This window comes from Microcaecilia unicolor, chromosome 2 (assembly GCF_901765095.1).
Source record: "Microcaecilia unicolor chromosome 2, aMicUni1.1, whole genome shotgun sequence".
Taxonomy (NCBI): domain Eukaryota; kingdom Metazoa; phylum Chordata; class Amphibia; order Gymnophiona; family Siphonopidae; genus Microcaecilia; species Microcaecilia unicolor.
In genome coordinates this window covers 347,584,883-347,635,773 of record NC_044032.1, presented here as the reverse complement: position 1 = coordinate 347,635,773, position 50,891 = coordinate 347,584,883, and the positions used below count along the sequence as shown (strand labels likewise).

General features: G+C 47.4%; 1 protein-coding gene across 1 annotated transcript; it reads left to right on the top strand.

The window, feature by feature from the left end:
• Positions 1-45,990: 45,990 nt before the first annotated feature.
• Positions 45,991-49,909, top strand: LOC115463709 (zinc finger protein 239-like). The gene is given in 5 exon segments (XM_030194429.1): positions 45,991-46,211; positions 47,421-47,528; positions 47,843-49,125; positions 49,128-49,207; positions 49,210-49,909. Coding segments are annotated over 3 exon segments (1,107 nt in total). The 5' UTR covers positions 45,991-46,211; positions 47,421-47,528; positions 47,843-48,122; the 3' UTR covers positions 49,234-49,909.
• The last annotated feature ends 982 nt before the right edge of the window (positions 49,910-50,891 follow it).

Here is a 50,891-nt window from a genome sequence, read left to right as displayed (position 1 = left end):
TTTTGTTCATATGAAGGTCCATGTGCCTTCCAATTATACAGGTCAGAGCTAGAGAAAGGGACGTGGGTATAGACTGTTGACTGTATGGGCGGGCCTTCTGGGGTCGGAGTGTAGGTTGTTGACTGACGGATCGGGAACAGGTCGGCGGCATCTGCTCGTCGGCTTGGAGGAAGAGCACTTATCGGACTCGACTGGGGAAATCGAGTTATTGGTTTAGTGACTCTCTGACTTTTCCTGTGAGTTCCATGGGCAGCGAGTTGTTCGGTTCCGGAGGGTTCTTCAGCGTCCGACCCTAGGCCAGAGGCCTCGGCGGTACTCGGGCCCTCGGTCAAGTCTGCAAGGTAGGGGTATATCGGACTGTAAGGGGGTGGTGCTGGGTCCTCATCATAGGCCTCTGCCGTACTTAGTATAGGGGCTTTCTCCTTTTCAGGGCTCTGAAGGCTCTGGGTCTTATTTCGGATGTCCTTTGGGGGTCTTGGGAAGGTACTACTGGGAGTGTTTTCAGCGTTGGGAGTGTTTTCTACGGCCTTCGCGACGGCAAGCGTCGCCGCGGGTTAAAGGTTTTGGGCTTGGGTTGGGCCTTCAACTTGGTCTTGTGACCCTTCTTCTGGGCTAGCACCATAAGTGCGGCCTTTTCCACCTTATGCTGGGCCCATGGCGGCGGGTCCCGGACTACATTAGCCCACCCTTCCACATACGGAATATCCTCGGGACAGCCAGGATTTCCCTCGACTATGACAACATTCTTAACTGCAGCTACTTTCTCATATTCGAATGAGCCTTCCGGTGGCCAGTCGACAAATCTCCCTAGGCCGGGCCACATAAATTAATATCGCTGTATCATCTCAGCCTTACTGCATTGTTCCTGGTCGAACACTTCACTAAAGTGTTCAGTCATTAAGTCTAATGGAGTAGACCCACCCCCGCCCATCCTAACCTGAGTGCCAAAGGATAGGAGACAGACAGAGGGGGAAAGGGATGGTGGAGGAGTAAGGGGTCTCGTTCCACCGGACACAAAAGGGTCAACAGTCGGCCTGACCGGAGTGCGGTCGCCCGATCCGAAACTGCAGGCCCACTCACTCAACTTTCACACGCCACAAGAAACCCTCCCGTTCGGTTTCTTCCCGGAGCCTAGTGGGTTTCGGGACCTAGTCCGTACTCGGCACTGGCTAAGGGGGAGATCAAGCCCCTCTTCGACCCTTTACCAGGTCGGTCTACTACCCAGAGTATACTCGCCTGTCCGCTGTCTTCGGACGTGGCCTGCCGGCGCGCTCTCCTCCGGAGGTCAGAAAAGGTGTCTTGCCGGAACCTCACAGCCCCACTGCCGGCCAGCCGGTGTCGGTCAGCCCTCCGCCGGGGGTGGACACTGAACTCAGCGGTGGCCACTCACCACCCGTTCGGGGGGGGGGGGGGGCTGATCACCTGGCCCGACCTCGCAGTGAGGGAGGGGAAAGAATACAATCCGTTTCCCTTATCTCCTGGCTGGCTCGCCAGAAAATGTAACAGGATTATCAGCTAGTAAATCAGGAGACAAGAGGCAACTGGTTCCAAAGGCAAGACAGCTTTTATTGCTAGCAATGTACAGCACTGAGTTCAGTTTCAGGATACTGTGTGTCAGAAATCAGCTGACACTCACATTTATACCTCCCCTATGGGCCTGTGCATTAGGCCCCTTATACATCACAGTTGGCATGCGCATTTGTAGTTTTGTAGTTCTTACAGTACATTCACACATCAGTATTGAAATGATACTGGCAAAGAAAACGAAACTTATCGCCCTGTTTTAGCACACACACACATAATCACACAATGCTTCTTTCACAGAGTTGATAAGGCTCAATGGAGCTTAAGGCTCAGAGATGAAGGGTGGGGGTGGCGACACTCCCAGACTATCTTTTATTCATGTAGCGTCTACGTGCAGGCTGGTTTTGTGTGCAAGCCTTGGCTACTAAATGTTACAAGCAGTTATCTACTGCTCCTGCATCCTGTCTCAAACAGTTATTCCAGTAACTTTGGTATCTTGCAAGCAGGAGCTGACAGTTTGTAGTTAAGGCACAGTACAAGAGAATGTAAAAGTTCTGTAAAAGTTCAGGTCTGGAATGTGGTATAAAGAAGCCAAAGTCCTTAATTAAATATGCACAGGTCTTGAGGTAGTCCCGTCAGTCCTGATCCGGCACTGATGCAGGCCGGATCCGGCCGCCACTCCTACAGTAATGGGCCACTAAAACAGACATCATGTTATGAGAATCAGGTGCTCAACATTCAGAGTTTTTATCTATTTATATATGACATTCATATCCCACATTTAACATGTACATCTGTTGTGTTATTTTGGTGGGTAGAAACAGTTGGGTGGGCTTATAGGGAGCGAGGGGAAAAGTTCTTGGGGTATGTTCTCTGTAAATGTTTTTATTGTGCCATGTTGGATGGTTTACTGTTTTTTCTTGTTTGTGTTTTGATTTTAATAATGATTAAAACATAAAAAATAAGTTTTGGATGTTACTGAATTCTATTATTCTGTCTCACTGTATTTCCAGTTTTGGCACAGTATAAACCATCACAAGAACAAAATATAAGAAAACCAATGGACTGCATTAGGGGCTTATAGCTCATTTAGTTATGTTTCGACAAATGAGAGATCTGTTTGACAGAAAACATTGTTATTATTTTGACTTATTTATTTATGTATTTTATTTATTTGTATTATAAACCACTTGTCTCTGAAACATGCTCAAACAACAGAATAATCCTCTTTGAGCAGGGACTGTCTTTCTTCTATGTTTGTGCAGCGCTGCGTACGCCTTGTAGTGCTATAGAAATGCTAAATAGTAGTAGTGGTAGTAGTAGTAGTAAAACAGATGAAGATGTGATTCCATTTTCCCCAATGAAAGGAGAGTTTAATTCTACTTCCATTTAATTTCAATATATTCCATCATCTTTATAACACCAGGCTTCCCAAGGTAGATTACAACAACATTTCAGATGAACCCATCAGGAAACAGGATATTGTCACTGAAATTTGGCTTTCTGTATTGTATACAGTGTATTTATTTAGTTTCTAGTGTAGAAAAATGAGAACAAAATTCAGAGTTTAAAATTGCTGTTTCTAATTTTTTAAGCTGTTTTAGTGATATTCAATTGTAATTTCTTCATGATATTTATATCTACATATGGGAAGCTTTCAAATAAATTAGAAAGCTGTCCAATAAGTAAAAAAAAAAAGTCGTTTGTCCTCCACCTTTTAAGTCACTGCCTATCCAATTGAAACAGCTTTACACTTGTTACAGATGGACCAACAATAAAAAACGACAATGTGGATGCAGCAGCTCATAGGTTTGCTTGCCGTGTTTTGAGTGAATGGGGATGACGGCTACGCTGGGAAGGGGAAACTTAGATTGTCCTAACTGGCTTCCTTGCTTACAGTGGACTAGTCTGCTGTTTATTAAACCTCCTTGATCCACCTTAAGGAGGTGGGCTACTTCAGGATGACCTCAGCAAAGGGGGAGGAATGAACAGGGTTGCCAGATGGGCGGTTTTCCCGGCCAATTGGGCGGTTTTCCGCAACCCACTGCGGGAAATTTTTGCCCGCGGCGGGTTGCGGTTTTTTGGGCTGCTTTTTGGGCTTCAGGGCGGTTTTTTGGGCAGCTTTTTCGGCCGCGGGGGGCGGGGTTAGTGACGTGTTTGGGCGGGGTTAGTGACGTTTCGGGCGGGGTTAGTGACGTCGGAGGCGGGGCCGATGACATGGGAGGCGGGGCCGATGACGGGGGAGGCGGGGCCGGAGACGGCGGGGGCGGGGTTGATGACGGCGGGGGCGGGGGTGTCAGGGGCGGGGTTTGAGTTTGGGCGGGTTTTGGGCGGTTTTTATGCTGGATTGGGTGGGAAAAAAATTTTCCACCTGGCAACACTGGGAATGAAGAGCTTTGAGCTAGCTAAGCTCATTCAGGTGATTTGCTTTCTCTTTCCATACAGCTGCAGTACAGGAGCTGCAAAGAACAGAAAAGATTCAGAAGAGCAGATTTTTCTTTGTCTCTTGGGACTGGAAATCCTTGCAAGCCCCAGATATTCAGAGGGGAGAAGAAGGACTTTATCTGAGACTTTCAGTTATCAGCCCAACAACCTCCTCTAGTTTTACTCATCTTTCCAGAAAAAGGGAAATCTCCTGCTTTAATCTATCCCAGCACCCACTCCAGAATTCAGAGGAAAAACAGGAGGGAAATGTGTGTCCTGCTGTCTGATCAGGTATGAAATGCTTCTCTCACTTCTTGTACAGAGTTCCAGCACTAAAAGGAAAATATTTCCCTGGGCTGCGCTTCCAGCCTTTCCATCTTTTTCATTGTTGGTCTGTTTTGGAGTGAAGCAGTAACTTGTTGCAGTAACTTGTGTTGGAAGAAAACTTAATCTGCTGAAGGGGGACCCCAGTTTCCAATCTGAAGAATTTATAGGCCCCCTGAGGGACCTGGCTACAGGGATTTATGATACTAGGAGGAGGGAGGCAGGAGCGGTCGCACAGGGCCTCACGCCTCCAGGGGCCCCGCAGCGCCTCCTGTTGATCCCTGCCATTGATCCTCAGCTGCTTTCCTTCCAGCCGCCCTGCGTTTAAAAAGTCGCAGTAGCCGCAGCAAAAAAGCAGGCATGCCTCCAACCTTTAAGCCTTTCCTTCTCTCTCAGCATGCACTGTGCCGTCTTTCTATGATGCAATTTCATGTTTCCGCGAAGGCGGCACAGTGCACGCTGAGAGAGAAGGGGAAGGCTTTAAAGGCTAGAGGTGAGCCTACTTTTTCGCTGCTGCTGCGACTTTTTAAACGCAGGGCGGCTGGAAGGAAAGCTGCTGAAGATAACTGAGGGCACAGATGTGGTTGGGCTGAAAAGGGGGGTGTTAAGTTGGGGACTAGGGCGGACGAGTCACTGGATATGGAGGGGAGGGCAGACTAGAATCACTGGACATGGATGGGATGGGAGGGCAGGGGACAGGAGAATCACTGGATGTGGATGAGAGGGGAGGACAGGGGGCAAAGGAGAATCGCTGGGCATGGATGGGTGGGGAGGGCAGGGGAGAGAGGAGAGTTGCTGGACATGGATGGATGGAGGGGAGGGCAGGAGAAATGCTGGACATGGATGGAGGTGAGGGAAGACAGGAATGAGATGCACATGGATGGGGGAGAGAGGAGAAATGCTGACATGGATGGAAGGTGAGGGCGGGGGCAAAGGAGAATCACTGGGCATAGATGGGAGGGGAGGGCAGAGGAGAACTGCTGGACATGGATGGGTAGGGAGGGCAGGGGAGAGAGGAGAGTTGCTATGGAGGGGAGGGCAGGAGAAATGCTGGACATGGATGGATGGAGGGGAGAGGAGAAATTCTGGACAAGGATAGAGGAGAGGGGAGAGTTGAAATGCTGGATATAGATGGAGGGGAGGGAAGAGAGCAGTAGCTTAGCCAGAGTTTAATTTTTAGATGGGCCTGGAGATGGACTGGGTGGGCACAAGCCTCACATTTCCTCTCCACCCGCTACCACCACCCCCCCACCCGCCCACCGCTGCATTTCCTCTCCATCCACCCGCTGCCGCCGCATTTCCTCTCCACCAGCTACCCCCTCCCCCACCCCGCGACAGCCCCCTGCACATGGTCAGTTCTGGTCATTTTTACTGACCTGAAGCGCCGTTTTCCCTCCAGCACTGGCGATTCCCATAGCCAGCCTTCTGCCAGCGCACGTCGTCGGAGCCTCTTCTCAGGCACATCCCGCCTACTCTGCAACTTCCTGTTTTCCGCAAAGGTGGGACGCAGGAAGTTGCAGAGTAGGTGGGACGTGCCTGAGAAGAGGCCCCAACGACGCACACTGGCAGAAGGCTGGCTATGGGAATCGCCGGTGCTGCTGGAGGGAGAACGGTGCTTCAGGGCAGTAAAAGTGAGTAGACCACGCGGACGGGGAGAGCAGGCAGAAGAGGCTGGGCGGGCCTGGAGCAAAAGTGGCTGGCCCTGGGCCCGTCCAGGCCCACCCATGGCTACGCCCCTGGAAGAGAGGATGTGAGATGAACATGGATGGAGGGGAGGAGAGAGAGGAGAAATGCTGGACATGGATGGAGGAGAGGGAAGAGAGAGGAAGGAGATGCATGCTGACGGAGATGAGGGAAAGCGAAAAGAGGAGAAACTGCACATGGCTGGAGAAAATAGGCAAAAGCTGGATCTACTCTATACCTCCTCCAGTCACGTCCGCGGAGGACCCAGGTTTTACCTATGATGTAGGGCAAGAAATGAAGAAGAAAGGAGGAAAGTAAAGAAATAAATGGAAAGGAAGCCCTGGAAGTGGAGTTAAGGGAGCAGATAGAGGGCAGCAGAATCAGAGACTGGGACCAACATGATCAGAAAAACAAAGTCACAAGACAACAAAGGTAGAAAAAAATCATTTTTTTTTCATTTTAGTGTTTGAAATATGTCCAGTTTGAGAATTTACATCTGCTGTCTTATTTTGCAATATATAGCAATGTTCTGTTTTTCTGGTATTGTGCTGCATGCAGAGTCTGTATGCTAATTTGGTTTGCGTCATTTTGGGTATAATGAAAAAAAAAACAAGTTATTTTTCTTCTCCTGTACTGGTGTAATGTTTTCAATGATTACTGTTTATATGCACCATGGCTGGTAAAAGGGTGTGGCTAAATGTGCCAACTTTGTCCAGTTCAGCACACTATTAGCAGCCAAGTTTATACAAAGTTAATTATGTTCAGTGGAAAATAAATCTGTTGGCTCAGGCTGCTTGCTATCTGAATATTCAATCACTGTTTCATTATTGCTACTACTATAAATCATTTCTATAGCGCTACCAGTCGTACGCAGCGCTTCATAATTGAACATGAAGAAAAGACAGTCCCTGCTCAAAAGAGCTTACAATCTAAATCAGGATGGACAGATAGGACCAATAAGGGATAAGGGTAGGACAAACAGAAGGACACATAGGGAAAGGGACTATTGAAGAGCGGAAGACAAAGTTACGAGCAAGTGACAAGTTAGGAGTCAAGAGCAGCAGCAAACAGGTAGGCCTTTAGCCCGGATTTGAAGGCGACCAGGGATGGAGCTAGATGTATCGGCTCAGGAAGTCCATTCCAGGCATAAGGTGCGGCGAGATAAAAGGAACGGAGTCTGGATTTTGCGATGGAGGAAAAGGGTGCAATTAGGAGAGATTTGCCTAGTGACCGGAGTTCCTGGGAAGGAGTGTAGGGAGAGATGAGGGTGGAGAGGTAGTGAGGGGCCGCAGAGTGTATGCACTTATAGGTCAATATTGGTTTGCGTCATTTTGCGTCACTTATAGGTCAATATTGCTACCAAGTATTACATATTAAGGGGATTCGTTTTAATTCATTTATCTAGTCCTTACGTGCACATGGTTTTGCTTTTTAAACCCAAAGGTTTCCTAGTATAGCATTTTTCATGTTTGAATTAGTTTTTGTATACAAGTTTTGCTTGATTTGTCTTTATTTGAAATAAAGAAAATGTTTAAAGCATATCTTGTCAACAAGGGGTGGTGCGGGGGGGACTGGAAGGGGGCCCCAGTGAACTGGTCTGCACAGGGCCCCGCAGTTGCTAAGACCGGCCCTGGAGGGAGGAGAACTACCTTGTCCCTTTAACAGATAGTAGGTTCAGGATCAGGGCCCACCATTGTGCATATATGAAGCCAGGAGTACCTGATGGTTCTGGATGCATTTAAGACGTGTAAAACCACTGTGGAATTTCCAGACCTGCTGAAAGGCAGGTCCGGCTCAAAGGACTGTGGTGCCCTGAGCCAGCTTTTGCTTTAGCACCTCCTCCCTATCAGCATTCAGCACAGACCTTTTCCCCTCGCCCCCTCCACACACACACCTAGTCAGCCAGCCCACATGCATAACCAGGACTGATACAAGGGGTCTGTGGCAGGTTTGATCCCCACTCACTCTTCAAAATGGCACCGCTGGGGGGGGGTTGTCAACGTGCCATATAAAATAAATAAATAAAGTCACTTACATGGCAGCTTGAACTCAATAGTAGTAATACTCTACTAGGGGTCAGTGGCACCATTTCAAAAAAGGCTCCAGAACAGGGGTTGGAAATCTTAATACACAGAGGGCCACATGAATGTCAGTGCTGTTCCTAGCAGGCCGGAAATGCAGAGAGCTCCATATACCTTCTGTAATAAATAAGGATTTAACTAAAAGCAATGGAAACAAACTGCTGGAGTGGGTAGTCTGAAAATATGTACAAAATGCAGTATTTAAAATCGCCACAACTCTGGTTAATTACACCTTCTGTTGTCTGTGTATACTTCACTTGATCTCGTGGGCCGCAGGGTGATCACCCCTGCTCTATAGCTACTGGGAAAACTAAACAAGTTGGATTACTAAACATCTCTATATAGAATCTCTGTGCTAACAGAATAACTGGTCTCAGCTGCACACTTAAAATATAGATATACCCTCAGAGAGTGCAGATCAATTGACCACAAATTAAAAACAGAATGGAAAAGATGAGTCTCAGTGTACCACTACGCACACCCCATCCTAACATTTTTGAAATATATACCCCCACCAACAGGCACCAGCCACATACCCCACACTAACCACTGTGGCCAAGACAACCCCTGCGCTTCCAAGGAATTCTGAGTTCTGAATAACAATGTCCCATAATCCCATTCAACAGAACAAGGAGTCTACAAGGTGTTTGCATTTAATACACACATCATTATCCCAGAGACCTAACTGTGCCCCCCATACCGAGTCAGATAATTTCTGTGCAAGATTTTGTACTGAGTTTCCTGCAGAGCTGCAGATTTTATGTAAGCACTCAAAACATCAAACAGTGCCAAGAACTGGGGCTCGGTCTTGATTAAGGTCCCTTTATATGTGCACAAAAAGTTAAACTGAGCTCCCAAGGAACCTCTGCATGCAGTGTGACACCACAGAAATAGGAAATACACTTAACTTTATAGTGTGAAAAATATAAATGGACCCTTTTTTCAAAGCTTCAGTAGGCCTAGCGTGGGCCTACTGTGTGCTAAAAGAGCACTGCTGCAGGACATGCTGAGGCATCCCGTGTGCTAATTCTGTGCTGAATAATATTATTTATTTTTCAGCTCATGAGGCATGCCCATGGGTGGAGAGTGGGCATGCCCTGTGCTAACTGAGCACATTACCACACAGTGCCAGATAAGCAGTGGTAAGGGATCCCGTGGTAGTGCCGTAGTAATTTTATTTATTTATTTTTTACATTTGTATCCCACATTTTCCCACCTATTTGCAGGCTCAATGTGGCTTACATAATACCGTAGGCGTACGCCAGCCAGTAAAGAACAAATACAAAGTGGTATTATGGTAGAATAGATACTTGTGTTATGGACATATTTGGGAATTGTAGCAAGGAGGAGTTGTGTTGAGTCCAGTTCTAGCTTTAGTTAGTTGTGTAGCAGGGTTCGGGCTTTTAGGTTATATCAGTAAGGTGTGCTTTTTTGAATAGGTAGGTTTTTAGTGATTTCCTGAAGTTTAGATGGTCATATGTTGTTTTCACGGCTTTTGGTAGTGCATTCCACAATTGTGTGCTTATGTAGGAAAAGGTGCTTGCATAAGTTGATTTGTATTTGAGTCCTTTGCAGCTTGGATAGTGAAGATTTAGGTATGTTCTTGTTGATCTGATTGTATTTCTGGAAGGCAGGTCTATGAGCTCTGTCATATATTCTGGGGCTTTGCCGTAGATAATTTTGTGGACCATGGTGCAGATTTTCAAGGCGATACGTTCTTTAATTGGGAGCCAATGCAGTTTTTCTCTGAGGGGTTTGGCACTTTCAAAACGCATTTTTCCAATTAGCCTAGCTGCCGTGTTTTGGGTGTCTGTAGTTTCTTTATAAGTTGTTCTTTGCATCCTGCTTAGATGCCATTGCAGTAGTCTACGTGGCTTAGTACCATTGATTGTATCAGGTTGTGAAATGTTTCTCGTGGGAAGAATGGTTTCAGACGTTTGAGTTTCCACATTGAATGGAACATTTTCTTTGTTGTTATTTTCACTTGGGTCTCTAGGGTGAGGTTTCGGTTGATTGTCACGCCGAGGATTTTCAGGCTATCTGACATAGGGAGGTTGTGGTCTGGAGTGATTATATTTGTGGGTTTGTTCACGTATTGGGATGAGAGGATTAGACAGTGTGTTTTTTCGGTATTGAGTTTTAATTGAAATGCGCTTGCCCACGAGTTCTTGATGTTCAAACTTAGATTGATTTCGTTGGTTATTTCTGTCGGATCGTGTGTTTAAGGAATGTATATTGTGACATCGTCGGCATAGATGAAAGGGTTGAGGTCTTGGTTGGCTAAGGATTTAGCTAGTGGCGTCATCATTAAGTTGAAGAGGATCGGTGATAATGGTGAACCTTGAGGTATTCCGTAGTTAGGTTTCCAAGGTGAAGATATGTTTGTATTTGATTTCACTTGATATGTTCTGGTGGTTAGGAAACCTTTGATCCACTTAATAATGTTTCCGCTGATCCCGATGTAGTCGAGCAGCCCTAGCAGTATATTGTGGTCCACCATGTCGAATGCACTGGACATGTCAAAGTGGAGGAGGAGTATCCTTTTTCCTGTTGCGATTTCCTGCTTGAATTTGGCTAGGAGAGTGATTAATACTGTTCCGGTGCTGTGGAGGGGGCAAAATCCTGATTGCGACTCATGTAGTATTGAGAATTTGTTTATATAATCAGAGAGTTGTTTGGTTACCATTTTTTCCATCAATTTCACTACCAGTGGGATGGATGCTACTGGGCGGTAGTTTGAGATTTTGCTTGTTTTCTTCTTGGTGTCTTTTGGTATTGGGGTGAGTAGGATATTGCCATTTTACTAATGCAGTAAAAGTGTCCATGCTCTAAAAGAAGTGTGGGCCTCTTTGTAGCATGCCTTAGTAAAATGACCCCAAAGTGAGCAGATGTAAGTTCCAAAAATGAACATATTCAAATCACTAAACTGAAAATATTTTTTCTACATTTGTTGTATGGTTTCTGCTTTCCTTTGCCTTCTCTTAACTCTCTTTCCAGGGTCTCCAGTCCTACCGCCTAATTTGAAAACAAGTCTAGGTGGTTTACAGAAATTTAAAATATAAATAATAAAAGATGGAAAAAGAACTCCAATAATAAGATAGAAAAGACACAAAATGTACAGTCCTTGCTGTCTCAAACATTAAGCTAGACTGTCAGTTAAACCAGAGTAGAGAACATCACTGTGAAGACTACAACTCTTGAACCAAAATCTTTTTGTACTTTTGCCGCGATGGACTGGCAAAAGTACAAATGAGAATGGAGTGGATATAGCACCGTTCATGGAAGAGAGTGTATATGAGCAACTTGAAAAGCTAAAAGTGGACAAAGCCATGGGACCAGACGGGATCCACCCCAGGATATTGAGGGAGCTCAGAGAGGTTCTGGCGGGTCCTCTTAAAGATTTGTTTAATAAATCCCTGCAGATGGGAGAGGTTCCGAGGGATTGGAGAACGGCGGATGTGGTCCCTCTTCACAAAAGTGGTGATAGGGAAAGATGAGTAGTGGAGTGCCTCAAGGATCGGTTCTAGGGCCGATTCTGTTCAATATATTTGTGAGTGACATTCCCGAAGGGTTATGTAGGATCGTTATCACAGCTAATAAATTATCCGTGACTCAGGTTCCCCAAACAGAACTATCTGCTAGCAAATCACTCTGTACTCGTCTAGGGGAGGGAACCTTGGAACCTATACAGTTACTTCCAAAAGAAAGGAATGCGGCTGGAAAAGTATATTCGCTTTATTATATAGATATCATAGATAAGAAAATATAGAATATATGCAAAATATGAATATGAACTCTGGCAAAGCTTGGGCTGAATACAAAATTACTGGCTGATAAAAATTACACTCATACGTCACTACTAAGCACTAATTCTTACTGGTTACCAGATAAAATTACACCACTGATCGGTTACACTATGTTACGAGGTAGTACAGTTATTAGCAGCTTATCTCCTGATCACGGTATGACTATACCCAGTCCTTTGCTCAGGTAATTACCACTCACTAACCCAGACTAATAGGTAATAAATCACCGTGTCTCTCACCCGGCTGACCTTCGTGGCAGTCTCTCGGGAGTTGCACGGGATACTTGTTATGACCTGGTGAATGTGAGCCCTTGTGCCCCGACTGAGCACGGCGAAGATGAAGTGGCACCGCACTCGATCAGGCAGCCAGACAACCCCTAGTTTCACCTGGGGAGCGACCACCGTTCCCTGGGAGTTGAGCCCCCAGGTGCAGGCGGCCACCAGGACTTCTGGAACCGGCGGGGTTGCACAACCTCTGACCAGGCTGGCAGGCAGGCAGACACAGTCCAGGAGCAAAGAGTCAGTGAAGCAGCAAAACAGAGAGCAATCCGAAAGTCTGGGCAGGCAGCAACACAACGCGTGGTCAGTAAACAATCCAAGGTCAGGAACACAGGAAAACACTGGAACAGATGAAGACCACAACCTCTAAGCGAATAGAAGCCGAAGCATGGAAGGACTGGAAACAGGGCTTTAAATAGAGCAGGAATTAGGCTCAACCATGAGCAGCTGTTCCAAGATGGCTGCCCCCATCAGCAGAGGTGCCTACATCCAAATATGGGCTTCCTTCCTGACCTCGTTACTCCAAGATGGCTGCCCCCTCCTGAGCTAGCCAAGATGGCTGCTGTCCATGATCCAACCCGGATGACAGCTGCTAGGTTAGGAAACAGAAACCAACCCATCCTGGAGAAGTGTAGCAGAGCGTAACAATACTTCCCAGACTCAAGCTGAGATTGCAGCGAGTCTTAGTCAGAGCTAGAACCGGAACTCTGCAGCAGATAGGGAGGGCACAGGTCACTCCTTACAGGTAGCTGAACCACACGGTACTTTCCTCCAGATACACAGTTCATCAGTTGGTGGACCTTATCAGGTCTCACTGGTATTTCCACCTCCACCTTCTTCCAAGGCTTCCGAATAACTCCTTTCTTGTTCCCGCTCTTCCCAGTACCTCTTGGTCCGGTGGCTGCAGGAACCAATCTGGATCTTCCTCGGCTCACTACATGGCAAGAACAGACTGTTGTTCTTGACCTTCAAGTTGTTACATTTTGGTATGCATTTTCTGTTTCTCACCCGCCTTGCTGGAGCCTTCAGCTTCTCCGGGAGATAAAGGGGGGCTGGTTTGCCCACAGCATGTCCTTGGATGTTACATGACTTGCTAGTGATTTTCCAGAAAGCTGAATTAGCTAAATCACTTCTGTGCAGGTCAGAGTTTACAGCCTCCATTTTGATGTCATAGGATTATACAGGCCAAGACCAGCAGGGTGAGACACACAGGGAAATACTCCTACAGTTAGAAGGTAAAGTTTGCCTATTTGCGGATGATACTAAGATCTGTAACAGAGTGGACACCCGGGAGGGAGTGGAAAACATGAAAAAGGATCTGCGGAAGCTAAAAGAATGGTCTAAGGTTTGTCAATTAAAATTCAATGCGAAGAAATGCAAAGTGATGCACTTAGGGAGTAGAAATCCACGGGAGATATGTGTTAGGCGGTGAGAGTCTGATAGGTATGGACGGGGAGAGGGATCTTGGGGTGATAGTATCTGAGGACCTGAAGGCGACGAAACAGTGTGACAAGGCGGTAGCCGTAGCTAGAAGGTTGCTAGGCTGTATAGAGAGAGGTGTGACCAGCAGAAGAAAGGGGGTGTTGATGCCCCTGTATAAGTCGTTGGTGAGGCCCCACCTGGAGTATTTTGTTCAGTTTTGGAGGCCGTATCTTGCTAAGGATGTAAAAAGAATTGAAGCAGTACAAAGAAAAGCTACGAGAATGGTATGGGATTTGCGTTACAAGACGTATGAGGAGAGACTTGCTGACCTGAACATGTATACCCTGGAGGAAAGGAGAAACAGGGGTGATTATGATACAGACGTTCAAATATTTGAAAGGTATTAATCCGCAAACAAACCTTTTCCGGAGATGGGAAGGCGGTAGAACTAGAGGACATGAAATGAGATTGAAGGGGGGCAGACTCAAGAAAAACGTCAGGAAGTATTTTTTCACGGAGAGAGTGGTGGATGCTTGGAATGCCCTCCCACGGGAGGTGGTGGAGATGAAAACGGTAACGGAATTCAAACATGCGTGGGATAAACATAAAGGAATCCTGCTCAGAAGGAATGGATCCTCAGGAGCTTAGCCGAGATGAGTGGCAGAGTTGGTGGTTGGGAGGCGGGGCTAGTGCTCGGCAGACTTCTACGGTCTGTGCCCTGAAAAAGACAGATACAAATCAAGGTAAGGTATACACAAAAAGTAGCACATATGAGTTTATCTTGTTGGGCAGACTGGCAGGTCTTTTTCTGCCGTCATCTACTGTGTTACTATGTTACTATGTTCTTTAATGTAAATCAAACAAAAGAAGATAACTTACCGTTCTGAAGCGCTGCACAAGAGTCTCTGCCCTATAGATTGGAAGTCTGTCGCTACTAGCTCTCTCTCTTTCTCTCTCACTGCAGAGATAAGCTAGGAGCTTTCAGCACTTGCTGAAGACTGGATGCTGTAAATACATTTAAATTGGTGAAAATCTGATAATGTTACAAAGCTTTTGAAAGGCTTAAGCAGCAAGGTACAGTGTTAGATACAGTTTATAACAAGAATGCTGCAGACAGATTCCTTTCATTCAACGGAGAGAGAATGGGCTAACCACCCAGAAAACTGAAGGAATTAAGCTAGCCAATAGGGTGAAGCCCATTAGACACAGGGAACAGGGACATGTGCTCTGGAAGACCCTATCACAGAGAACTACAAATGACACAGATTTGTAGTCTTATCCATTTTAAAGACACAGGACAAATTTAAACAACAAGCACCCTGCCTCTATGAATATGGGGCAGAACACTCCCTGCCTGGTATACCACTATTTAATTTCAACTTCTATCTTGCAGTCTCGCAGCGGCTGAAACGAGACACAGACAACACAAAGAAACAAACAACATAAAAGAGTGTCTTGCTCCGCCAAAAGGATGAGCAGCTTTGCTGGTGTGAGCCCTTGGATCCGGCCGGAGATGGCGGAGTGAACCCCTCCTTCTCCAGAGGACAGCCGACCCACCCCCACTCTTCGCCTGGGAAGGCCGCCGTTCCCTGAAAGTTGAGCCTCCAGGTGCGGGCAGCCTACAGGGCTTCTGGAACAGGGGGCGGACAGGCCCTGCAGACAGCGCAGCTCTGGATTCCCGGGAGACACCTGGTCCGAGGTCCCGGGGAACTGGCATGCCGGCGTGGTGGACAGCGGCGGCAGAGGTAGAGGCAGGCAGCGGTCTGGATGAGTCAGAAGCAGGCAATGGTCAACGCAGGCAGCGGTCAAGATGAGTCAGTAGCAGGCAATGGTCAAGGCAGGCTGCGGTCAAGAAGAGTCAGTAGCAGACGATGGTCAAGGCAGGCTGCGGTCAAGAAGAGTCAGTAGCAGGCAATATCCGATAGCAAGGTACAGAGTTCCATCCAACGATGCGGAGCTCTCAGGAACGAGAAGCCGAAGCACTGGCTAGGAGGAGTGGTGCTCCTTAAGTAGTCCTCCTCATTAGCGCAGGGCCCCAGCTGGTGCTTCCTGTGGTTGAGTCTTCAGATAACCAATCCGAGGTGACGCTAGTCGCCGCTTCCCCTGCTTGCTCCTGCAACCGGAAGAGACGCCGGCTATCCTCCGCCGGCGCCATGTTGCAGGGGTTCCAACCCGGAAGTGGGAAGCCGGCCATCGGCGGCCACAAGGCGAGAACAACCGGCGATCCTCTGTAGCCGGACTGAAGGCCATGGCCACCTTCCCCCACTGGCCGGCGATAGCCGGCCACCGGAGGACCTGTGGCGAAGGCCGGCCATCCATGGCGGCCCCGGGCCCCACGGCCCACTGGTACCAGCGGCGAGCAGGTGAGTGTTGGTCCCGGCGGAAGACGGGACAGTATCCCCCCCCCCCCCCCCGGAAGACGCTCTTCCTTCCCGGGGTCCGGGTTTCTGTGGATAGCGTACATGAAATTCCTGTACTAGGTCCGGAGCGTGTACATTGGATTCCGGCTCCCATGAGTTATCCTCTGGGCCAAAGTGTTTCCAAGACATGAGGTAATACAGCCTTCCTCTTTTCCACTTGGAGTCTACAATCTCCTGAACCTCAAACTCTGGATCTGGTTCGGAATCCGGAATCACCGATGCCTCCCCTCGTGGATGCCAGCGGGACCTCTGAAATGGTTTCAGTAGGGATACGTGGAATGCATTGTGTACCCGCAGAGACCGGGGCAGACGAAGCCGGTAGGTGACGGTCCCAATCCATTCCTGAATGGAAAAGGGTCCGATGAAGCATGGTGCTAGCCGTCGAGACGGCAGCCGGAGCCGTAGGTGCTTGGTGCTTAGCCAGACCTTTTGCCCAGGTTGGAACACAGGCGCGGGGCGGCGGCGGCGGTCCGCGTATAGTTTGTACTTGGCAGCTGCCCTCCGCAGTTGCTCGCGGACCGTCTTCCAGGTGTCCTGCATACTATTCAGGACCCGCTGTACCTGAGGAATATCTGGTTCCGAGGAGATAGCCGGAGGAAGCCGGGGGTGCCGGCCGAACACCACAGAGAACGGAGACTGCTGGGAGGCCGAGTGTAGGCTATTGTTGTAGGCGAACTCTGCCCATGGAAGGAGTGACACCCAGTTGTCCTGGCGGTTGTTCACGAAGGCTCGGAGGAACCCCTTCAGGGTCTGGTTCATACGTTCCACCATCCCATTTGTCTGAGGATGGTAGGCGGACGAGAAATGGGCCTTGACTCGTAAGGTGGCACATAACGCCTTCCAGAACCGGGAGGTGAATTGGGTTCCCCGGTCGCTGATGATCCGTACGGGGAGCCCGTGCAGGTGGAAGATGTGCTGAACAAAGCAAGTGGCCAGCGTGGCTGCCGAGGGAAGCCCCTTCAGGGGAATAAAGTGGGCCATCCTGGAAAACCGGTCTACTACCACCCAGATGACCGTATGCCCCTAGGAGCGAGGTAAGTCGGTGATGAAGTCCATGGAGAGTTCCTCCCAGGCCTTGTGGCACCGGCATGGGCTGGAGTTCCCCCCACGGACGCCCTACCGTTGACTTGGTCCGGGCGCAAACGGGGCAGGAAGACACAAAGTGAAGCACGTCCTGTGCCATCCGTGGCCAGTGGTACTGTCACGCGAGTAAGTGCAACGTTTTATGGAACCCAAAATGCCCCGCAAATGCTGACGAGTGGGCCCAATGCATCGCTCTCCTCCAGTCTTGGCGAGGTACCAGCGTTCTGGTAGGTACCAGGGCCGTGGGCATTGCTGGCAGGCACTCCGGGTTCAACATAGGCTGCGAGTCCTCAGGTTCCTCGGGGGCCTCAAACGCCCGGGAGAGGGCGTCGGCAAGAATGTTCTTTTCCGCGGGCCGGAATATCAGACGAAACTGGAATCTGGCAAAAAATAAGGACCACCGAGCCTGTCGTGGATTGAGCCTCTTGGCTCCTTGGAGATACAGCAGGTTCTTGTGATCGGTTACTACTGTGAAAACATGTTCGGCGCCCTCCAGCAGGTACCTCCATTCTTGCAGGGCCAGCTTGAGGGCCAGGAGCTCCCGATCCCCCACAGTGTAGTTCCTTTCGGCGGGGGAGAACTTTCGTGAGAAGAAAAAGCACGGCAGTCGTTTCCCAGAGGAGGTGACCTGAGAGAGAATGGCCCCAGCCCCCACGGGTGAGGCGTCCACCTCCACCATGAAAGGTTTACTAGGGTCTGGACTTCGGAGGATGGGAGCCGACAAGAAAGCCTTCTTTAGGGCAACAAACGCCTCCAGCGCCGGGTCTGGCCAGTGCTGCACATCCGCTCCCTTCCGGGTGAGAGCTGTCAAGGGAGCCGTGACCAGGGAGTAATGCTCGATGAGCTGGCGGTAATAGTTTGCAAAGCCCAAAAACCTTTGTAGGGCCTTTAAGTTCTGCGGCTGCGGCCAGTCCCGAATTGCTCTCACTTTGTCCGGGTCCATTTGGAACCAATGCCCGGAAATGATATAGCCCAAGAAGGGCACCACCAACTGGTGAAATACGCACTGACGCTAGTCGCCGCTTCCCCTGCTTGCTCCGCCGGCGCCATTTTGCAGGGGTTCCAACCCGGAAGTGGGAAGCCGGCCATCGGCGGCCACGAGGCGAGAACAACCGGCGATCCTCTGTAGCCGGACTGAAGGCAATGGCCGCCTTCCCCCACTGGCCGGCGATAGCCGGCCACCGGAGGACCTGCAGCGAAGGCCGGCCATCCATGGCGGCCCCGGGCCCCACGGCCCACTGGTACCAGCGGCGAGCAGGTGAGTGTTGGTCCCGGCGGAAGACGGGACAGAGAGAGAGAAAAAGTCTTTGAGTCTTTGGAATGTACTATGGTCCATGGTATTCATGTCTCCTCACAATGTAAAAAAAGAATCACTTTGGTGTCCCTTGATTTGTGGTCTTGGTTTCCAGCTTGTGGACTTTCCCATCCTCACTTGGAAAGGTTTTGGTGAAGAGCCCAATACAAGTTTGCCTTCTTGTAGGTTTGTTTGGCTGGCTTTTGTGCCACTAATTTTGATACTGCAAAGTAGAAAGGTATTCTCTCTTTCAACGTTTCTAAAAGATGTCTGAGAGATATTGAACCTGCTTCCTTTGATGCTTGTAGATGTTGCTGTCTTTGAAATCTCCAGGTGGAGTAGGAATGACATTAGTCTTTTACGTCAAAAGCATATCTGGTGTCAAAGTCGATGGCAACTCTGGATCTGAAGACATTGTAACTAGGGTTCTGCCATTTGATAGCCGTGAGTTCTGCAAGAAAGGTTGTTGGAGCTTCATGTGTTACTCGAAGGTGATCAGTATCCAAGAGCATGGCATCAAGGATAAGACGATCCCATGGCATTCGCTCCCATGCTCCTCCCATACGTGTTGAGTAAAGAGGATTGAAGATCCAGTTGCACTTCTGGTTGCATAAGTATCTTTCAATGGCAAAATGGTCTAATTTGGTAGACATGGAGGGGCATAATCGAACGCAAACGCCCATCTCCATGGGCTTCTATGTCTGAGAACGGGTACGTGAAGGGGTGGGACAGACCGTATTTTCAAAAAAAATGTGCGTCCATCTTCCGCTTCCAAAATACAGTTTGTACGGACCAAAATGCCATGGATTTAGTCGTTTCCAAGCTGGGTGTCCGCGTATAGTTTGTACTTGGCAGCTGCCCTCCGCAGTTGCTCGCGGACCGTCTTCCAGGTGTCCTGCATACTATTCAGGACCCGCTGTACCTGAGGAATATCTGGTTCCGAGGAGATAGCCGGAGGAAGCCGGGGGTGCCGGCCGAACACCACAGAGAACGGAGACTGCTGGGAGGCCGAGTGTAGGCTATTGTTGTAGGCGAACTCTGCCCATGGAAGGAGTGACACCCAGTTGTCCTGGCGGTTGTTCACGAAGGCTCGGAGGAACCCCTTCAGGGTCTGGTTCATACATTCCACCATCCCATTTGTCTGAGGATGGTAGGCGGACGAGAAATGGGCCTTGACTCGTAAGTTGGCACATAACGCCTTCCAGAACCGGGAGGTGAATTAGGTTCCCCGGTCGCTGATGATCCGTACGGGGAGCCCGTGCAGGTGGAAGATGTGCTGAACAAAGCAAGTGGCCAGCGTGGCTGCCGAGGGAAGCCCCTTCAGGGGAATAAAGTGGGCCATCCTGGAAAACCGGTCTACTACCACCCAGATGACCGTATGCCTCTAGGAGCGAGGTAAGTCGGTGATGAAGTCCATGGAGAGTTCCTCCCAGGGCCTTGTGGCACCGGCATGGGCTGGAGTTCCCCCCACGGACGCCCTACCGTTGACTTGGTCCGGGCGCAAACGGGGCAGGAAGACACAAAGTGAAGCACGTCCTGTGCCATCCGTGGCCAGTGGTACTGTCGCGCGAGTAAGTGCAACGTTTTATGGAACCCAAAATGCCCCGCAAATGCTGACGAGTGGGCCCAATGCATCGCTCTCCTCCAGTCTTGGCGAGGTACCAGCGTTCTGGTAGGTACCAGGGCCGTGGGCATTGCTGGCAGGCACTCCGGGTTCAACATAGGCTGCGAGTCCTCAGGTTCCTCGGGGGCCTCAAACGCCCGGGAGAGGGCGTCGGCAAGAATGTTCTTTTCCGCGGGCCGGAATATCAGACGAAACTGGAATCTGGCAAAAAATAAGGACCACCGAGCCTGTCGTGGATTGAGCCTCTTGGCTCCTTGGAGATACAGCAGGTTCTTGTGATCGGTTACTACTGTGAAAACATGTTCGGCGCCCTCCAGCAGGTACCTCCATTCTTGCAGGGCCAGCTTGAGGGCCAGGAGCTCCCGATCCCCCACAGTGTAGTTCCTTTCGGCGGGGGAGAACTTTCGTGAGAAGAAAAAGCACGGCAGTCGTTTCCCAGAGGAGGTGACCTGAGAGAGAATGGCCCTAGCCCCCACGGGTGAGGCGTCCACCTCCACCATGAAAGGTTTACTAGGGTCTGGACTTCGGAGGATGGGAGCCGACAAGAAAGCCTTCTTTAGGGCAACAAACGCCTCCAGCGCCGGGTCTGGCCAGTGCTGCACATCCGCTCCCTTCCGGGTGAGAGCTGTCAAGGGAGCCGTGACCAGGGAGTAATGCTCGATGAGCTGGCGGTAATAGTTTGCAAAGCCCAAAAACCTTTGTAGGGCCTTTAAGTTCTGCGGCTGCGGCCAGTCCCGAATTGCTCTCACTTTGTCCGGGTCCATTTGGAACCAATGCCCGGAAATGATATAGCCCAAGAAGGGCACCACCAACTGGTGAAATACGCACTGACGCTAGTCGCCGCTTCCCCTGCTTGCTCCGCCGGCGCCATTTTGCAGGGGTTCCAACCCGGAAGTGGGAAGCCGGCCATCGGCGGCCACGAGGCGAGAACAACCGGCGATCCTCTGTAGCCGGACTGAAGGCAATGGCCGCCTTCCCCCACTGGCCGGCGATAGCCGGCCACCGGAGGACCTGCAGCGAAGGCCGGCCATCCATGGCGGCCCCGGGCCCCACGGCCCACTGGTACCAGCGGCGAGCAGGTGAGTGTTGGTCCCGGCGGAAGACGGGACAGAGAGAGAGAAAAAGTCTTTGAGTCTTTGGAATGTACTATGGTCCATGGTATTCATGTCTCCTCACAATGTAAAAAAAGAATCACTTTGGTGTCCCTTGATTTGTGGTCTTGGTTTCCAGCTTGTGGACTTTCCCATCCTCACTTGGAAAGGTTTTGGTGAAGAGCCCAATACAAGTTTGCCTTCTTGTAGGTTTGTTTGGCTGGCTTTTGTGCCACTAATTTTGATACTGCAAAGTAGAAAGGTATTCTCTCTTTCAACGTTTCTAAAAGATGTCTGAGAGATATTGAACCTGCTTCCTTTGATGCTTGTAGATGTTGCTGTCTTTGAAATCTCCAGGTGGAGTAGGAATGACATTAGTCTTTTACGTCAAAAGCATATCTGGTGTCAAAGTCGATGGCAACTCTGGATCTGAAGACATTGTAACTAGGGTTCTGCCATTTGATAGCCGTGAGTTCTGCAAAAAAGGTTGTTGGAGCTTCATGTGTTACTCGAAGGTGATCAGTATCCAAGAGCATGGCATCAAGGATAAGACGATCCCATGGCATTCGCTCCCATGCTCCTCCCATACGTGTTGAGTAAAGAGGATTGAAGATCCAGTTGCACTTCTGGTTGCATAAGTATCTTTCAATGGCAAAATGGTCTAATTTGGTAGACATGGAGGGGCATAATCGAACGCAAACGCCCATCTCCATGGGCGTCTATGTCTGAGAACGGGTACGTGAAGGGGTGGGACAGACCGTATTTTCAAAAAAAATGTGCGTCCATCTTCCGCTTCCAAAATACGGTTTGTACGGACCAAAATGCCATGGATTTAGTCGTTTCCAAGCTGGGTGTTTGTTTTTTTTAGCGATAATGGAAACTAAAAACGCCCAGCTCAAAAACGTCCCAATCCAAGCCATTTGGTCGTGGGAGGGGCCAGAATTCGTAGTACACTTGCCCCCCTGACATGCCAGGACACCAACTGGACACCCTAGAGGTCAGTGCGGTGGATTTCAGACAACGCTCCCACATGCATAGGTCCCTTACCACGGGTGCTGAGCCCCCAACCCCCTCCCCCAAAACCCACTACCCACAAATGTACAACACTACCATAGCTCTTAGGGGTGAAGGGGTCACCTACATGTGGGTACAGTGGGTTTTGGAGGCCTTCCATTTACCAGCACAAGTGTTACAGGTAGGGGGGATGGGCCTGGGTCCGCCTGCCTGAAGTGCACTGCGGTGCCCACTAAAAGTGCTCCAGGGACCTGCATACATGCAGGCCTCTAGGACTTGTTGCTGCTGTATAATCTTGGCACACCGGTTGACACCTGAAGACTAATGTCTCCGAAAATGTCCTTTATTGGAATAAGCACGTTTACTCACAGTTAACTGCAGATCAGAGGTTGTGCCCCACTGGCAAAGAGTCTCCCTGGTACTGAGATCAGCAGTAGGTCCGGCAGAATGGCGTACAATGCCCTCTTTCAGCAACATTCAAGGTAAGAACTAAGTTCTGTAACGTGGCTAACACATGAAAGGGATCTAAAACTGGCTTACAAAAATGGCCACTACCTCATAGACTACCGGAAACAAAACAGGGCACACTCTGACCAAGTAAGCAGAGGGAAAAGCACCATGGGAGTAGAGCCTACCAACTACCAACATCGTGAGAATTTAACACAAGCTAGTGAAATCACGGAGCCCAATACCCTACACCCACCACAATGCATTGCTGATGTGACTCTGCAGTGCCCTTAACAGAAAAGGTTTCACACTCACCTGAGACCCGCATCAGAACCAGGGAAAGGCTGTCAGAGGATAGAACACATTCTGCTGTCATGGAGGTGGGTACGGCATTTGAGGCTGGCATACAGACTGGGGGAAAAAGTTTGTAAAGTGGGTTTTTTCTGGTGGGAGGGGGTTAGTGACCACTGGGGGAGTCAGGGGAGGTCATCCCTGATTCCCTCGGGTGGTCATCTGGTCAGTTGTGGCACTTTTTTGGGACTTGGACCTGAAAAAAAAGGGTCCAAATAAAGTGGACCAAATTCTTGTTAAAAACGCCCTTCTTGTTTCGATTATCAGCTAGAGACGCCCATCTCTCCTCGGACGATAACCACGCCCCAGTCCCGCCTCCAACACGCCTCCATCACCTTTGTTCGTTCCTGCAACGGAGTGCAGTTGAAGACAACCAAAATCGGCTTTCGATTATATCGATTTGTTCGCCCACGGGAGAAAGACGCCCATCTCCCGATTTGGGTCGAAATATGGGCGTCTTTCTCTTTCGAAAATAAGCTGGATGATGTTCAGTTCTCTGGAAGCCCCTACAAAGTTGTCTCCAAACTCAGAATGGATCTGCTTAGCTGAACCTCTAATAGAGAGGAATCTTCGCAAAGGCATTAATTAAGCTTGAAGTGTACATTGACTCAATAACTTCAGTGTGAACTGCTCGAATGTTGTAGCGATACATAACAGCGAGGTTTTAGCTTAAATAGATTACCAAGCACCTCATAGGTTTCATGATAGGAGGGTTTGCTAACTGTGTATGTTACGGGACACCATTCCCTTCCAACAGCAAGAGAAGTTCAGATTTATCATAGTTAACTTTTAGACTGAAGATAACCCCAAACACTTGCACAATTACCAGTTCAGTGTTCAGGTGCATCTGGGATTGAGCAAGTTATAAAAGTATGTAATCTGTGAATAGGCTAATATGACATTGTTCCCCCCCCCCCCCCCCCCACTAGACCCCAAAAGGAGTCCGTGGTCTGTATCTTAACAGCCAAAGGCTCAATTGCCAGCAAGAACAGTAGAGGGGAGAGAGAGGACAGCCCTGTCTGGTTCCCCACTGCAACTCAAAAGGGGCTGACCAGTTCCCATTAATAAAAAGGTGTGATATTGGTTTTGTGTAAAGCACTTTCACCCTTTCATTGGATATACCCGCCATGCCATATCTCTCCATGACTCAAAACAGGTATTCCCACAATATTCTATCAGAGGCTTTTTCCATATCAAGCCTCGTTATAGCAGCTGTGCTCCCACTTCCCCTATGCTCTTGCAAAGCACCTATCACTTTTGCAAGACTTGTAGAGTCATATCTCCCTGGAACAAAGCCCACCTGGTCGGGATGTATAATCCTTGGTAATAAAACATTTAGCCTTCATACCAAAATGATGGTCAAAAGCTTCATATCCTGATTCAGTAAAGATATTTGGGGATAAGACCTCACGTGTTCTGGGTCCTTGCCTGGTTTGGGAAGCAGTACCATGTGCGTTACATTCTCCAGTGTCCCTCCGCCTCCCTCTGCAACAGCATTACACATCCAACTAAGTGGTGGGGTTATCACGTCCTGGAGAATTTAATAGCATTCAGGCCCATCAAGCCCCGGAACCTTCATTAGTTTGAGAGTCTTAATGCTAGTAATAAATTATGGGTGCCGTAAGTAATTTCATCTGTTCCTCTGTAAATTCTGTCAGATCTACACCCTGATTTAAAAAAAAACATCTACAGTAGCAGGATCCAGTTCTTTTTTACTACATAGAGTAGTATAAAATCGTACAAATTGTACTACCACCTGACTTTCCTGGTTATACTGCCTCCCCTGCCTGTCCTTGATGAAGGTAATTAATTGTCTCAGTCTAGTTGGACGCACCAAATTAGCCATAAATTTACCCATTTTTTCACCCCATCTATGGAGCTTAAATTTCTGATAATATAAGGCCTGTTCAGCTTTTTTATTCAGTAGGTTTTCTGTCTGCCTTTTAATAGATAAGCAATGTGGGAATGCCAGAGCTGCTGCAGTTTCCAGGTCAATCCGAGCAACTCCCTGTCCCTCACTTTCTTTTGAAGGGCAACATATGACATGGTATGACCTTGCAACACTGCCTTCGATGCATAGCAAACGTTAATCAGGTCCACATAAGGAGTAATGTTATTCTACGCAGTAATCCAGCCATTTAGCTCTTAGGTAAATCCGAAACTCTGGATCTTTATATAAATGGGGAGCCATGCCCAAAGGCTTGGCATTCTGCCCCGGGTAAAATTTAGAAACACCCCCTCGGGCACATGATCCGAGAGTGTAGAAGAGTGGATCTCTGCCCCTTGTACCATGGGGAAAAAAATGCCCATTTACTAATATGTAATCCAATCTTGCATAGACATTGTGTGCGTTAGAATAGAAAGTGTATCCCTGTTCATAGGGGTGCAAAAACTAACAAATCCATCTGTTGGGCCATAAAATTAACCCGCCTATTTTCATGGTCTCTCATTCTTTTCTTTGGAGGCTTGCAGTCTAATGCGGGATCCGCTGTTATGTTAAAATCCCCCCTCCCCTAATATCACTTGATATTCCGGGTATCCCACTAGATGTCCTACCACCTGGGAGAAGAATTTATGACAATACACATTTGGAGCATAGATGTTGTATAAAAGTATCTTTGTTCCCCAAAGTTCACCCAATACTAAAACAAATCTCCCCTCTTTATCTTGAATCTGCTTATATAGGTGAAATGGTAATTGTTTGTGCAACAGAATAGCCACTTCCCACTACCTCCCCACTAAAGGCGAGTAGTAGATCTCCCCTACCCAATGTCTTTTGAGTTTCAAGTGTTCTCCACTAGATAAATGTGTCTCTTGTAAAAACGTAATATCTGCATGCAGCTTTTTTGCTTAACTGGGGATTTAATGTCTTAAGTCAGGTGTTTCCCTGGAGAATACAAGATGTTACACAGTGCTCAGCAATTATACAAACCTCTGTTAGGCTTCCCAGGTAAGCCCAACAGAGAAGCAGAAAGTATCCCCACATACACTTTTAGACTTCCTCTATTCCACTTACACCACTTTCTCTCCAAAACCATAAGGCAGCTACCATATCCTTCCCCTATACACATTCCCCCCATGCATAACCACACACCAACCCCACTCTTCCTCCCTTCCTTCCCCCTCCTGAACCCCCCTCCCCCCCTAGTTATCCTCCCCATCAAAACCTTGGGCATTACCCTTCGACATACAGCCTCCTCCCACGTCCCTTGTCCTGCCCCCCAGAACCCCCAGACATTGAGAAATATAGTCATCACACCCCAATAATACCCTCCAAAAGCATGCATGTAAACTGAAAGAAAAAAGAGAAAACTGCCCCTGCAAGTCCTTCCACTCACCAGTTCATCACCAAGATGAGAAGGGCACTCCCTGTGGGAGCATATCTCCGTCTCCTCCACTCCAGCCCTCAAAAGATTCATCACATGCTGGCAGGGATGCTCCAGTATGTTTTCATCACAGACTGAGTAACTTCCAAAGGAGCCATTGTACAAGAAACAAGAACAAGCATTGGGAAACAATGATGCATTATCCACTGTCAGTTCCCACATTGTTTAAAATTTAGGTGCAATGTGCAGAAATCAGTCCCCTCAGAGCCATGTCTGTTCATTGTCCATACCAATGACATAGTGCAAGTCTTTGGATTTAATTAAGGTCCTCCAGCAGCCCCATTCAGTTTGTCCATTTTGCCTCATCCGGAGACTGTAAAGTTATTGTTTTTCCCACATGCCATATCCGCAGGTTCACTGGGAAAATTAGTGCAATTCAGTGATTTGCTGTACCATGTGTACCCCTGCATCTTCCTAGGCCGAGACCCTCTGCTTCACTTCTGTCAACTGCTGATGGTGGGTATCAAATTTTTCATTAAGCTCATCCACCACAGATTGCATCTTGTTCAAGCTCTCTGCCAGTGCTGCTGACACCGAGCGCGTGATTTCCTGAACCCAATCTCCCGCGGGGACGGTAAACGCAGCTTGTTCCACTGCCATCTTAAGCCCTAGTGTGGTATATCTCAAGGTGTTCTCAACGATTTTATTGGCATACCTTGATCCCCTCATCTGGGACGACTCGGCACAGCAGAATGGTGATATAATTGTAATTCCCAGCGAAAATATGAACAATTTGGGAGGAGAATGTAGTTAAAACTGCTGATTTTTCAGAGGTTTTCTGGCAGAGCTCTTCACTGTTACATCTTCTCAATAAAGCTGCATCACGTGACCCCCCGGAATGGTGCTACTAATTGGATTTCTGCCAGGTACTTTGTGACTTGAATTGACCACTGCTGGAAGCTGAATCCTGGGCTAGATGGACCATTGGACTGACCCAGTATGGCTATTCTTATGTTGTTATGCTTTTTGCTGTTTTAGTAGCCTGCAACCAGAATTTGTTTGTTTATAAAATCTTTAGCCCATATCATCTACGTTTCTGATTGGGACGTTTGATATAAGTCAGGGGAGCTATTGAATCTAAACTGCAATATCAAGTCCCAGCAGGAAATTTGATAATATTAAAGTAGGGAAATATGAAGGGAATAAGCTAGAAAAGTAGAGAAGGGATGAAAGATCTAAGGAACAGAGATGTCTGGATCACAATCCAAAATGATTAGGAAGTGGAAGCGGGAGTTTGGAAATAAGCGAAAAAGTCTGAAGGTGGTGATCCGACCAAGAAATAGGAATTGAATTGAAATTTTCTAAATGTAATGAGTGTGGAATCCCTGAAATAATTAAATCTAACGCATGACCAACAGCATGAATGGCAGTTGAAATGTGTTGCTTCACACTCAAATCTTCCAGAAAGGAAAGGAATTTAATTGATCTTGGATAGATCAATTATCATCTACATTCAAATTTAAGTCTCCTAGGATATTGAGATTCTCATAGCTTGTTGCAGCATCTGCTAGAGACTGATGATTAAATTCCAATTAGCGCTCATAAGGGGAGGTGGACAATAAAAGTGTAATAAGTAAACTATAAGAAGGCCAGGTAGCTCTAAATGTAAAAACTTCCACTCAATACAAAATTACAATAGTATGTGGGGAAAAGCCTCAAAGAGCTCCCAGATCAAATATCAATCTGTCGGAGCTAAAACAGACCAACTGGTCTTCTCTTCATCATAGGCAAAAACCCCTTCTGGGCAGCCCTAAAAAGATTTTTTTTGGACCGCAGTAAATTTTCTAAATTTTTATTTTTTTGAAGTTAAGAATTTTTTTAGAGAAAAAGCATGTTAATTTCTGTAACATACTTAAATATAATGCAATGCACTTAGCTTTATTGCTTGGTATTCAGTATTACTACTGCTTCATGCTGCGCTGTTCCCTGTTGGATTACCCTGAGCCGACGTTGGCCAGCGTTTCGCTGCTTCTTCAAGGTCTCGGGTAATTACATTAGGTGTGCTGCCTTCTTTGTATTTTCCAAGATAACTGCTCAGTACAACCAGGACATCAAGGTAAGCGGCTCTAGTCACCAAGCAAGGGTTTGGCCTGGAAAATCCAAAAGTCTCTTGCTACAGGGCCTACGCTTCCAGCCACTGCAGGCTTGGTACAATCTGGGCCTCTATCTCAAATTAGATCTATATATATTAGCTTTATTATATAGATATCATAGATAAGAAAATATAGAATATATGCAAAATATATATATGAACTCTGGCAAAGCTTGGCTGAATACAAAATTACTGGCTGATAAAAATTACAATCATACGTCACTACTAAGCACTAATTCTTACTGGTTACCAGATAAAATTACACAACTGATTGGTCAGATTACCCTATGTTACGAGGTAGTACAAATGTAACAAAAAAAAAGTTGGGTGTTAATTATGCACTGAATTTTCAGTGTGGAAAAGCATTCTAACGTTAAGCAAGGCACACTGGGATTTCTACCTGGTTTCGTTGGTGTAACTCCTCACGCCCAGCGGCAGTACTGTGTATTATTCTATAAAGGACCCCAATCCCGGAACACTCATTATGCAATACCTTTCAGTGCTGAATTTTGAGTACCATTTACTGAATCCAGCCCATAGTGAATACCAAATCCCATTAATCAAACTTTCCAAAAATATTTAAAGACTTAACTCAATCAAAGCTGCAGTTGAACTCTCTGGGTTACAAACACTCATTTTTCTTTTTTTTTTTTTAATCACAGTAAAATTGCCACTGCTTTTGAACTCTGCGGTTCCTTGGTTTTCTGTTGAGGGTGTCATCAGATACCCTACTCTTCTCATAGTGGTGTCTCTATTCCTCCACCTTTGGTGATTTCTTCTGGTGCAGTGGTCTGACATCCTGGGGAACCGGGTTCAATTCCCACTGCATCTCCTTGTGACCCTGGGCAAGTGACTTAACCCTCTATTGCCGCAGGTACAAAGCTAAGGGGGTCTTTTACAAAGGCACACTAGGTAGTCTCCTATTTTTTTTAAACGGCGGTTTTAACATCGCTTTTTAAAAAATAGGAGACTACCTTGAAACACCATCTTGTGAAACATGGATCTATGTCGGTGATACCGAGTCTCCATCATATACAATCGAATGTGGCTGAAAAGCTAAGTATTACTTTGGAACTTAAAGATAAAAATGAAGAAATTGGGAAAATTGATATAAGTAAATGCTATATTGAAAAAATAAGCAATAATTTAAAAATTGGGATTTATGAGGATTGCAATACCGCCTCTTTCAAAATGCTTGGCTCATAATAATCTTTAGCCATTTTAGAGGTCGGTACGCTAATCTGATGATCCTGTAAAAGCGCCTCAGTGTGTTTAGTAGTAATGAAGATATAATTGAGGTGAAGTTGAGTATATTGTAAGTGATTGATTACGCACTCCCTTCACATCTTAAATTTGGATATATGCCTATATATTACTGTCATAGAAATATATGGGCATCTCTAACGTTTAGCGCATGCTTATTTTTAGTGCGTGCTAAAAACACTAGCATGCCTTTGTAAAAGGACCCCATAGGTTGTGAACCTACTAGGGACAGAGAAAGTGCCTGCATATAATGTGTACAGCATTGTGTACATGTAGTTGCACAAATGATTAGTAGGGATAGGGAGAGTCCTGGAGATACCCACCGAATTGTTGCAGCAACCCCAACATAAACACCACTATCTCTCATACTGTTGCTGTGCTCCTGCTGCCATTTCCAGCTTACATGGGTCAGTGGATCCTGGAGATGGCTAACTCTTCCCCACTTAGTTTGAAGGAGGCAGCTACAGTGGTGAAGGCGGTTAGCTTGGCAGAGTTTTAAAAAGGGTTGGACAGTTTCCTAAAGGACAAGTCCATAAACCGCTACTAAATGGACTTGGGAAAAATCCACAATTCCGGGAATAACATGTATAGAATGTTTATACGTTTAGGAAGCTTGCCAGATGCCTTTGGCCTGGATTGGCCACTGTCGTGGACAGGATGCTAGGCTCGATGGACCCTTGGTCTTTTCCCAGTGTGGCATTACTTATGTACTTATCTCAGAAGGAGCTGCACTCATGTTCTCCGGGTTTCAGCAATGATTATGAGATTTTATTGATTCTGTATTGTGGAATATACTGTTTATTGATATACACGAGCACAACAAAAATGTAACAACCTTTAAATGATTTATAATTAGTATTTTGTTGGCATTTGTATTGTGGAATTTGTTTTTTTGGGGGGGGTCCCCATAATTATTATATTGAGTGGTTCCCTCTTTTTTTTTTAATTTTGTTGGTGTTTATATTATTTTTGACATAAAGAACTACTCTCCTGTCACTCTTTTCTGGTTCACACATGCTGATTCCTGTTGGTCCTCCTTCCAATGGCTGAATTATCCAACATGTGAGATTTCTTGTGTATCAGTAGGAACCAGGAAACCTATCCAAAACAGTAGATAGCTGGAGAACAGACCTCTCTCCCTACTATGATCTACAGGAGATCTCATCTTACCGATGGAGCTCAATTACTCAAACATGATCATGAAAAATTGACTGAGGGTGTCCTGTTTGGGGTTCCAGGCATCAGTCATATTCAAGGATGTTGCTGCTTATTTCTTGGACGTGGAGTGGAACATTCTGGGAGAATGGCAGAAGGAGCTTTACAAGAAGGTCATCAAGGAGATTCATGACATCCTCACATCACGAGGTAAATATGTCTTCTCTATCATCTACTGTACAGGCACATTATGAAAGCAGTGTTGGAAAAATCACAGGTACTAGATACCATGGGCCACTGGCCTACCGGGGGGGGGGGGGGGGGGTCGGTCCGCCCCGGGTGCACACCGCCGGGGGGGGGGGGTGCCGCGCGCCAGTCAGCTTCCTTCGTTTCTATGCTCCCTCTGCCCCGGAACAGGTTACTTCCTGTTCCGGGGCAGAGGGAGCATGGAAACGAAGCAAGCTGACCGGCGCGCGGCACCCCCCCAGTGGCGTGCACCCGGGGGGGGGGGGTTCTTTCACCGGGGTCGGGGGGGTCGCGCTGCACCGGGGGGGGGAGGTGCCGCGCGCCAGTCAGCTTCCTTCGTTTCTATGCTCCCTCTGCCCCGGAACAGGTTACTTCCTGTTCCGGGGCAGAGGGAGCATGGAAACGAAGGAAGCTGACCGGCGCGCGGCACCCCCCCATTGGCGTGCACCCGGGGGGGGGGGGTTCTTTCACCGGGGTCGAGGGGGTCGCGCTGCACCGGGGGGGGGGCGCTGCACCGGGGGGGCGGAGCGCATCGGCGATCCGCCCCAGGTGTCAGCCCCCCCAGGAACGCCACTGCCATGGGCACCTGACATCTGATGCTATTTTATATACAGCAGGAGCAAGTGAAAGACACCACTGCTACAGGATCTGCAAAAGGTGCTGCTTTGTGCTGTAAGATAAAATGTATACCTTAAAGTAGAGTCTTCATACAAGACCAGCTGGAGTGGGTGTCCCTTTTCTATACAAAATAATTTGAGAGGGAAGACCAAAGAAAGGATTTACCTATCAGACTTCTTGCTGAGAACTTTTGTGTATGGACATGACGTGATCTGCGCTCTAGTCAACTATACTGTGCAATGTGTAGCCAGATGCCAGAGAAGATTATAATTTAAATGTCATTTTCCTATTTATTAACAGGTTATTCAATTGCTAATCCTGATGTTATATTCAAGGTTAAAAAGGAAGATGAGAAATATTTCACTCAACACTTTGAGTGGGAAGGAAACGAAAACCCGAATGACCCCACGAAGAGTAAGTAAATGTTTTGGATTTAAAGAGCTCTGCACTTTCAGTTCTCATGAGATGGGTCACTTACATCAAACATTTGGGGCTTCTTTTACTATCTGCACTAGCAATTCTCACACAGCAAATGAGAGGAAGCCCATAGGAATTGAATGGGCTTCCTCCCATGTGCCACGCCAGGAATCACTAGCATGGCTTAGAAAAATGGTCCCTTGGAGACATTAAATTAGGAAACTGATTTTATCTGATCTTTGGTAAAACCTTCTTGACATGTTTTGTAACAGGCCTTCCGATTGTAACGTCTGTGTTCTCACTGAGTGTTAAACAAGAGGATGATCTCCCCTTCATGGATCATCCTGAATCAACAATGTCTGAACAGACTCATCCTTCTGTCACATCCTGCTTCACATCTTTAATAAGGTCAGCCAGGACCATTTAGGAAATCAATACTGGTGGGATAAGAGGCTGCCAATCCTCCTCTCTTTTTCACTGCCTGTTTCCTAACTTTGGATGGAGTAGGTTGCCTGTGGAGATGGAGATGAGTGTCTGGGGAAGGACTAAAAGCTAAAAGCCCACCTCTTTAACGCTGCTTTTGACTCCTAACCACTACTTACTTGCCCTGTACCCTTTTATCCCCACATCTTTAATTCCCTTACCTCTTAGTTGTTCTGTCTGTCTGTCCTATTTAGATTGTGAGCTCTTTGAGCAGGGACTGTCTTTTCATGTATGGTGTACAGCGCTGCGTATGCCTTGTAGCGCTATAGAAGTGATAAGTAGTAGTAGTAGTAGACTTAAGCCTGCACAATCCTTCATCCTAGAATGTCATGAGGTAGATTGTAAGCTCTTTGAGCAGGGACTGTCTCTCTCTATGTCAAGTGTTCAGCGCTGCGTGCGTCTGGTAGCGCTATATAAATGCTAATAGTAGTAGTAGTAGAGAAATCTATATTGTTGAATGTACTGGTGGGAATGAAGAGGCTTCCTCACAGTGGCAGGGGAACATGACTGATGAGGTAGTAAAGCTTGACTTTTCCATGGAGTTTTTATATTGCTACTAGGTTATTGTATCTCTCCCTCCTCTCCGGGACCTGTCCCTCGGATCCTTCTCATTGGCTCCCCCCCCCCCCCCCCCCCCCCGCCGGCTCAGTGTATCTTTTGAAAAGCAATGCCAGTGGCAGCCATATTCAAAGGCTGCCTGTGGCCTGCACTGAGCTTTTCTCTCTGACCCGTCCCGCCCTTCTAAAAACAGGAACTTGTGTCAGAAGGGGCACTACAGGAAAAGTCACGGATCAGGCCACAGGCAGTCTTTCAGTACAGCTGCTGCTGGCGCTACAGAGTCAAAAGACTTGCTTGCTTTTCTAAAGTATACAGGTTGATGGGGGGAACTCCTTGAGAGGGAGCTGCCAGGAGGTCTGGGAGGGGAGGGAGAGGGAGACCATGCAGGGGAGGGAGGGAGAAGGTGGACAGCAGGGGCGTAGCTATGGGCCCACCCAGGCCCGTCCAATTTCACCTCAGGCTCGCCCAAGCGCACACACTGCAGCGCAGCCTTTTTTCAACGTTTTCTACTGTCATCGCGTTTGCGATCGCGAACAACTGCAGACGGCACCCGCTCAGCTGATCTCCACTTCTCCGTCCAGCCCACTGAAATGCAGGTCACGTCACGCAGCTTGGTCCATCCTACTTGCGGTATGACGTGGCAGCGTGCACAGCCTCGACCTCACTCGCTCCGCTCTGCTGCTCCGCTCGTGGCCATCTGCAGCACAGTGAGAGTGAGGGAGGGAAAAGGACGAAGTAATGCTGACCTGCGGGGCGAACTGGGAGTGAGTGGCTGTACTTGCAGGGTGGGAGAGGGGCAGGCTGGGAAACATTGGCTGCACCTGTGTGGGGTGGGGGACTGAAGGCCGAAGAGAAGGGAAAGGAAAGAGGTTCTAGACCTACAAAAGGGAGGGGTTGGCTGGAAAGAAGGCAGAGAGGTTCTGGACCTGCAAGGGGGGGAAGTGGCTGGCTGAGGCAAGGGAGAGAGGTGCTGGATTTATTGTGGGGGGGAGGGGCTGGACTCTGGAGTGAAGGAAGAGAGGTGCTGGACCTAAGAGGGAGAGGCTGGGGGCTGGAGGAAAGGAAGGAAGTTGCTGGACCTGCAAGGAGGGGCAGGCTAGAAGGAAGGGAGGTGCTGGACCTATGGGGGGGGGGCTAGAGGGGAGGCTTGCAGGGGAGGCTCAGGGAAGGAACAGAGGTGCTGTAGCAGGGGGAGAGATTAGGAGGGAAGGGAGAGAGATGACTGGTGAAGGGGATGAAGGAAGAGGGAGACAAATTTTTAACTCACAGTAGGAGAAAGAGCCAAAAGCTGGAAGGAAGGAGAGAAGCTGGATAGGTGGGATCGCAGAGGAAAGAGAGACATTGGTGTGGGTGAGGGAGAAAGGGGAGATACAGAAACAGATCTGAGATGCTGTATGGGGATGGCATATGAACACAGAGGGGCAATGCCTGACAGAGAGGGGGAGGGAATTTGGAAATAGAGAGGCTATGCTGGACACTGGGAGGGAGGGGTATATGGACATAGGGGAGAATAGGAACTCAGAAGGGAGGTACTGGATATGGGAGGGCATAGGGACACAAGGGGTGATGTTGGACACAGGGGTAGGGGATAAAAGGGTGATGGATGCAGGATTTTGAACACAGTGGAGATACTGGACAAGGAACTTTGGGGACACAGGGATGGGAGATGGATCATGGAAATGAAGAGAGAAGGCATGACAAATAGACAGGAGACCTTGTGAGTGAATTAAGACTGAGGAAAGCAGAAACCAGAGACTAGGACCAAGCTGATTTGAAAAATACAATAGCCAGACAACAAAAGGTAGAAAAATATTTTTATTTTCTATTTTGTGATTAGAATATGTCAGATTTGGAATGTACATCTTGCCAGAGCTGGTGTTAGACATGGCTGGAGCCCAGGCCATAAATTTGGGAGGGAACCCCAAAGCCCATCACGAGATTGCACTGCCTTCAGCTTCCATCATGCTTGTGGCTCTCTCTGGCCAGGGGACCAAGAGCAATTGCTCCAGTTGCATTCTTCTAACACCATCCCTGGCAAGTACTATCTTTACATTTTGCACAGGAGGAAATGCATTTCTTTCTGTTTCTCTGGTATTGTATTACATGCAAGGTCTGGCTTCTTGGGGTTTTGATTAAATTTATGTTTATAATTTGTAGTCGATTATTCTATATTTTGGCATTTTTGGTCCATGTGTGTGATTGAGGTATTCTGTTAGTATGAATTTTCTATGTAGCCTTCTGTAGTAATTTTGGTTTGTTCAGTTTTCCCAATAGACATATTGCTATTTTAGGACCCCACTGTAATATGTAGGGCAATGCCTTTTTCATAGGTAGGATCCTTGTTTTGGAAGTTAGTGCTGGCATCGTAGATTTGCTCTAGGTTTTGAGTGACATTTTGTTTTAAAGATTGTTTTATTTGCTATATGGCAGCTGAGATTATGGTGAGTTTTATTGGGAAATATCCTAATTCTGCTCTGCACCCATTGGGACGGGTGGGGGGGGGGTGTCAGGGGGGTTCTGTGGATGCAGAATTTATTTGCCTTTAATACTACACTATACTTTCTGAGATTGTTTCTATAGCGTGTACCTAGAGACATGTGTTGAAAAGTGTTTGGTCTTGCTATACAGGCTAAGTATGTGTGTTAGGGGACCGAGGCTGAAGAGTGCAATCTATTGTACTTCCCCCTAGCCCTCAATGTGGCCTGCAGTCACTGAAGCCTGCACTGCTACCCTCATTGAAGTTATTGGGAGTGGGGTAGAGGTGGAGCATGGGGTGGGGCATCGTGAGGCAAGTTTTTCAATTTCAAAATGTTGGCAACCCTGGTGCCCACCCATCTGACCTGTTGGCCCACCCAAAAATTGCCTTCTGGCTACGCCACTGGTGGACAGCACACTACTGTCGTGTTGTCCGACAGAACTCTGACAGCCAATCCTTCCAGGGTCAACTGAAAGGCCAGAAGCGCCTGGAAAATCGCTTTCAACTCCAAGCGATTGATGGACCACTCCGACTCCTTGAGTGTCCAAAGACCCTGGGCATGCCTTCCCCGGCAATGTGCACCCCAGCCCTTCAGGCTGGCATCTGTTACCACCAGGAACCAATCGGGGAGCGCTAGTGGCATTCCTCGCCGTAGCAGGCTGTCTGAGAGCCACCACTCCATACTGAGCCGGGCCGCAGGGAGCCACGTGAGTCTGCATTGATAATCCTGAGATATTGGAGACCATCGTTGAAGCAGGGAACACTGCAGAGGTCTCAGCTGCGCTCTCGCCCATAGCACCACTTCCAAAGTGGCCGTTGTCGACCCCAACAGCTGGACAATGTCCCAAGCTCACGGGTGAGGCATCCTCAGGAGCAGACGGACCTGGTTCTGAAGCTTGCACCACCTTTGCTCGGGTAGGAAGACCATCCCCAAGGCTGTGTCGAACCGGACCACCAAATATTCTAGAGATTGAGAGGGGGTCAGGTGACTTTTGGCTATATTGACGACCCAGCCCAGAGATTGCAGTACTGAGGCCACTCTGGCTGTAATCTGATGACTCTCTTCTGCTCTGATGAGCCAGTCATCTAGGTACGGGAGAACCTGGATACCCTCTCGCCTGAGAAAAGCAGCTACTACCACCATTACCTTGGAAAAGGTTCGGGGAGCTGTGGCGAGGCCAAAAGGAAAGGCCCGAAACTGGAAATGTTTTCCCATCACCGCAAAACGCAGAAACCTCTGGTGCGGGGGCCAAATTGGTATGTGCAAGTAAGCTTCTTTCAGGTCCAGAGACGTGAGAAACTCTCCTGGCTGTACCACCACTATGACGGAGCGCAGGGTTTTCATGTGAAAATGCCGCACGTTCAGAGACTTGTTGACTTGTTTTGAGTCTAGGATAGGCCGAAGAGACCCTCCTTTTCGTGGCCTACATAAATCACCAAGGAGGCACTCAGTGCATAGCACTAGCAGCGCAGGCCGTGCAGATTTGCCACTGGGCCGAGCTTCATCTGCAGTTTCTGGCAGCAGCTCATATTGCAGGTCAGAGCAACGTGCAAGCCGATTATCTGAGCAGAAATCAGATCGATCCAGCGGAGTGGGAACTTGCAGACAAAGTATTCCTGCAGATATGTGCCAAATGGGGAAAGCCCGTAATGGATCTTATGGCATCAAGCACAAATGCCAAAGTCCCGTGCTTCTACAGCAGACGGAGAGATCCTCGCTTGGCAGGGTTGGATGCCTTGGCTCAACCCTGGCCTCAGGACCTCCTGTATGTGTTCCCTCCGTGGCCCTTGATAGGGCGAGTACTCCTGCGGATTCGGCTCCACCAAGGAGAGGTGGTTCTCATTGCCCCGGATTGGCCCAGGAGGCCGTGGTATGCGGACCTCCGGCGGATGCTGGTAGAGGATCCCCTGCTGTTACCTCTGGTACTGAACCTGTTGTCACAGGGCCCGGTGACCATGGAGGACGCCTGCCGCTTTGGTCTTACGGCATGGCTATTGGGAGGGTGCAATTGAGAGACAAGGGATATTCCAGTAAAGTCATTTCCACTCTCCTACAGGCCCGCAAGCGTTCCACTTCCATGGCTTATGCCAGGATTTGGCGCCAATTTGAGGCTTGGTGTGCTTCTAAAGCGATTACACCCATGCGGGCTTCTGTCTCGCCGATACTTTTTTTGCAGGATGGTTTATAAAAAGGCTTGACCTATAATTCCCTGCGTGTTCAAGTGGCAGCCTTAGCATGTTTTCGAGGGAAGGTCGCTGGCCTCTCTCTGGCTGCTTGCCCGGATGTGACACGGTTTCTTAGAGGGGTGCTTTGGCTCCGTCCTCCCGTGCGGACTCCGTGTCCGGTCTGGAACCTGGGGTTAGTTTTAAAGGCCCTTCAGTGTTCGCCCTTCGAGCCACTCAGGCGAGCTTCAGAGAAGGATGTGACCTTAAAGACGGTCTTTTTGGTGGCCGTGACATCGGCAAGATGGGTATCTGAGCTCCAGGCGCTGTCCTGTCGAGACCTATTTCTGTAATTCTCAGAGTCCGTAGTAATGGTACGTACGGTGCCTTCCTTCATGCCTAAGGTGGTTTCAGCGTTTCACCTAAACCATCTGATTACTCGACAGTACCGATGGCCTCGTATGAACCAAGATATCCTTCAGTTTGTTACGACCTGTCTCACCTGTGCCCGGACCAAGTCTGTTGTAGGGCGCCCCTGGGTAAGTCTGCAGCCCTTGCCCATTCCTGCAGCCCCCTGGCAAGAATTGTCTATGGACTTCATTACGGATCTTCCCCGCTCCCAGGGGCATACAGTGATTTGGGTGGTGGTGGACCGGTTCTCCCATATGGCGCACTTTGTTCCCCTGCCAGGGCTTCCGTTGGCAGCACCGTTAGCCCAGCACTTCATCCAGCACATCTTCCGGCTCCATGGGCTACCAGTCAGGATCATCAGCGACCGGGGAGCCCAATTCACTTCGCGATTCTAGAGAGCTTTGTGTTCCGCCCTGGGGGTCGTCACCAATTTCTCTTCTGCCTACCATCCCCAGACCAACGGGATGGTCGAGCGGATTAACCAGACGCTAAAGGGATTCTTGCGGGCTTTTGTCAACAGGCGGCAAGACAACTGGGCATCTCTTCTCCCTTGGGCCGAGTTCGCCTATAACCACAGCGAACACTCGGCTTCCGGGCAATCTCCATTCTTCATTGTATATGGACACCATCCGCGGCTTCCTCCGCCCATTCCCTCTGACTCATCTACGCCTCTGGTTACTCAAACCCTTGTTGATCTGCGGGAGGTCTGGAACATGGTCCAAGAACACCTACAGAAAGCAGCCGCCAGGTATAAGTCGTTTGCAGACCGGCGCCCCGCCCCGGTCCTTCAGCCGGGGCAAAAGGTCTGACTGAGTACTAAATACCTGAGGCTCTGGGTGCCCTCCCGGAGGCTGGGGCCGCGGTTCATCGGGCCATTTATGATCCAGTCTCGGATCGGAGCTGTGACATACCACCTGCGGTTACCTAGATCTCTACGAATACATAATGCCTTCCATGTTTCGCTGCTGAAGGTCTTTCAGGGGTCTAAGTGGCATCCTCAGGGTGAAGAGTCAGTTGTTCCAGAGGCTGACCCCGATCCTGAGTACGAAGTTGAAGAAATCTTAGACTCCAAGAGGCGTCGGGGAAAGCTGCTCTACCTGCTATCATGGAAGCATTTCGGTCCCGAGGACAACTCTTGGGAGCCGGCCACCAATGTTCATGCCCCAGAGTTGGTACGGGCCTTCCATGATTGCCATCCTCAGAAACCAGGACCCAGAAGGAAGGGGGCATCCGGGGGGGATACTGTCACATCCTTCGCTCCCTCCGGCTGCTCCTCTACGAGAAGCAAGGGCCGGGAGGAAGGGCCCGCAGCCAGAAAGGACTTACCTGACGGTTCCCCGGATGGACGCCTGTCTCGAGTGCAGTCGGGGCTGAGCCAGTGTCCCGTGCGGTGATGGCTGGCCTTTTCGAGGCCGCGGCTGAGAGCCAGGACCCGTCAAGGCGGTGGCCGCCCTGTCTGGAGCCAGGCCCGTAGGGCGGCGATCGCGGCTTCTGGGCTCTCAGTCGCCGGCTGTGGAGTCCGCGCTTGTGCCAGCGGGGGGGATGGCGCCGAGATGCGATGGCCGGCGTCTTCTCCACATTCGGGCGCGGGAACCCGAAGCCCCGCCTCTGAGGAATTAGATTGGGATGCCAGCACTGTAGCCCCGCCTGGGAGGCCGGACGGAACCAACCAGAGGGACTTCTTCAGTAGCCGAGTTCCGATTGGCCGCCCATGTCGGTTGGGGCTGGGCGGTTGATTGCTCACAGTATTTAAGGAGCGAGGCTGGAACAGGGCGTTGCTTCAGGTTCTGTTTCCCGAGGCCAGTCTTTGTGTGTTCTTGTTCTCAACGCGTTCCCTTGCTCTCCTGGTTTGACCTTGGACTGTTCCTGGACATCTCTGATAGCTGGCTGCCCTGACCTGTTGCCTGTTTTTGGGCTACTCTGATTTCTACCGGCCCTCCCCGCTCCTGGTTCCGGTGCGGGGTCAGTCCGTCAACCCCGCGGTTCCGGAAGTCCCGTTGGCCGCCTGCAGCTGGGGGCTCAACCCCCGGTGAACGGCGGTCGCTGCGGGTGAAGACTTGGGGTTGCACGGCTGTCCTTAGAGGTCCTTCGGGGCCTTGCGGGACCTAAGGGCTCACCCTCTTCCCAGTTGTGACAGCCAGTTCAACAGCACGTTTATCCTTCCCAGTCTGGTCATCCATAACGCTCATCAGACAACGTAGCACAAGAGCCCGATAATGTTGTTTGAAATTGGCTATTATGCCCTGATCCATAGGTTGGATCAGAGAGGTAGTGTATGGTGGCAGGAAGACCACCTTGACGTTAGACAGCCTGACATCATCACTGTGTACAGCATAATTATCACAAAGCAAGAAAAGCTGACACTTTTGTGCCCGCGTTCTAGTGTCTAACTTCTTTAGCCACTGCTTCCAAATTTCCCCAGTCATCCATGAATTTGCATTAGCCTCGTATGACACAGGAAGTCGCTTAACTTTCTTGAAGCAACGGGGCTGTTTGCTCTTTCCAATGATGAGGGGTTCCAACTTCTCACTCCCATCCATATTGCAGCAAAGGAGGATCGTCAGTCGGTCCTTCGACGTTTTACCTCCAGTAGTTTTGGCATGTTTGAATGCAAGTGTTCCATCAGGAATTGCTCGCCAGTAGAGACCGTTTTCGTCAGCATTGAAAATGTCACGAGGTGCAAACTCGTTCAAGATGGTAGGAAGGACTGAAACAACCCAATTTTCAGCACCAAAGACATCAGCATCTTGTTTCTCACCATGCTGTTTCTTGAATTTTATGTTGTTCCTCCACTTCCATCTTTCCAACCATCCAACAGTGGCTTTGAATTCAGTTAGTCCAAGACTTTCAGCTAGCTGGTTAGCTTTATCCATAAGCAGTAGACGGACTACTGACAGGAAACTGTGTAGTCCTGACTCGAGAAAACAACCGAAGAAGAGCATCTTCTACCTCCTCAGCTTTTCCCGCCCGTTTTCGGTGTGGATTTGTATTGTTTTGCCAGTCTTCCAGAAGCTGGGCTTTCTGCTTCAAGACACGTGAAATTTGGCTGGGATTGACACCATATTCTTTAGCAATAGATGCTTGACTTTGTTTTCTAATTTTTTAAGAACTTCTATTCATTCAGCCAGTGTTAAAGTCTTACAGTTCTGCCGAACCGCCGCCGCCAGTGTATGCTCTAACAACATTCTTTCGCTTATTCTGCCTGTGGCAGTTAAAGGGGCGGTAAATTTGAAATCTCGGTTGTCACACGCCAATCGGCTTCCATATTCCATCCACGCGCTTATGAGGAGTCTTCCCTGCAGAGGAGCAGTCTTAAACCATGCATAGAAGCGAATCTTGCACTTATCAGTGGTGCGCTAAACCGAAGTTTGTCCCCATAGAAATTGATGGTGCCAAAAATGGGACCGAAGTACAGCATGCAGTTAAATAGAGCATGTGCTTATCCGACGTGCATTTAAATGGAGTGCACTGTATATCTAGAGAGAGAGAGAGAGATGTATCCTAGTTTGTAATTTTATTAGTCCAGTAACCTAATTTAGCGGGTGCCCGGGCAACTGCCTATCCATCATGATATTTTATTCCTATATATTACATTAGCTAATATTAGTAAACTGCATTCTGATAAGGAAAGAGGCCTCAGCTAGAAATCAGCTTTCCCTGCATAGTCAGAGATTTCCCTATTGGCTAATAGCCAGCCTGGGATGTTCAGGGCTGAGGTATCCTTGAGTGCCTTTGACTATTTTGGCACTCATTTTTTTCCCTCCACCTTTTCACCTCTTTTGTTGGAATCGTTGGCCTTTTTTTCATGCAAAGGAATCTCTACAGCTAGGCAGAGCTTCGAAGACAGACAGGAAGGATTTTGAATGCTGTTTCTATAAGTTACTACTACTACTACCACTATTTAGCATTTCTATAGCGCTACAAGGCGTACGCAGCGCTGCACAAACATAGAAGAAAGACAGTCCCTGCTCAAAGAGCTTACAATCTAATAGACAATAAAGTAAGCAACGTGGCCTAGTGGTTAGGGTGGTGGACTTTGGTCCTGGGGAACTGAGTTCAATTCCCACTTCAGGCACAGGCAGCTCCTTGTGACTCTGGGCAAGTCACTTAACCCTCCATTGCCCCATGTAAGCCGCATTGAGCCTGCCATGAGTGGGAAAGCGCGGGGTACAAATGTAAGAAAAAAAAAATTAATGTGTACAGGAAGGAGGAGGGTAGGTGGAGGCGAGTGGTTACAAGTGGTTACGAGTCAAAAGCAATGTTAAAGAGGTGGGCTTTCCTGGTTCCTGGCTTGTATGCTGTGTTCCTGATTCCCGAATCCTCTGAGATACATCGATCTACAGTATGCAAATAAAAGTTAAGTTATTTTACCAAGATTAAATGTCTAAGTGTTATCTGCACATATCTCTGGGAAACTTAAAGAACTGTAATAGCCGTGGAGAAACAGTATAGACTGCAAGTGGTAAAGAGCTTATAGCGGACTGCCTCATGACCCAGATTGGGAAGACAGGATAGGCTGTAGCTGAGAGCTTGTAATAGAGGCTGTGGGTTAGTTGCGCACAGAGCTCACAGTAAACTTAGAGAAGAGATGGCTGAGAGGAAATGGAGTGCAGGAGTAGTCTAATGTTTAGTGCAGTGGGCATTGATCCTGGAGACCTGGGTTCAATTCCCACTGCAGCTCCTTGTGACTCTGGGCAAGTCACTTAACCCTCCATTGCCCCAGGTACAAAAACTGGATCACGTCAGAAAACCTTGATTTAATCTTCATAAACAAAACCTGGATCCATGATCAAAAGGACCCCATAATCCTTGACCTTTGCCCCACCAGGATACAAAATCACTCATTGGACCAGAAAGGAAAAGAGAGGTGGAGGGATAGCACTAATCTACTGATCCAACTTTACCACTGATACCACTGCCGAGTCCATAACTACCCAACTTGAAATTGCCTCAATTAGAATCCACAACAAATCCCTGCTTGACCACCAGAACTGCGTCTTATTTTACAGACCACCAAGTAACTGGAACGAAAGCCAGTCAAACGTCATGGACTTCATCTCAAACACTTGTGTAACTAACTCCAATATACTAATCTTAGGAGACATTAACCTTCACCTAGAAGACCCAAACTCTACCAACACACGCGAATGCAAGGAATTCCTCCACTCATGGGATCTTAAATGGCCACACATGAAAGCAACCCACGTTAAAGGGCACACACTTGACCTCATCTCACACAAATTGTCTACTGACCAAAACCTGATAATAACAGATATTAAATGGACAGAAACACCTTGGACCGACCACTACAAACTAAACCTATCCCTAAAATGGCATGAAAAGGGTTCATATCGTACACAAGAACAAATAACCTACACCACAAGGGGCCAAATAGATCTGAACACATTCTTGCAACAGATATATAATAACGAATGGACAGCACAGAGGGACTCCATAAACTTCCTTTCTGAATGGGATAAAAGATGCAGAAATATATTAGACTAATTAGCATCCTTGCCTACAAGACCTTCACATAGACATAATCCAGTACCACAGTTCAACAACGAACTGAAAAAACTAAAAACACAAACCAGGAAGTTTGAACGAGCATGGATAAAAATAAAAGACGATCACACACTTAACGCTTGGAAGCAAATACATAGGAAATATAAATACGCAATAAGACAAACCAAAAGTTTATACTATAAAACTAAAACAGGACCAGATCACATTAGAGAAACTATACCAATTCGTACATAAACTACTGGACACTACTTCGGTCACCACAACCAACATAGACATCCCATCGGCAGACGAACTTGCCAAATACTTCAATGAAAAAATTGTAAACCTACGAAACAATCTTCCTCAGAGCACCACCGTTATCGAAAACTTCATCAATGGCCTGGACCCAACCTCAGGAGAATACCCAGCGGATCGAATCTGGTCAAAATTCGCTATCTTCACCACCGAAACAATTACCCATGTGATTAATAGAGACTCCAACACTCACTGCAAATTAGACACCTGTCCCAGCTACCTTATAAAATCCACCCCCCCGATCGTTACACAACAGATCTCACTTCATGCGCCAACAAGGTCTCTTCCCCAAGGAAAATGGCAACATCCTACTCACCCCCGTACCAAAAGATACCAAGAAAAAAAAACAAATGAACTCACCAATTACCGCCCAGTAGCATCTATTCCACTAGTAGTCAAGCTCATGGAAAGTACGGTAACCAAACAGCTTACTGATTACATACGCAAATTCTGTATACTACATGAATCACAATCAGGATTTCGCACCCGCTTTAGCACCAAAACAGTGTTAACCACCCTCCTGGCCAAATTCAAGCAGGAATTAGCAACAGGCAATAGCATACTTCTTCTCCAATTTGACATGTGTAGTGCTTTCGACATGGTAAACCATAATATACTACTAAGACTCCTTGACTACTTCGGGATTGGTGGAAATATACTCAATTGGGTCAAGGGTTTCCTAACCACCAGAACATACCAAGTGAAATCTAATTCAAATATACCATCGCCGTGGAAAGCATACTGTGGAGTACCTCAAGGATCAACACTATCACCGATCCTTTTCAACCCAATGATGAACCCTTTAGCCAAGTCCTTATCCACCCAGGGCCTCAACCCATTCATCTATGCAGACGACATTACCATATACATCCCTTTCAAACATGATTTGATAGAAATCACCAACGAAATCAACCTCTGCTTGCATACCATGAACTCACGGGCAAATGCATTCCAACTAAAACTCAATACAGAAAAAACACATTGCCTCATCCACTCATCCCAATACAATACGAGCATACCCACAAACTTAATCACCCCAGATTATGCCCTCCCTATTTCAGATAACCTGAAAATCCTCTGTGTCACAATCGACTGGAACCTTACACTCGAGAGCCAAGTTTACTCTACAATCAAGAAAATGTTCCACTCTATGTGAAAACTTAAATGCGTGAAACCATTCTTCCCGAGGGCAACATTTCGCAACCTGATACAAACAATGATACTAAGCCATGCCGACTACTGCAATGGAATTTATGCGGAATACAAAGAACAACTCATAAAGAAGTTACAGACCGCTCAAAACACGATTCAAAAGCGCCAAACACCTTCGAGAAAAACTACATTGGCGCCCAATCAAAGAACGTATTACTTTCAAAAACCAGCACCCTGGTCCACAAAATTATCTATGGCGATGCTCCGGGATACATGACTGACCTCATAGACCTACCAACCAGAAACTTAACCAGATCATCATGAACATACCTAAATCTTCACCACCCTAGCTGCAAAGGTCTCAAGTATAAATCAATTTATGGATCCAACTTCTCCTATATAAGCACACAACTCTGGAATGCACTACCAAAAGCCATAAAAACAACGTATGGCCACCTTAACTTCCGGAAATCACTAAAGACCAACCTGTTTGAAAAGGCATACCCTACTGACCAACTTAACTGAACCCAGCAACACAAAGAAATCAAAACTTGTAATGAACACTATGAACACTATATACTCCTCTTCTCTATGATTCCCTAATGTGTCTCTAACACATTTATCTCATTGACAATAACAGCACTCTGTATTTGTTTCATCACCGGAGGTGGCTAACGCCTCACTGTACTATGTAAGCCACATTGAGCCTGCAAATAGGTGGGAAAATGTAGGGTACAAATCTAACAAATAAATAAATAAATGAGCAGTACAGTAGTACCCCTCTTTAAAGTGCCTATGAAAACAGCATAATTCTAAGAACTTACAGGCCCTGTGGTAACTTTTTTTTTTTTTACTTACATATTTTACTTTTTCCTATAACAGGCCCCCACCATGTCAAACCTGACATTTTAATCCGATTTGGGCAAGAGGGATTCGGTCCTGAGCCTCAGGGATCTGAGAAAAGAGGAAATCTGACCACCACAAGCACATGTGAGAAACTGCATCAAACAGGTGATACAGCTTGGATTAAATCTAGAAATGAACTGATCCAAACAGGTCCTACAAGAAAGACAAATTCTTCTGGACCAGGCACAGTGAGAATGAGGTGTTTTAATCATGGTTCCTGCTTCTATCCTTTATTGTGTGGATAATGTGTTTTGCTCTGTTTTCCTTATTTCTACTTTTCTTCTTACATTATATCTGATCTGCTTTTCTTTTCTTCTTTCTCTTATTCTCTCTCACCATTTTCCCATATCTGCCTGGTCCTTCCCTACATTTTCTTTCAACATCTCTTGTCTCTCATCCTTTATCAGTTTTTGCACTCCTCATATCTCTCTATTTCTGGCCTCTCTCAGGGCTGCTCCATGATGCTAAACCTTCCTCCCATCTACCCAACAGCTTGTGGGTTTTGTTCTCTGTGAGCTGCACAGTGCTGCCAGTATGAAAGAGGCAGGCAGGATAGTCTTCCTGTAAGAGGCTGGAGGAAAGACAGACTCCACTGGGATCAACAGGAAGAATGAGGAAAGATGGCCAAATTGGTGACTCTAGAAGGAAGGACCACACTGTTAACAGTAGAAGGTGTGAGTGAGGCAGAATGACTCAACATGGCATTAGCGGAATGTATGGAGGCAGGATGGGATAGAAGAAGGGGGAGGGGAGTAAGGCCCCGAAAAGAAGCAGCAGGGGGAGGAAAGAGAGGAATCCATGTTGGGAGTCAGGAAGATTTGGAGAAGGGAGAGAGGAAGACCCATATTAAGAGCACCAGGGTGAAGAGAGATGGGATTCTATAGCAAAGGGCATATTCTGTAGCAGTTTTCATTACTCAGTCCTTCACACAATTTTAAGGGGAGATTTAAGACCTATTTTTTCATAAAGTATTTGCATAATAACTTCTGATAGGATAAGGGTTAGTCTGTTCTTGTTCTTAGGTTTGATGTGTGTGGAATGTTTGGCCTTGCAGAACGGGTTGTTTCCTAATTTTTTAAATGGTGATCTTTTCATCCTGATTATATATTACATGTCATTAAAAACATGGTTCATTTTCAGAACTTCTCTGGATCCTTAACTCCTTCCACCAGGGATAGTTAAATTTTCAGAGGTCATAAAATTCCCATCAACTCTCAGTTTTAGACAAGTTTAACTTTTCTTATGTCTTAAGCTTTCCTTTAAAATCTGAAGTTATTTTTCCATTTGAGTGGAGGAGTAGACTAGTGGTTAGTGCAGCAGACTTTGATCCTGTAGAACTGGGCTCGATTCCCACTGCAGCTCCCAAGAAAGGCTGTATATCATCCCATTCACTTTCTCTTTCTTACAGGAAGCCAAAGTTACACTGCTGAGCCTGCAATAGAGATCCTGAAAATGGAAGAGGCTCCTTTCTGTGACCAGCTGGAGAGAGGAGAGGAGGATACGGATACCAAGAGTGGTGAGCCAACAATTCCTTCATAATAAAACACTCGCTATGTGCTGTGGAGTATTTCAAAATTTTCACGTAGAGTTTTTGGTTAGTGGATGCAATCAGAGTGAAGAGAATCGCTGCAGAAACTGGAAGGGAGGAAGAGATGTCCAGAAGCAGAGGATGAGATCAGGATGGTCTGTTTATATCTTTTCACGTGCCTTTGCTCACTTACACTTGTCTACAAACAAATGTCTTTCAAGATTCCTGTGGGGATATTTGTGTATATATGTCTTACTCAATAGAGGTTTAATTTATATACATACTTTTATTTTTATCCACAGATGATAGATTTGGCAATAAGATAATGAGCGTGTGCAATGGGCAGCAGAGGGAGGAATGGAAAAACAAAGAGCCATTAAGAGACAGTTTGGATCCTTCAGCTGATAGTGTGGGAGGTATCAGTAGCATAAGACCGCTTAGCGTAAAAGAAAATACCCTAAAAAGAGAGAGAAATCGAATGTATGTACGGAAGAAGAGAAAAATCCCACCAGCTGCCCAAATCTCAGACAAAATCAGAGAATCAGCAGAGAGAGACTTTGTCAGAGCTCTACATGTGAGGAAATGTTCACTGGGAAGTCAAACCTGAAAGGACAAAAAAGACAAGAAAAGCCATTCCAGTTTACGGAGTGTGACAAATTGTTTACATATAAATCACAGCTTACAGTTCATCAAAAAATTCCCAAAGAGCGAGAACCATCAAAATATTCAGTACATGATAAAAAGTTCAGTGAGTTATATGATTTGGGAAGACATGAATTAATCAGCATTAGCAAGAAACAAGTGCATCAAATGCACCTCAAGGGAACAAAGCTATTTCAATGTTTAGTATGGGATAAAAGCTTCGCTCAAAAAAATAACCTCAGAATTCATGAAAGAATCCACACTGGAGAAAAACCATATAAATGTACTGAATGTGGTAAAAGCTTCAATCAAAAATGTAAACTGAAAATTCACGAAAGAATCCATACTGGAGAAAAACCGTATAAATGTTCTGAATGTGGTAAAAGCTTCAATCGAAAATGTACACTGAAAATTCACGAAAGAATCCATACTGGAGAAAAACCTTATAAATGTTCTGAATGTGGTAAAAGCTTCGATCGAAAATGTAAACTGAGAATTCATGAAAGAATCCACACTGGAGAAAAACCATATAAATGTTCTGAATGTGGTAAAAGCTTCAATCAAAAATACGAACTGAAAATTCACGAAAGAATCCATACCGGAGAAAAACCATATACATGTTCTGAATGTGGTAAAAGCTTCAATCGAAAATGTGACCTGAGAATTCACGAAAGAATCCATACTGGAGAAAAACCATATAAATGTTCTGAATGTGGTAAAAGCTTTAATCAAAAATGTAAACTGAAAATTCACGAAAGGATCCATACTGGAGAAAAACCGTATAAATGTTCTGAATGTGGTAAAAGCTTCTGTCAAAAAAATGACCTCAGAATTCATGAAAGAATCCACACTGGAGAAAACCCATATGAATGTTTGGAATGTGGTAAAAGTTTTAAACAGAAAGGTCACCTCAGAATTCATGAAAGAATCCACACTGAAGAAAAACATTTAAATGTTCTGAATGTGGTAAAAGCTTCATTCAAAAATATCAGCTCATAATTCATGAAAGAATCCACACTGGAGAGGAAAAAAACATAAATGTTCTGAATGAAATAAATATTTCTACAGAAACTCTGGTCTAAGAAAGCATAAATGAATCCACAGTGGAGAAAAATGTGCACAAACATGCTAAAATGACTTTCTTAAGGGGAAAGTTGAACAAAATTGAAAACATCTTTCTGATTGATGACTGTGATGGAGCAGTTGCATAATGGTTAGTGTAACAGGTTGCGGACCTGGGGAACTGGTTTTGATTTCTGCTGCTGCCTGATTGTCAGCAGTGGCTTAAGATCCTAGGGAACCAGGTTCTATTTCCTCTGCAGCTCTGTGTGACCCTGGGCAAGTCACTTAATCCTCTGTTGCCCCAGGTACAACAGTAGTACAATGTATTATTTAGATTGTGATCCACTAGGGACAGCCCCAATACCTGTAAAATGAAACTGTAAACTGCTTATGTCTAAGCGGTATATAACTACTTGAATGATTGAAGTAAAGGAATTTGAACAGGAAGGTGTATATAAATATGTTGATGTGGTGGAAGGAACAACTATCAATCAGGAATCACTGAGAGAAAAAAAATCAGTAAAGAATTTTATAGGAGACTAAAATTGATATTGAAGAGTGCATTAATATCATGGATGAAGGCAGGGCCGGTGGAACCCAGTAAGCATGGTAAGCATGGCAGGGGTGCGCCCACCTCTGGAGGGCACCACAAGCCATGCTTACCGCTGCCCGGGTGGCTCACCTGCAGGCAGCTCTCGGATCCCACCTGCCCACCCTCAGCTCCCTGACAGCCCTCATTTCGTTCCTGCCACCCTGTGGAGGGAGGGGGTTAAATCTTTTATTTTACCTCAGTCACAGTGGTGCCAGTGAAGGTAGCAGGCTCGTGTCTAGCCTTCCCTTCCCTTTCAGTGTCCCACCGTCTTCTGATGTAATTTCCTCTTTCCGCAAGGGCGGAACACTGAAAGGGAAGGCTAGAGACGAGCCTGCTGCTTTCACTGCTGCCGCTGCGACTGAGGTAAAACAAAAGATTTAAATCCCGCAGGGCGGCAGGAACGAAAAGGGGGATGTTGGGAGAGAAGAGGGCAGGTGGGGCTGGGGTTGGAACCAGAACTTGGGGGCTGAAAAGGGGGGCAGGCGGGGGCTTTAGCAAGTCACTGGACATGCAGGGGAGGACAGGGGGAAAAGGAGACTGGCTGGACATGGATGGGAGGGGAGGGCGGAGGAGAATCACTGGGCATGGATGGGAGGGGAGGGCAGGGGAGAGAGGAGAAATCACTGGACAAGGATGGGAGAGTAGGGCAGAGGAGAATCGATGGACATAGATGGTAGGGGATGATATGGGCAAAGGAGAATTACTGGACATGGATGGGAGGGCAGGGAAGAGAGGAGAATTCGCTGGATATGGAGGGAGGGCAGGGGAGAGGAGAATTGCTGGGCATGAATGGATGGATGGAGGGCGGCAGGAGAGAGAGGAGAATTGCTTGATATGGATGAAGGAGAGGGCAGGGGAGAGAGGAGAGTTGCTGGATATGGAGGGGAGGGCAGGGAAGAGGAGAGTTGCTTGACATAGATGGATGGGAGGGCAGGAGAAATTCTGGATGGATGGAGGGGAGGAAAGACAGGAAGAGATGCACATGGAGGGGAGAGAGGAGAAATGCTGGATATGAATGGAGTGAAGGACAGAAAAGAGAGGAGAAATGTTGGACA